This window comes from Arachis ipaensis, chromosome B2 (genome assembly GCF_059453495.1).
Source record: "Arachis ipaensis isolate K30076 ecotype BB chromosome B2, ASM5945349v1, whole genome shotgun sequence".
NCBI lineage: Eukaryota > Viridiplantae > Streptophyta > Magnoliopsida > Fabales > Fabaceae > Arachis > Arachis ipaensis.
In genome coordinates this window covers 112,331,316-112,403,404 of record NC_142437.1, presented here as the reverse complement: position 1 = coordinate 112,403,404, position 72,089 = coordinate 112,331,316, and the positions used below count along the sequence as shown (strand labels likewise).

The window sequence follows — 72,089 nt, the reverse complement described above, 5'->3', positions numbered from 1 at the left end:
ATAAAAAAGAGGGTTTTGAGGTAAAGGTGTACGGGCCATTGTTGATTCAAAGGATAGATGAAATAAGAGGCCATGGATTAAAAGAAGGTTGAACTAGGATTGAGGAATTAAGATTGTGGCTCTTGATACCATGATGAAATAGTTGAAAAATGATGAAATGAAACTGAAAATGAAAATAATACACCACAAAAGAACAGAATTATTGTAGAGAGAATTGTAAATTCTCATCATTAAACTAGAAAGAGACACTACATTATATAAAGAGTACAAGTTATAACAGAACCAAGATTAGCAAGAATTAGTGATTTGAAAAAAATCAGAAACAATTTCAATATATTTATCTAGCAGAGTTGGTGCCATAATTTTATTATATTAGTTAAGTTTGCTATTATATTTTTCATAATTAATATTTTTATATCATAATATTATTTTTTTAGAAATAATTTATTATTGATATAAATGTATATAATATTTATTAAATTTAATCTTTAAAAATTATATTTTATAAATTTATTGTATAGAATATTCAAAATTATTTATACTAATTATATGTCTAATCAATCCAATTTAATCCATTTTATTTTGGATTAGTAATTTAAAATTGAGTTCGATTTTTTAAAATTGACTAGAAAAAATATTAGAGTTAAATTTAGGGCAATTTACCTATTTAAAATAAACAGAAGAAAAATTTATTCAATTACAACAATTGAAAATTGGTTACTTGCATGTCCTGATTCATTTTTATATAATCCGTGGTAATCTTCCACGTTTTACAACTAACACATAAACCGTGGTAAGTTCCAACGGTTTATGAAAGAAGCATCATAAACATAAACCGTGGTAACCTTCCACGGATTATGAAGTAAACATTGGGAGGCGTAAACCATGATAACCTCCCACAGTTTATGAAGAGATCAGTTTGGGCATAAACCGTGGTAACCTCCTATGATTTTTGAGTACCTATATATATACATAACCCTAATCGGCTGCAACATATGGAAGACAAAAGCATTTCTGACGCTCATTAAATTTTAAAAATATAGGATTCATGTACTCCTCATCATACTTGCAATATTAATATGATTAAATATAATTTTTAAAAAATAGTATAAACATAAAACTTGAGCTTATATATTCTTTATTCATAATTGAAAATTCACATTTGTCATTTTTCATCTTTGTTTTAAATTTTCTCTAATAATAATAATAATAATAATAATAATAATAGACAAACAAATCAATATAATAAACGTGCTAATAGCTCCCCTCTCTTAATGGTAATAGTTTGATTCTTCAAATACCAGTATTACATAATGACATTAATTAACACAAAATCACTTCTTGATCACATTGTCCTCTTATTTACTTTTATTTGATATTCCTAAAGATAACGCCAACAAACATGTAGTCTTATATTGTTTTAAGTGAAGATAGTATAACTAAGGAAGATATATAACATGCACAAAATTTTGACACATATCGAACATCCAATGCAAAAATATTGATACGACCAAGATAGTATAACTAACCTCTTGGTCGATATGTATATATATATATAGGTTAACATGTACCCCTAAAACTCGGCAACCATCTCATCATCATAACCGACCAAATAATTTGAAAACAATAATGACGCAGACTCCAACCGCAACTTGATCACGATTACGCATAAGTCAAATGTCAACTTCAGTCCATTACCAACAATGGCATTCACCACCTAACCAGACATATCGGAACAAACAGAGGGAAGTTAACACTCCACTCGTCTATAAAACAAACCAAGTAACTCATAAGAGGGCAGGTCACACCTACACTCTCATTTATTTTACTTATATTAATTCTTTAAATACTCTCTTTTGACTTGAGTGTCGGAGTGCTTTTTGCAGGTGCTCCTGCCGCCGTGTTTCGCAGTGCCGAGGTTTACTTAAGGCTTCATCTCCAAGACGACGTATAGCTCATCTCAGAGCCGAGCAGTCGCAAGAAGAGTCGTATACCTCGGCGGAGCCAGAACGGAACATTTGGCGTCCACCGTGGGGCCCGAAGAAACTCATCTAATCCCACTATTTTCTTCATCTAGCTTTTGTTTCTTTTCTTTTCCAGGATCTCCGATCCTCAGCTATGGCTGAGAATGGGGCTCACCAACCCACGCAAGCAGAGCTCTTAGCTCAAATCGCCAAACTTCAGGCGGATGTCCGGAGGATAGCCGAACTGTCTATCCGCAACAATGCCGAAAAGCATAAGGAAGGAAACTTCAAAGGCTCAGCCCAAGGCAACACTAATCCACTATGTCTCAATCCCCCGAAAGAAAAGTTGACCTTGGACAACCCATTCTCCGAGGAGATTACTAACTTTCAGATGCCCAAGAATTTCGTGCTACCTACTTCTCTAGAGCCATATAAGGGGATTGGTGACCCCGGGCTCATGTTAAAAAATTTCAGTCTATGATGTTTTTTAACGGCGCTAACAATTAACCTATACTATGCCGAGCTTTTCCTACTTATCTTGACGGTGCTGCGTTACTTTGGTTTTCTAAACTGTCTGCAGGATCAATCTCATTGTTTGAAGAGTTAGCGAGGTTTTTCATTGACTACTTCGCAGCTTCAAGGATATATGTGCACGGATTCGACTACCTTGGTACCATCCGACAAGGGCAGCACAAAAGCTTTAAGGAATATATGACCAGATTTGCTGAAGCGACAATCGAAATACCATATCTAGACCCAACAGTCCATTTGCACGCCCTTAAGGCCAGCCTCCGACCCGGAAAATTCCGAGAAACAATCGCGGTGACCAAACTAAAGACACTGGAGGAGTTGCGAGAAAGAGCAGCTGGGCAAATGGAGATCGAAGAGTTCCGCGAGGATGAAAGGACAGAAAGAAAACAACCTAGGAAAGAGGAAGACAAATCTCTAAGATCGCCAAACAGTAGGGAAACAAGGAAGCCATTCAAGCTCACCCCAAAATTTGACAATTACACCAGATTTAACACAAAGAGAGAAAAAATAATCAAAGAAATTCTCAACGCCAAAATTATAAAACCTCCAGCCCGAGTAGGAAGTTACCACGATCAACGGTTTGTGGACAAGAGCAAACATTGTGCTTCCCATCAGAAGTATGGGCACACGATGGATGAATGTGTGATTGCCAAAGGCTTACTAGAGAGATTAGCCCGGCAAGGTCTCCTAGACAAGTATGTTGAAGGAAGACGAAACAAGGAGGGTACTTGAAAACAGGAAGAACGCCGACAAGCTTCGGAGGAAAGAAATGATAATAGGTGGTCCAACCCCAATCCACCAAAAAGGATCATAAATTGCATATCTGGAGGATTTGTCGGGGGAGGTGAAACAAGCTCGACGCGCAAACGAAGCTACCGCGCAATGCTAGCAATCGAAGGAACTGTAACACAAAATAACAAAGATGCAACCGACCTCAGAATCACCTTCAGCCAGGCAGACATATCCTCGGCCATCCCGAACTTAGACGATCCCGTGGTGATCTCCATTCAAACAGGCGAACTATTGGTAAGAAAGGTCCTTTTGGACCCAGGTAGTAGTGCATACGTTCTCTTCTATTCTACTTTCCAAAAAATGAAATTATCTGAAAAAGCAGTGCAACCCTCATCCGGAGAACTAGTAGGATTCTCAAGAGAGAGGGTCCCAATTAAAGGTTATATATGGCTAAAAACAACATTGGGGGACACCTCATTAACATGAACCATAGATATACAATATCTTATAGTTGATTGTCCCAGTCCTTACAATATTATTCTCAGAAGGCCTACCCTGAACATGTTCAGAGTAGTAGTGTCCACCTTTCATTTATGTGTTAAGTTTCAGGCACATGACGGCAGGATAGCAACACTCCATTCAGATCGCCAATAAGCTCAACAATGCTACAATGCAAGCCTAAAAAGATCGAACATGAGGCAAAAATATCAACAAGAGGTCAAGGCAATTCACAGCACGAATGAAGTACTGTCCCTAGCAGAACTCGACCCTAGGGAACACTCAAGAAAGACCCCAACCAGCAGATGAGCTCCAGAAAGTCCCCCTGACGTCAAAACCGGAACAATTCACCTACATCGGCCGAGCACTCCAAGGACAGGAGCAATTGAGGCTTGTAAAGGTACTACAAGATAATGCTGACCTATTTGTCTGGACCCCTGCAGATATGCCAGGTATAGATCCAAACGTCATTTGCCACAAGCTCACTATCGACAGGACGATCCGAGCCATAGCTCAAAAGAAAAGGAACCTCGGATCGGAGAAAGAAAAGGCGGCTCTAGAAGAAACTAAGAAGTTACTTAGTGCCGACTTCATCAAAGAAATTCGCTTCACCACATGGCTCTCAAATGTGGTAATGGTAAGAAAAAATTCAGGTAAATAACGCATGTGCGTCGACTTTACAAACCTCAACAAGGCATGCCTAAAAGATGCCTACCCCTACCATGTATTGACAAACTCGTAGATAATGAATCAGGTTTCAAAAGCTTAAGCTTCATGGATGCATATTCTGGTTACAACCAGATCCTTATGCATCCAGAAGACCAGAGCAAGACATCCTTTATAACTGAACATGGAAATTTTTGTTACAGAGTAATGCCATTTGGTCTAAAGAATGCAGGTGCAACATACTAACGAATAATGGACAAGGTATTCCACCAACAGATAGGTCGGAACATGGAAATCTATGTGGACGATATGGTCGCCAAGACCACACCAAAAAGATCCCACTATGAAGACCTCAAGGAAATATTCAGTCAGATCCGAGCATACAACATGAGACTCAATCCAGAAAAATGTGCCTTTGGGGTACAAGGAGGCAAGTTCCTCGAGTTTATGCTGACTTCACGGGGAATCGAAGCAAACCCCAAAAAATGTGACGCAATACTTAACATGGCGAGTCCGAAAACAATAAAGGAGGTACATCAACTGGCAGGAAGAGTAGCTGCCCTGTCACGATTTTTGCCAGCAGTGTTGAGCCGATCATACCACTTTTTCCAGACGATATCAAAGAATAAAAGATTCGAGTGGACAAAGGAATGCGAGACGGCATTCGCCGAACTCAAAATCATCCTATCATCGCCACCAGTGTTGCAAAGCCCAGAAGTCGGTAAACCTCTATACTTATATTTATCTGTTTCCAATTATTCCATAAGCTCGGTGATGCGTGGCAGAAGTTAGACCAATTAAGAGATTATAATATAATAGAACAGCGTTGCGAGTATAGCTCTTAACCAGCAAAAATCCGCCTCGCCAATTTAGAAAGGTTGTCACAAAAAAGTTTAGAATAAAAATACTGGGAGTATGAGTCCCAGGTCGTCTCCCAACGAGTTGCTAGAAAGGGTGCTAAGTTATTAATCAGGAGTTTTCCGAGAATTTTGAGAGTTGAATGACAGAAAATAAATAATTGTAAATTAAAAGAGAAATATATATATTCTAATTAAAAAGCCTTGATTGGGGGAATGATTAATTGGAAGTTCTATCCTTGTTGGAATTTTCTCAAGTGTAGTATAAAAAGGTTGTTATTTTCACTTAGTTAACCCTTACTAAATAAAGAAAAGTCAAGTGATTGAGCTAACTCTTATTCGCAAATCCTAGTCCTCTCCCTTGGGAAGGTCTAGCGTTAGTAAATACAGAATTAGCCAACAACTTCCAATTTAACTAACCACTTGAGCATTCCAACTCAAGTGTCTCCTCTTAATCAACCCCCATGTCAAGTAGGGAATCTACTCTATTGACATGGATACCATCTTTGTTATTGGGAGTTGGGAATAGAAAAGAGACATGATAATTTAAATAAAATAGATATTCAAATTAATTAAAAGTAAAAGTAATCATTTGCATTAACAATCCATGAAAATAATCCAATTACCACTCTAAACAAGAATTAAGAGTATGGAATAAATAAATAAAAGAGTGAGAAAACAAACTAGAATAGTATCTTCAACAGAGGTGATGACTCTTCAATATCCAAAAGCAAAAGCATAAAACTAATAAACTATGAATGTAAAGAAAAACTAGAGGAGGAGTAATTCTCTCTCTAGATTCAGATCTAAAAACCTAAAACTATCCTAATGAGAATATGTGAATGTCTTTTGAGTCTCTGCATGTTCCCTGGCTTTATTCTGTGTTTCTGGGCCGAAAACTAGGTCAAAATTTGGCCCGAAATCGCCCCCAGCATTTTCTGTTAATTCTGCAGATCGCGCAGATCACACGTACGCGTCAGTCACGCGTGCGCGTCATTTGGCGAATTTCCTTGTCACGCGTACGCGTCGTCCACGTGTGCACGTCTCTTGTGCAGACTCCAATCCACGCGTACGCGTCAGGCACGCGCACGCGTCGCTGTAAATTTCTCCATTCCGCGCGCTCGCATGAGCCATGCGTGCGCGTCGGTGCTCGCTGGTCATCTCCTTAGTTTCTTGTGTTCCTTATATTTTTGCAAGCTTCCTCTCCATTTTCTAAGCCATTCCTTCCCTATAAAGTCTGAAACACTTAACACACGGATCACGGCATCGAATGGTATAAAGCAGAATTAAAGTATACTAATTAAAGATCTCTAGGAAGCAAGTTTTCAATCATAAAACAATACTAGGAAGGGATTATAAAATCATGCAAATAACACAAGATAAACCATAAAATAGTGGTTTATCACTCGGTTCCGTCACTGAGACAGGAAAAACAAAAAAGCCAGTATACTTCGTCAGCAGAGTCATGCAACCAACAGAACGAAGATACCCACAAATTGAACAGCTGGCCTTAACACTGGTGACAACAGCGAGAAGACTCAGACACTACTTCCAGAGCCACACAATAATTGTAAGGACGAACCAACTGTTAAGGCAAATATTGACAAAACCAGAACTGGCAGGACGATTGACCAAATGGTATGTCGAACTTTCTGAGTTCGATATCCAATTTCAATCAAGGTCGGCTTTGAAGTCACAAATCCTAGCAGACTTCGTTTTCGAGCTCACACCTGATGACTACCACTACAACCAGACCTGGGAATTACACATAGATGGAGCATCAAACCGAGAAAGAAGCGGAGCCGGGATAGTACTAAAGGAGGGAGACACAGTAATGGCCGAGCAATCCCTACAATTTCATTTCTCGGCAAGCAACAATCAGGCCGAATATGAGGCGCTCATAGCAGGACTTAAGCTCGCCCTCAACCTCCAAGTACAGAGCCTAACAGTACATTGTGATTCCCTATTGGTGGTTCAACAAATCAAAGGAGAATTCCAAGTAAAAGATCTTTTGTTAGAACGGTATTGGCTCATAGCAAAGGATCTCATTTCAAAATTTGATAAATTCATCATATTACATATGCATAGAGAAAAGAACATCAGAGCAGACATATTATCTAAACTTGCCACTACTAGGGCAAGTACACAAACATCGACATTATCACAACTTACACTAGAGAAACCTAGCATCAAATTATTATCCATAACGAACATTAACCATCTCCACGACTGGAGAACACCTTTTCTCGAATACATTAATGCAAGGGTCATACCCAGAAATGAGCCTAACCCTCAACACTTCAGACGAAAAGCAAGTCTCTATACAAACATAGCAGGAGAATTGTACAGGCGTGGCTTTTCACACCCATTATTGAAATGCCTCGACAAAAATGAAGCGAATGAAGTAATGAACGAGGTCCACGAAGGCGTATGTGGAAACCACATAGGAGGACAAGCTCTGGCAGCAAAGATTATCCGAACAAGATATTGCTGGCCGACCATGAAGGGGGACTGCATAACAAAGGTCAAAAACTGCAACAATTGCCAAAAGCATGCCGCCATATCCATGAAGCCCGCCAAGGTAATGCACAGCATGGAGGTAAGCTGGCCCTTCCATAGATGGGGGCTCGATATCCTCGTCCCATTCCCAACAGCACCGGGTCAGGTAAAATTTCTCCTAGTCTCCATAGATTATTTTTCGAAATGGATAGAAGCACAACCGCTAGCAAGAATAACTGCCGAAAAGGTACGATCTTTTATATGGAAAAACATCATATGCCGATTCGGAATACCAAAAGAAATAATATCAGATAATGGTAGACAATTTACAGATAACAAACTAGCATCATTTTTGAAAAATTTTAACATACAGCATCATTTTAGCTCGGTCGAACACCCACAAACCAATGGGCAGGCCGAAGCTGCTAACCGAGTTATATTGCAGGCGATGAGAAAAAAGCTCAATGATGCGAAAGGAGAATGGGCATAATTGATTCCAGAAATACTGTGGAGCTATAACACAACAATACAATCTACCACAGGCGAGACACCGTTCAAGCTGGTCTACGGATTAGAAGCACTAATTCCGATCGAAGTCGGCGTCCCTACATTTAGAACCGAGCTATACGATCAACAACACAATATCAACATAAGGAACGCCGAGCTTAATCTCGCCGAGGAAGACATGGACATAGCCGCCATCAAACAAAGAGCAATGAAACAACTAATTGAGAGAAGGCACAACAAAAAAGTGGTGCCAAGAACATTCAACGAGGGCGACCTAGTCCTCAGAAGAACAGAGGAAGCAAGGCGACCTCCATCACATGGTAAACTCGCCGCGAATTGGGAAGGACCATTCCGGATTTCAAAAGTGCTCGGAATGGGAGCTTACCAACTACAAACACTGCAAGGCGAGCCTATATCAGGAAACTGGAATGTATCTTCATTAAAGCTGTATAGATCATAACTTGTGCGAAATACGCGGATGAAGGTACTCTTTTTCCCCCTTAGAGATTTTTTCCCAATTAACGGGTTTTACCTAAGGAGAGTTTTAATGAGGTCGGACGCCCTACTTGCCAAATTATCAAATACAAACAATAAATTACGAAACGCCGATCTATTTCTACTTTACCTATGATACTTGCAAAAACGAAGAACATTAAACCAAACAAGTCAAACTTGTACATATCATCAAAATATTTAAAGTCAAACTGACCACAAATCGGTCAGCACAAACCAAATACTACCACAGTTCACCAAAATAACAACCAAACACATACAAACAAACATAAAAAAACACATAAATCAAAGGGGCGGGACGTTCTCATCATGATCTTCCACCGCCCCTTCCACAACAAGTTTTCCATCAATGACTATTTTGGTCACATCCAACCAAGCACAATCAAATTCAGGAGCTATGACAGCGACTTAACTAACAGCCCGATCAAACCCAGAGGATAACATCTCCATCCCTACCTCCTCCAATTCATGAACTTTGGAAGTCAGCTATCCCTTAGCCAGATCACTATCTTTTATATCTGCTTGAAGAAGTCGAATCTGATCCCTGAGACGAGCAACCTCGTCCTCAGACGACTTCATCTTCGCTGTAACATATATCCACGATCACATCGTCTTTCTCCTTCAATGACTTCTCCACTTCAGCATCCTTGTCCTTCAGCGCCCTCTCCAACTCAGCAACCCGTCCCATGGCAACCTACTGCTCAGCCCCGACCAGCTCAGTTGTACGACCGACGCACATCAGCCGTGATGCAACGATCTACAACAGCAATACAAGAGAAAACATGAATAAACAGCAAGAAAGAAAAAATTCCAACAAGCGTATACACAAACCAACCTGGACAAATTTTCCCAAACTCTCCATGCCAACACGAAGGGTCATGAGCATATCACCTGGATACTGAGAAACCCTATCTGAAAGCTCGACAATAGGGAATTGATCGCTCTACAAAGAGTGAGGACTTGTACCGGGGATGAAGCCGTGAAGCCTTTTCTGTCGATCAAACACAGACCTACTACTACCAGCAACATCCCTGTCCCTTTCAGAAATAACCTCCAGAGATTCCTCGGTGTCATCTCTCTTCTTTTTATACGAAGATGCGGGCTGAGCAGTGGATTGAGCAGCCTCTCCACCACCCTCCTTTGGTGTCCCTGAGCCACCTGCATCCCTTTCTTTTTTCCTTTTTAAGAAGGATTGAAACCGAGAAGGGTCAAGAAGAGAAACTCGCCCACCTACACAGAGCAAAAAGTCAGATAAAGTAAACAAATAAACCGCAAAAACAAACAAGCATTACCTATATAGGTTTTCAAACCCTCACTATCGCCAGAATCATGAAAACGAAGAACTTCAGGAATAGATAAACACTCCCCATAAGCAAAGCTCTCAACCAAAAAATCTAACAGGCAATCCTCTTCCTCAGTTCGCTCAGTAGCCTCAAGAACTTGTATCGGCTCAGAACACCAATATAGAGAAAACCTCTCTATAAGCTCGTCATCTAAATAAAATGGGTACTCGGACTCCACTGACCGAACTTTAACAAACATCGACTTAAAGTTTTTAAAGGAAGACTTATACAATAGAAAAAGGGAACGCCCAGAAGAACTGCTAAGACAAACCCACAAACCTTTCTGAACCCCTTTCGACTGAAACAAAGAAAAGAACACCGACAGAGAGCAAGGAAAAGATAAGAACTCCATTAAACATTGAAAAGCACGAAGAAACGCCCAAGAATTTGGGTGCAATTGAGTAGGCGCGCAATTTAGTTGAGTCAAAACATCACACTCAAAGTTAGAAAAAGAAAATCTCACACCCAGTTCAATCAAACAAGGGGTATACATATCGAAGTATTGCCAGTCTCCCCTCCTCTCACAAACCCGATCATGACCTATGCAAGGGAGAAGCTCAACGGCAGCACCCGAACCATCCTTCACAAACTTCAAACCCTTAAGCTCAAACATGGACTCAACATTCGTAAACGAAGAGGAACAAGTCCTCACATCGTCATGCACCCAATAGTACGGATAATCTTTTTTCTCCTCAACTACTTTCATTTTCTCTTTCCCTTTCTCCTTCGCCATTACAGAAAATAGAAACAAAATATTCCTCAGATAAGGAAACTAACCTTTAAAAGTCATGTTGAGGAGTAAACTGGAAGGAAGAATTTGAAAAGAGCAGAACGGCAATTCCAAAACAACAATCAGATATTATTACAAAGCCCACTAACTTAGTGGGTAAATTAAATGATAACAGCTGAGGGCAACAAAAACCCAAACGGAGAAAGAACGCATTAATCGCAGCACATTCCACAAGGTAGAAAACCCCTTGACTTCCTTTTACTTCCAAAAACATTTCTTTTGCAAAAAAAAAAGGCCCAATAACATAATAAACACTTAACACAAACCCAACACGAGAGGAAAAACACACACAAAGGGCAGAACATATAAAGCTTGCCTACCACTCAAAGCATAGAGACAGACAAGCTTGGGGGCTATGACGTGTACCCCTAAAACTCGGCAACCATCTCATCACCATAACCTACCAAATAATTCGAAAACAATGACGCAGACTCCAATCGCAACTTGAACACGGTTATACATAAGTCAAATGTCATCTTCAGTCCGTTACCAACAATGGCATTCACCACCTAACCAGACATATCGTAACAAACAGAGGGAAGTTAACACTCCACTCGTCTATAAAAACAAACCAAGTAACTCATAAGAGGGCAGGTCACACCTACACTCTCATTTATTTTACTTATATTAATTCTTTAAATACTCTCTTTTGACTTGAGCGTCGGAGTGCTTTTTGCAGGTGCTCCTGCCGCCGTGTTTCGCAGTGCCGAGGTTTACTTAAGGCTTCGTCTCCAAGACGACATATAGCTAATCTCAGAGCCGAGCAGTCGCAAGAAGAGTCGTATACCTCGGCAAAGCTGGAACGGAACATAGGTATTCAAAAACCGTGGGAGATTACCACAGTTTATGCCCAAACTGATCTCTTCATAAACCGTGAGAGGTTACCACGGTTTACGCCTCCCAATATTCACTTCATAATCCGTGGAAGGTTTATAATGCTTCTTTCATAAACCGTTGGAGCTTACCACGATTTATATGTTAGTTGTAAAACGTGGAAGGTTACCACGGATTATATAAAAATGAATCAAGACATGCAAGTAATTGATTCTCCATTGTTGTAATTGAATAAACTTTTTCTCCATTTATTTTAAATAGATAAATTACCCTTAAATTTAGATCTAACAAAATTTTGCCTTGCACACCTCTCATCTTTATTCTTTACAAAGTAGACATCCATTAATGATGATTCAGCAAAATATATTTGAGTAAAGAAAAATGTAAAATTTAAGGACATAAAAAATATCTTATGAATTTAATTGAAGGAGTTCTTTTTTCTAAAGGGAAATTAATGGTGGCATTACCCCAAAGGCAGGGCAAGGTCCCCTTAAGTTGTTAAGAAAGGATTCTTGTGAAATTTAGATATTGCTGCCAAACCGTACCAAATGTGTGTTTCTTTCTTTCTGTGTGAATTCAGAAAGTGGAATGAGGAATCAAAGAATCTACCTAAAGGGGTATGTATAAAATTTTCCTCAGAAAAAAGTTTTAAGGAAGCTTCTGAATAATTATGTGCTGTCGATGATTATGTGTATATATATCCAAAAACAAAAAACTAGCTTGGTTTACTTGTGCAAATTAAAAGTGAATCAATTATTCTTCTGATCTATAGATAGTAGATTCTTTAATTTCAATTTATAATATTTACAGTTTAATTATTTACATGAATATTAAGAGATAATAATAATATAAATTTAATTTTAATATAATTAATTTTTTTATATGTATATTCAATTGCATAATATTACATCAATAAAAATAATTATTTTTTATATTAATTACGTAAATAATTATCTAAAAAAATAAATTTAATTAAATAACTATATAAAATATTTTATATTATTATATAGTAATATTATATATTTTGTATGTATATAACCTTGTGTTCATTCATAGTTTGTTTATTAGTAATATTTTATTTTGAGGACAACTTAATTAATTTTTTTTTTAGCAGAAGAATAGCCTAAAAACATTTTTTTGTCACACTCTAATATTATATAATCATATTACGTGCACCCTAAATTCAGTCATCGAAATTAGTCATATATAAAATATATGTTAGAATATAAATATACATTAAAAATAAATTAAACTATACATGTATTTATATATAATACATTATTAATAGCTATTTTAATAGTCAATTTTAATATACAAATAATATTTTTAAATATTATATGAGAAATTAAGTAGCCTAATTTATTTGGAGCTTTTTTTTTCTTGGATCGGACAAAATTAAAAAGTTAAACTCGAAGACAATTTAATTTTTTTTTTTTTGGGTAGTATAAGAGACTAAGAGTGACCCAATAATAATTTCTTTTACCAGATTTTGATATTATATGAAAAACTAAGTAGCTTAATTTATTCTAAAAATTAGCTCATAAAATAAGAATTACCTTATTCAATTTTTAGTTTAAGATTTATTTATCTTTTCTTTTCACCTAATATTTATTTATCTATGTTCAGTCAATAACACACAAAGTGATTTTATCTTTGTCTCCCATAGAGCTTGGGCACCACATACACATAGTAGAATTTCAGTTTCATGATTTCATCAATTTAATTTGTCACCTACTTCTCATATGCAACACACAAAAATTGCCTTATATATTGTAGTATAATGGTCATTTGTGTGGATAAAATGGCTGCATTATATAATTTTTTTTTTTTTACAATTTTACATACTTTAAAATGAAAAAGAAAAAGATGTGACTCGTTTATTTTTATTCTTTAGTCATGAAATTAATCAAATTATTATAGTATATGTGAAATTGTGGGGACCATATATATCATATGGTGATGTTTATGATAATAAATATAATCACAATGCCCCGGACCATGATATAATGCCATATGTCTCCATCAACTTAATTATTCTTCACAGCTCAATAGTCAATGTGAGAGAAAGCAATCCAATTTGATATTTCTTATGGTGGGGTTGACATATATATACAAAATGAAAAAGTATAAGCAACAACTTTTTTTTAACAATGTAAATAATAAATTCAAAAAAATTAATTTTATTTTTAGAAATCAAATTTTAAATTAATTAGGTTAAATTATAATTTTAAATTCTTTTATTATTTTTAAATTATTACTACTCTTTTGCAATCTTATGCTACTGTCGCCGTTGTTATATGGTAATTCCAATGTCTCTGCAGCTGCTGTTTCGTTATTTGTTTTTTATTAATTAAGTCGGATGTTCATTTTACTATGTATGTAGATGATTCTTTTCATTCTAAAGTAGATGTTTATTTGGGTATACCATTGGTATTTTACTTGATTCGCTTGATTCTGCATGTATATGCTCCGCAAGATGTTCATTTTACTATGTATGCAGATGATTCTTTTCACTAAAATGTAGATGTTTATTTGGGTCATACTATTTAGGTGAAAAAAACAAAGTGGTACGCGATGGAAGTGGCGAAGACACGACACAACGGCGTGGAAGTGAGGGCATGCAGAGGTGCAGCGTTGGAGTAGTGGCGAAACAAGACCTCTGACTCAACAACGATGTGACATCACGGAGGGGAGAAGAAGGCACGCAGCGACAAGGAGAACAGCGGCGGCGCGATGCATCGGAGAAGCAGGTATAGTGGTAACATCGAGAGCAGCGGACGCAACACAGGGAAGAAGAAGGTGCAGCAGCGGCTTCGGTTGCAGGGAGCATAGGGGCAGCGTGACGCATGGGAAAAGAAGGTACAACGGCGATGCGACGCGTTGCTTCTTCAGACGGTGACGGCGGCGGTGATCGAGATGTGTTGTGACGGCGCTACAGAGAATGGAGAGCGAAGCGGCTACGATAAAAGGAGAGAAAGACGAAAGGTAAAAGGTGAGAGGCTAAGATTATAGTGGATAAATAAGGTGGAATGTTTTTTATTTTAGTGGTTTTGGAGTGCCGTCTATTATTCATGTTGCTCGCAACCCTAATTGTCATCTAACAGAACTCATACAAAATTTATGTATTAAAAAATAAACTTCTAAATATTTTAAGTCAATATATATATATATATATATATATATATATATATATATATATATATATATATATATATATATATATATATATATATATAGTAGCATAAAATATCTAATAGATATTTATTTCCGAGTAATGTTTTGTTTTTTGTTTTCTCTTATGGACTGTATTTTTTATAGATCCATTTTTGGTTCCATAAATATACAATAATCCGAGTGTATTAGTAAACTCGGTTTAATTTATTTATCTACTTTTAGTTTATTCCATTGAATGCTGTGATTGTAATTTTATTTTTCCAAAGAAGACTTTTTAACTACTAAGATCAAATGATGCCATGTAATATATTTTCTCAAGGGGACGGAAAAATATTTTACTTATACTAAAGTAACAATTTCAATTTACTTATTAAATTAAATTACTATATATAGTTTAGTAAACTATAGTAATTTAATAATATTATTTTATTTATTTTTAGGTATACATGAGGTTAGTAATACTAAAATTAAAGAAGTAATAGATATGCATAATTGCATTTAGGAATAATGATAGTTTGATAAATTGATGATTGAATATCATGCATTCTAACTATTGGGTTTCTTCACATGCAATAAGAGCATTTCACTCATTAAACACAGAAAGAATGAATGTATGTTCCACATGCCTGCATTATTGATTTATATCATGCAAACCATTGTTTTTTATTTTTGTTTTCTCTTTTTCTTTGAACAAATTCAACCATGTATTTGAAATTATTATATATTAACAAGTTGGTTATATTTAAATTCCCTAAATAATATGACATTAAAAAATATATAAAATAGCTGAAGCATACATTTGAAATCTTCCACAGATTTTTTTTTTGGGAAAAACTCTATGAATAAGAATATCAATATATTATGCTTAGTATTTAGTTATTTACTATATATATAAAGATATTATTAGGAATTCAACGTAAAACTTCTCCTTTTTTTTTTCTCTTCATTTTTCAACAAACTTATAAAAATGTTTCAACTAGAACATATAATAATAAGATAGCAACGCTGCTGTTAAAAAAAGATTGATACTACATATATCATTAGTAATACCTTTATTTTTAAAATTTTTAATTTTCAAAGTAATTTATTTTTAAAGGCATCAAAAATATTTTTTGAAAATTTATTTTTCATATATGTGTAACTAGATCACTGTAAGAAAGCTATATATAAATTTCTAATTTGATATTACCGTACTAGTAAAAATATTTGTGTTAACTATTTTTATTTTAAAAGTTTCACAAATTTAATATATAATAATTATTTTTCTGGTGTACAAATATATAATAATATAATATAATAGTTCCAAATAGATAAAAAAATTAAATTTTTTTTAAAAAACCAAAATAGAGTCAAATACGTTTTTCTTTTTCTTTTCTTTTTTTTGTTCTCTCCTTTCAACGATGTAATTTAATTTTGTCCTCTCAATAAGTCCGATCCGATTCATTCAAGACATTTCTTTTCTTATATTCTGAATAAACATAACTTTCGGCACACTGCAGTTATGATTTACACCTCATACTTTCTAAGAAATAATATAATATGACAATACTTCGTTAAATTAAGTAAGTTAAAATAGGAAGTAAGACAATATATATATACACACTTTATTATACCTTTACATTATGTACTTTATACTTCATCGATTTATATCATTTCCTCACTTTGAATACGAACTCGTCAGTTTGTAAGAAAGGAGTCAAATAATAATCTTCTAATCAATCTTAGAGTACATCATACTCCACTATTGTTTTTCTTTCCGTTTCATCATTTATATATAAACCGTATATAGTAGGTTAGTAGATAAAATTATTCAGATACCAAACTTAAGTTTCGATGGTATATATTGAACACTATACATTTTCATCTATACTATATGGAAAAGTATAATTATCTTTTCAATTACATATTCAATTTCAATGACATTGCACTGTATATTATTTTGATTTATAGAAGTCATGATTGCATGGTTTACATCTTAACAAATTATTGTATTATTGGAGAAGTATAATGTTGCTTGCTTGTGTTTATTACTCCACGTTCTTATAAAACTTTTACTACAAAGTAAACATATTTTTTTAGTAGCTAACGGATAAGTATTACCTAAGTCCTAAAATTAAAAAAGGCCTAACAATTCTTAAAAACAATCTAAAACAATAATTTGCGGTATATCTATTCCTTTGATTCATTAATGAAAAAGAAGAATCTAACGTGGTTTTTATTGACATGTCATAATGAAAAAGTCAAACTGAAAACACATTGGTCTTATTAGATATATCTGACGTATAAAATTATTACAGTGTAGATAGATCTTTAAAAAAGTCATTCCAAAATTACTAAATTAATTATACTATTTTAAAGAAATTAATTTATCTTATAATAATATTTGAAAATTAATTGCCTTATAATAAAATTTTTCGAGAGTTTATTTTTTTCACACATATATGAATGTTTAAGAATTTATAAAAAAAATTTTATTTGGTAAAATAATGATGTCCCACAAAGCAATGTTTGGTCATTGTAGTGATGTTATTTGGTAACATTATAATTTTAGGTTAATAGTCAAATTAATTTCTGGAAGATAAAATATTTTTTAAATTTATCTTTAAAATATTTTTTTAATCAAATTGGTTTATCAAAAATTAAAAGTTAATTATATTTGTCTTTTAGTCACTCTATTAATAATTTATATCAACAATTGATGTTGTGAAAATTTATTAATCTAATTGAACATATTTATGAAAATTTATTAATTTAATTTTTTTATCCAATTACATAAATTCTATTATCAATATGACCTAACAACTAAATTAATAAAATTTCATAAACATATTTGATTAACATCAAATTAGATATATTAGGTATTATATATGTTGTTAATTAATATTTTATAATATCAATTATTAAAAAAAATTGTCAAGAGTGTGACTGAAAAATAAATATAATTAATTTTTAATTTTTAATAGATCAATTTAATTTAAAAAAAATTAAAAATAAATTTAAAAAATGTCTATTTTTTCAAAAACTAATTTAATTATTAATTCTTATAATTTTATTCCACATACTTTTATTCTTTTAGGCTAATAATTTTAATGGGAGAGTTAAAGAGGGAAAGAAAAAACCTCTTATATGATCAGGCGTTAAGTTAGTGGCATATTACTCTCTTTCTGAAGTTTAAAATAGAATAGTTGGCTTCTAACGACCTATTATGTTTAAAGAAATACTTAAAATTTATTAGAATTCATTATTTTTATTATTAATTTAATTTTTTGAGTCTAACAATTTAATAATATACTTTTAATTTATATATTTTTAATAGTAATAATTAATTACTAGTTAAAAATAATAAATTTTATTTAATTTAGACATTATATTAATCCTTAAATTATTTTTAGTATTGAGTCAGCGAATGAAGTGATAAGTTAATTTTGACTTGTTAAGTTAAACACATGACTAAATATCATTATTTTATTTTAGCGCTTAAATAAAACAAAAATAAAATGACAAATAAAAGTTTATATGATATGCAAATTATTTTATCTTTTTTTATTTTCTAAAAAGATATTATTTTAGTCTTGTTTAAGCATCAATACCAAATAACGTCATTTATCGATCCCTGTTTCTAATACAACAAATAAGAGCTAGTTCAATATTCTATTTATTAACTCAACGTTAAAAAAGTCTAGAAATTAATACAATGTTTAAAACTAGATCTTTAGAATAAATATAATAAATTTTAAATTTAAAAGATTAAAATAGTACCAGTCATTAATCTCACGGATCACTGTGTGATTTAGTCCATTTTCCAAATACAAAATTTTAATAAATTTTATTATGGAATAATTAAATTCCAAAAATATCGGGATAACAGGCTGATCTTTTCCGAGAGTTTACATTGACGGGAAGGTTTGGCACTTCAATGTCGGCTCTTTACCACCTGAGGTTGTAATATGTTCTAAGGGTTGGGCTGTTCGTTCATTAAAGCGGTACGTGAGCTGGATTCAGAACGTCGTGAGACAGTTCGGTCCATATCCAGTGTGGGCGTTAGAGCATTGAGAGGACATTTCCCTAATACGAGAGGACTAAGAAGGACGCATCTCTGATGTGCTCAATTATCGTGCCCACGGTAAACTTATACACTGAATTAATTCCCTTTAAAATGATGTTATTTCTTAGTTTTGAGATGATTTTTTTCAAATCTATCTATCTATCAAAGTTCAATTTTGTAGCGTTAAAGAACATATTTGTCTCTAATTCGACATGTCGTCCACTTAATAACTATATAAGATCTCTTTATTAGTATTAACATATCAAAGCAACCGAGGAAATAAAATTTAATTACTCCTTAAAATTATATTCGCATTTCAATCTAGTTCTTAAAATTTTGATTTACTCAATTTGATCTTGGAATTTAGTATTCATGATTCAAGTTAATCTTTATCCTTATTTTTGTCACATAACTATTAAAATATGCTGATGGATTGATGGCTATTCTACTAGACTATCTACTAGCTATTTAAAATGGCAATTGAATTTTTTTTATCTAAATTTGCTCGTTATACAACATTTAAAACTCTAATTCTAATTTCAAAGGATTTTAAAGGTTTCTTAAAAATAAATTGAGATAAAAAATTTCAATTATCATGTTAGATAGTTGTTAAGAAGTCTAACATAACAGTAAAATTAGAGATTAACGTGAATCACAAATTTCAAATTAAAAGATCAAATTGAATAAATTTAAAATTTGAGGACCAGATTGAAGTGCGAACATAATTTTAGTGACTAATTTGAACATTAACTCACAACCAAAAAAACTATTTGTTTTATAATACTAAGATTGGAGATGTATCACAAAAATTTATTGTATAAAGAATTTATTAAAATGTATTTGAGTAATATGTATTATGTAAAATATTAAAAATAAGAAAAATAAAAATTCTATTCTATTTTTTATAACGGAAATATTTTACGTACAAACATTTTTGTAATCAAATTCAATCAAGTTAACACAAATTTAACAAAAATAAACATACACATGTATTGTTATTTCTCTTTGTTTGTGCTTTTTCAGCACATGAATTTGTATTGGAGAGCACAAAAATTTAATGACATAGCACATAAATATTTACACATAACATAAATTTTTACCCATAGCACAAGTTTTTACACATGGCACATAAATTTTTGTTAGTGAATATATTTGTTGGTTGAGTGAGTCAATTATGATCCTTTAAATAGTTATGTGATGTGCATAAAATATTTATGTACTATGCATCAAAATTTTCTAAATTGTGTATCAAAATTTTTGTGCTTATATATTTTGTTGGTTAGGCGTTAATATTTTGGACATGTAGTCTTTAAAAATTTGTTGTGCTGTGCAACAAATTTTTTGTATTATACGTATTTTACTAATTGGATATCAAAGTTTTAGGTATGTAGTCTTTTAAAAATTTTGTGTTGTATATTAAAATTTGTGCTATATATCAAATTTTTTTTGTGATGTATCAAAATTTTATGAGTATATATAAAAGAAGAAGAAGATGAAAAAGATGTGAACGATGATGATGATGATGATGATGATGATGATGATGATGATGATGATGATGATGATGATGATGATGATGATGATGATGATGATGATGATGATGATGATGATGATGATGATGATGATTAGGTACGATTTTGGTCATTAAAGAGTAGGTCGAAAATTTTTTTCGTCCCAATTTTTTTTTGCATACAAAATCGTCCCTAAGGTTTAACTTGGTTTTAGAATCGTCCTTACTTTAGGGATCAAAATCGTACGGAGGTGGTAGCGGAAGAGGAGAAAAAAATGACAATGACATTATTGAAAAAGAAGAGGAGAAAAAAATAACAACAATCATGTTTAAAAAAAAGTGACACTCGCGACTTCTAAGTGAATATGGAGAGACTATGCCATTTGAGTTATAGTTTGTTGGCGAGTAAATTCCTATAATGGTCCATGAGATTCACAGGATTACCCAATTTAGTTCTCGAAATTCCAATTTTACTATAGTGGTCCTCCAAATTGATCTCCAGACACTATAATAGTCTCTAAACTTATTTCCGATGATGACTCAGCTATTCAGTACTGATGTAGCTATTCTTGACCCCACATTTTACATCTTTGCCTCCTCCTCTCCTTCCCCTCCCTCTCCACCGCTCTCTTCTTCTTCGAGCTCATGTCATTTCTCTCAACTCTCCTTTCATCCTTAACTCTTTCCGTCCCTCTCCTGCAATCTCCCTTCCCCCACCTCTTCTACACCTTCTCATCCTTCTCCTCTCTTCTCCATCACCACCAGACTTCATTCCTAAAGCCTCATACATAACCTTCATCTTGCGCCATCTCATCCACGACTATGGTTGGTATCCCAATTCTAGTTTCGATTCTCCAATCCCTTCTAACTGGATTTGGTTGGAAAATTAATTGGGCCAATTTAAATCTATTTTTGCTGTAAAAGAGATAGAGACTCTCATTCTACTTGTTTTTCTCACAAAACGTAGTGAAGGGTTATATTGCTACTTTCTTATTCTTTTTTTAATTCTTTTTTTGATAATTTTTAGACAATGTTAATTTTTTGTGTGAGTAGATTTATGAAGAATGTACCAAAATGAATGACTTAAGGAGAGAAATCACAGAGAGCAAAAGCAGCTCTTTCTAATGAATTCAATATTTCAACACCCTTTTTCGCTGTGTTCAACTACCTCCATTACCACCCTTTTCAAAGTCTGCAAGACCATTCATACCTCTACTAAACCCACACCTCCATCATCCAATGAGGCCTCAAGCAAGATCACCTTATCATTTTCCGCTTCATTTTTCTTTCCACCTCCTTTGACGCTACTGTTTTATGTTACACCGCCATCTTCAATAGTGTTCTTAACCCCTTTTCTTTTCCTTTGAAATCCCCTAATCGGGGCCCACACCAAAATAAGTTATTTTTTTAACATTCTCTCAAATTTTATTTGCATGAAGGCATATGGATCTCTTTTTAATATGTGCACTTATTTTTTAGTGATTAAGGTCCGTTCAAGCATGTCCCTTTAGTGATTAAGACCCGTTCAAGCATGTCCAGATCCTGGAAAAAAAAAAATTACTTCATAGTTCGGCATTGAGGTGTGAGAGAGGGGAGGGATGAAAGGATGTAGGAGAGGTGGCGGAAGGTGGAAAAGGGAGAGAAAAAGAGTTGATGATGAGAGGAGAGTGGAGAGGGATGGCAATAAGAGCCCGAAGAAGAGTGTGGTGGAAAGGGACGAAACTGAGAAAAGGGAGGCAAAGGTGTAAAGTGTGGGGTCAAGAATAGTCACATCAGCATTAAACAGTTGAGTCATCACTGGAAATGAGTTTAGGGATTATTATGGTGCTCGAAACTCAATATGCAGGATCACTATAGTGAAATTAGAATTTTGAGGACTAAATTGGATAATTCTATAAATCTCAGGGACCATTATGGGATTTATTCCTCATTGGCCTTTAGTTGTGTAGCTTTGTTGTTTTTATAAGGTTTAATTACTCTGTCGGTCCCTATAATTTCATCAAATTTTCAATTAGGTCTTTATACTTTTTCTCTTTTCAATTGGGTTCCTATACTATATCAAATTTTGTTCCTAAGTCCCTACCGTAATAAAAATATTAGAATTAACGGAATATTCTGTTAAACTATACAGAATATTCAGTCAAGTGTTAGGCATATTCGTCTTGTTTAACGGAATATTCCATTAATTCTAACATTTTTGCCATGGTAAGGACTTAATTACAAAATCTGATATGGTATAGAAATTCAAAGAAAACAATATAAAGACCTAATTAAAAATTTAATAAAACTATAGAGATCCACATAATAATTAAACTTTTTTATAATATCAATTTAAATACCATTTTTTACAGGTGAATTTTACACAACCCTCCCTAAAATAACATGTAACTTACCCTTTATTATATGTTAATTTCTAATTGAAAGTTATTTTAATCGATAACTCTCTCTCTAATGGCTTTCACTCCTCCTCATTGTTTCATCGTCGTCGCGTCTCCCAAGTATCACTGCTTTATAGGGTGTCCTGTTCTCTCTATCATGCTGTCACCGTCTTCTAAAGCATCATCGTCGCTGTCGACACAAACAACGCCGATGTCCTCGCGCTAGAAGACAATATTAACACTATTATTGTTCCAATTTTACTTCTTCAAAATTGTGTATCATTACTTTAATATCAAAGTGTTTCAATTCTATACGATAGAATCAAGGAATTTTATATTGGTTTTAAAAAAAAAGCCTACACTTTAGTCTTGCAATTTTAGTATTTTATAATGATGCTCTATGATAGTTGAATGATAAATATTCATGAGTCATTATATATAATTGGATTGTAGCATCGATCATAGTCATCAGAACGATGGGCATAAAATAAAATTTTCGTTAAGGGTTGAGAAAATACAGAAACAGTGTGAGAGGTAAGGAGATCGCGAGGACAGCGACGCTTGTGTCGACGGCGACGGTGATGATTTGGAGGACGGTAAGACATGACAGAGTAAACAGGACATCCGACAAAACGGTGATGTTTTGGAGATGCGACAATGATGAAGAAATGAGGAAAAGTGAAAGCCATTACAAAAAGAGAGAGTTATATGTTATTAAAATAATTCTAATTAAAAATTAACACATAATAAAAAAATAAGTTACATGTTATTTTAGAAAAGATAGAATAGAATTCATCTTTTATAAAGAGGATCGGATAGAATTCACATTTTTTATACTGTATGTTGCATGAATTTATTGGAAAAAAAAAAAAAAACTATTTATTTAGTGTTGGCCTGTTGGGGTGTGAGGTCAGAGTTGGTGTTGGCACTTGGCAGTATTAGCATCCTTGAGTCTCTTCACGTCTGTCACACCCGCACCCACCTCCACCTTTTATCCTTCTTTTATTTCGTTTCATTTCACTTCCCAAAACAATAATTTATTATTATTATTATTATTATTATTATATAAATCCAAATCTCTCTCCTTTCCTCTTCTTCGTTTCTTCGTTCTCTCTCATCCATGGTGGAACGCAGAAGCAGAAGCAGAAACAGAGTCGCCGGAGCAACCGACAACATCGAACTAGCACCGCCACCACTGCAACAATCACTGTCATTGAATACCTAAGCTTTTCTAGCTGCCGCAGCAAAATTGCGGGAGAGTTCTAGAAGAAGAAGAAAATGCCGCTCTCCAAGTACCACATTCGGAACGAGTACGGCCTCGCGGATCCCGAGCTGTACCGCGCCGCCGACGTTCGGGACGATCCGGAAGCTCTCCTTGAGGCCGTCGCCATGGGCGGCCTCGTCGGTCTCCTCCGCCAGCTCGGCGACCTCGCCGAGTCAGCTCTCTCTCTCTCTCTCTCTGATTTTTCTGACTTTAGCTGATTTTATTTTAGCTTTTTTCGAAACTGCAATGCAATTAAAGTGGTTTTAGTAGTGGTTTCGGTGATTGCGGTACTGAGTTTGAAGAGAAAAAAAGATTAGAATTGAAGTTTGGTAGAATCACTTGGAGTTTGTGCTGCTGGATTGTGCTAGATTCGAATAGGTTTTTGTTTTTTAATTGCGTTTAGTTGAATGAGTGCGAAAAAGAAAAAGATTTTGTGCAATTTTCGAATTTGTGAGCGAGGCTTAGTTCAGCTAGGTTTTGTGATTTAATCTGAGATTTAATGGAATCTTCTAGTTACAGTTTTTGTCGGAGTGAGATTAATTTGCGTGTGGGTTTTGTGAATTTGATTGCGCTTATAGTTGAATAAGCGCAAGCCTTGAAAGGGAAAATGGTGAAATTGAAATTGAGTGTAGTTTAGAATTTTTCGAGTTTGTGCTGGCGTGAGCTAAATTCGGCGAGGTTTGTGGCTTTTCGGACCTGGAGGTGGTTATATATGGTTATTTTTTAACTACTGTCTTTCCTCTCTCTCTAATTTATGTGATTGCTTTTTTAATCTTTTTTTTTTGTTATTTTATTTATTTTTTGTTTGATTGTCGCCTTTCGATTGTGTTATTGTTGATTCTCCTTTACTGGTTCTAGCTCCTTGAGAATTGTGTGTACATATTGTATAGAATGGTGAAGGTGTTTGGTCATTTGGGTGAGTTTGTGTGGACATCAGTAGTTTCTATTTATTTTTACAATAGCTGATATGGATTTGTATCTGTTTAATACGATGAATTGACGATCATATATTTTAAACTTACCGAGTTCCGTATTCTGAAAAATATAGCATTTTGACTTCAATGTGATTGGACTGTTATAGACATGTTGAGTTTAATGTTGTTGAGTATTTGTTTATTGTTTTAACTCGGATAAAGAGAAAATGCTGTTTCTGTATTCCACTTTATAATTGAGTAGCATACTAGAATTGCAGAAAGTAGTTACCTGATATTTCTTTGGAGAGTGTATTAAAATTGTGTGTTAGTATTATGATATGCTATGTGCAACCTATAAAACATTCAACAACCTCCTGAGATAGAGTAGGTTACTCGATTACACGAGAATTTGGTTCGAATGGTTTTGGTCATCATTAGTAAAACGTATGTATCCAAATACAGTGGCTTATGATAGGTGGCTTGACAGGCTTGTTACTTTTCTGTGTCTTCTATTTGATTACTTGAAGTTAGTTTCTGGTTGGGGAATCCACGTCGTGACAGGAATATCTGAGATACTATCTGACCTAATTTTTCTCAGCCTAGTTGAAGTCAGCTTTGGCATTTAACTTTTTCAATCATAGTTTGTACACTAGGCACTGTCATGTTCTCTGCATTTAACTGTTACAATTTGATCAGGTTTGCTGCCGAGATCTTCCATGATTTACATGAAGAAGTAATGGCTACTGCTGCAAGAGGTCATGGACTTATGACTCGTGTTCAACAGCTTGAGGCTGAAGTTCCTTCACTTGAGAAGGCTTTTTTCTCTCAAACTCATCATTCATCCTTCTACACGAATGGAGGTTTGTTGAAACATAACAGAGTCCCATTTGGTGTGATTTTTATTTGTCATTGTGATTTGAATTTTGGTTATCTTGTCAAATGATGGACTTTTAGTTTAACTTGCAATGTTTAAACATAATGGTCCCTGGGGTTTTTTGCTGTTTGCCTGTTTGGGCTTAAGTATAAATAATCTTGCCTATTGCGTGCAGGGGTTGATTGGCATCCTAATCTTCGTTCTGAACAGAATCTTGTTACTCAAGGAGATCTGCCTCGATTTATAATGGATTCTTATGAAGAATGTCGTGGTCCTCCGAGACTTTTCCTTCTGGATAAGTATGATGACCTGCTTCTTCATAATTATATAATTTCAGCGTAAAATATTTTACTTTGTTGTATATATGTAAAATTTTTTCTTCGACTTTGGCTTCTTATAGGTTTGATGTGGCTGGTGCTGGGGCTTGCCTGAAGCGTTACACTGATCCGTCATTTTTTAAAATGGAATCAGCTTCATTTGAAACCAAAATGGTAGAAGTTCACAGGGAAAAGAGAATACGTAAAATCAAGGTACAGAATTGCCAATTATACCATTTATTGACATAACTTTTTTCTTGAAAATTATTTTAAATTGAAAAATCTCTTATTTTCTTTGATAAAGTGGTTCTGTCATTCTAATTTAATAGTGAGTTAGCTAACTGATAGTAAAGCCTACAGAAGAGAGAATAGAGGCTGTTCGTTATAAGTGGAGCCAGCTAGGATAGGACTATTCTGCCCTTAGTGTAGCTTATGCTCTATCTGTATAAGTACAGATTAGTTCTAAACTCAGTCATAATGAACATTACACATTTCTGGAACCTTTCTCAGTCTCTCTGAATTCTCTCCTCTCTCAAAACTTAATATATTTGTCTTGACATCGTGTAGTGATTGGGTTCTTGCTGTAAATTTATAAATTACAATTGAAATGTAATAATACGTTCTCTGTGCACATGACAATGCATTCGATGTTTATTAAACATAGCCATATGATATGCTGTACAAGTTTTTAGCACTGCTTTTCTTGTTCATTGTAGCATTGTGATATACAATGAAAATTGAAAATATACAATTTTGACGGTGTACTTATTTCTTCCATTTGCAGCAGAAGAAAGGACAACGGTTGCGGGATGGCGAAGGCCCTAATGTTGCACCATCACATGCAAAGTAAGCTCCGGTGATTTTGTTGTGGTTATTCTTCTGGCATTTGGAACATATAAATGTCTTTCAACGGTTAATTGCTGACAGAATTTAGTTTCTATTCTTGCAGATTGCATCAGCTGCTTCTTGAGGAGCGTATTGAGAATGGTTACACTGATCCTGCACGTCTTGTGAAGTTGAAGAAAAGACAGTTGAGCGGATCTGCAGTTGAAGTAAAAGATGGGAAAAGTTACATGACAAAGTTCCTGGAAACTGCCTCACCTGATCATAAAATGATTTATGAAACTTCAATTATTCCTTTGTCTGTAAAGCCTATGTCGGATGATACCAGTGAAGCAGGGATCAAAATGCTTGAAATCAGTGGCACTAGTCCTGTAAAGAGGAGATTGGGAAACGAAAACACCTACCCATCCCCTAACCAGCAGGAATCAGAACTAAAAGGATTTTCAGAAATGGATGGAAAGGCAAATGGAGATGTTGTGAAGGTGAAAGAACAAAAATTTTCTCGTGTGACAGATGAAATTTCTTCTAATCATCCCAAGTTTCCTATGGAAACAGAATTGGCAGTCGATGAACAAAAGAAAATAGAAGGGATCTTAGATGGGTACCATTCTGATACGATTAGTGAAGTTGACAATTATATGGATGCTTTAAACACCATGGAGTCAGAATTGGAAACAGACAATGAATGTAAACCTAAAAGGCGATTATTGAATATTCAAAAGGCAACAGACGGTGATGGCAAAGAAAACTATCAACCAGAGGCTCGGTTTTCATATTCTCAATCATTTGGAGATTCCTCAACGTCTGATGAGATTGGTTCATTCAAACAAGATAGAAATGAAGAACAAATTGAAGAGCATGCTCAGTTGTCTGATTCTCGCTCAACTGGGACATCCTCAATGTCAGACAATAGTTTGTTCAGAAGAGATGGCGATGATCATACGGAAATGCAATCTCACTTTTCAGATTCCCCATCTATTGGAAATTCTTCTATGTCAGATGACAATAGTTCTAGCAAGAAAGAAAGATCCCCTTCCCATCACACTGATTCATTAAGCTCTGTGGTTGAAAATATACAATCGGAGCCTATATTATTAACGAAAACCAAAATTTATGAACCAGAGGTTGAAGATACACTACCCAGACAGCCTCCCCATATTGTTGTTCATGATGCACCTGATGGTGAAGAAGAAATTTCTGATTCAGGTCAAGCCTCTAATGAACTGATGACTTCAGGACATGTATTGTGTTCTGTTCATGGCCCTGCTTCACCAGTGACTCTACCTCCACAGGCTCAATCAGATGAACTCCCATTTGACCCAGTTGAACTTAATTCAACAGTAGAAGAAGATGAAGAAAGAACAGATCGTATGAAATCTATGGTTGCTGAACCTGTCTCTCTCTATGCTGTGAAAGAAGATGCTTGTCCTCTGGATTTGTCTGATAAAAATTCTCTAGACAAGTTGGATAATTATGATCCAAATGTTCAGTCTGATGATTTATTGCAATTTTCAAATAATTTAGAATTAGTTCAGGAAAATGAAGGCAGTGATCTTTCAGAAATAAAGAAGTTGCAGGTGGAATCACCTAATAAAAACTCTCTTGAAGTTTTGGTTGATAGAGATATTGGTTCAACAGGAGAGGATCCGATTTCCTCATCCATGGAAGAACTGGACTTGAATTCAGGTACAATGGCGGTGCTTGATTGTCAAGACTTGAAAGATGAGGATTGTATTATATCTACCCAACTTGGTTCCGAAGATTTGGCTCCTGTTGTGGATGTTCCTCCCATGAGTTGCCTTACCGGGGAGTTATCCTCAGATGTAACTCATAACAATCCACAGGATGAACCAAGTTTAGCCAAAAATGAACAAGTGTGTTCTGATGTCGAATCAATTTCTGAAGAGGGACTGGTGCCCGGTGATGAAATAAGATCCACCTCAGGTGTTGATCCTGTTGAAGGTGATGGTCATGTTAAAGAGCTGTCTTCTCCTGATACTCCTGTGATGGTAAATGATGTGTTCAGTGAAAATGTTGATTCAGAAGACCAAGCTGTCTCCACTGTTCCTTCTGTTAATAGTGATGACAAAGATGCAGGTATTTTAACCTGTCCAGCTCCATCTGGAAGTTCTTCCAGTTTGCAAAAACCTCTCTCTTCTTCCTTGGATTATTATAAGATGGAAATGGAATCCAATGAAGTAAAATCAACCCAAATTTTAAAGGACTTGAATGTAGAAAAAATGGATAGCCAACTGGAGCAATTGACAGCCATCTCACCACTTGATGTCATTTATTCTCCAACCATTAATTGTACAGATACGGAAGAATGTCTCTCTGCTGTTGCAGATCCGCATGAGAAAGAGATGGAAGTTAACAAGGCAGTTGCTAGAGAATCTTTGACAGAATTAGAGAGACAGAATGAAATGGATCAACCAATAGCTTCTTCTGCTGGTGTGCAATTGAATCTGGAGAAACAGGGACCTGGTGATCTTTCTAATTTAGAAAGATGTAATGATAATCAAAATTCATCTCCTTGGGAGAAACTCCAACACAGTGCTTCTGTCGACGACATGAAAATGGTGCAAGAATTTTCAGGGTTAGATAGTCAGCAGTCAGAATCTATATTTGATGACTTGAATGATCCTTCACAGAACAAGAGAGAGAGTTTTTCATCACCTTTTAACAAGCTTGAGTCTGGAAGTGATGTAGAGCTGTTTTCACGATCACATGGTGGTGAATGGGATGCAGAGTTTATGCTCAGCGGTGAAGGAAACATAGCCTCTGAGAAAACTCAATTGGAGAAAGAAAGCATTCATGCCACTCCCGACTTCCCTTCAGATGACCATGCAGATGAACTGTCATCATCTCATCCCTTACCACAGTCATCTAGCCAGGAGGTTAACCCTACAGAACATGTCATGGAGCCATCGAAGTCTCTTCCCGATCTCTTTACCGAGTCAGCTGAGAATAATCTCGATGAGATGCCTCCTATGCCCCCTCTACCACCTATGCAATGGAGAATGGGCAAGGTTCAGCATTCTTCCCCTTTTCTGCAGAGAGAACAGGTAGAAGTAAATCAGGCCTCATTCCAACCAATGCTGCCTTCAGGCCAACCAATGCTTCCAATTGAACCTGATAATACCGCTCAATTTGGTTTTCCAACATCTGAGAGAGATAATTTGCTGTCTCAGAATCCATTTGTGCCTGTCATGGCAGTGAGTGATAAGCTCCAATCTTCTGGGTTTCCAGTGGGTGTTTCAGGGCATCCTGTTGCTATACCTTTTCAATTTCCTATCATGGTTAATGAAGCAAATGGTCAATACCTATTGTTGGACAGAAGCCAAATTGCAAATCCTTTCTATACATTACCTGTTGTAACCACCAGCAGGCCTCAGCATGGCTACATTGTTGCTTCTGAGGGACTAATGGCACAAAATTCAACCCTATACCCTCCAACTCCATCTGCCGATTTTTCTGCTTCTGTAACTGATTTCACCTCTCCACAGGAAAAATTGACCCAATCCCCAAGTCAATTAATGACTGAGACTAGTTTAGAAGTCAAAGCACATGAGCATCCCATAAGAAATGACGTACCTGTGGCTACTTCCCAAGATTCTCATGTTACTTCTGGACAAGATTCCATCTCTGCAGACGAACAAACTCAACCTCTTATTCTGTCAAAGACAGAGACTAGTGAAGATGACTCACTTCAGCAGTCTACAGATAACAGGTTATCCGCTGAAAGCCCTCCACATGCTTATGTTGTTGCTTCTGAGGGAGAAACAGTTGAGAGTTCAGATCCTTGCCCTCCAATACCACCTGCTGAATGTGCTGTTCCTGAACATGATTCCATCTCTCCACAAGAAAAACAAATTCATCCTCCCAGTCAGTTTTCAACAGAGGCTAGTTCCGAAGTTAAAACACCGAATCAGTCTATGAGTAATGCTGAAGTGGGACAAGGACATCTGCCTATCTCACTCATGTTGCCACCTCACATGAATAGTATGGCACCTAATCAGCATTTCTTGCCTCCTGAGGGGGAAACATCATTGTCCTTAGATGCATCTGATCAAACTTCAGATTTTGAGAGTGAAAGGACAAATCCAAAACCAAAGAACAAGCTTCCTCGTCCTCGGAATCCTCTAATTGACGCTGTTGCTGCTCATGACAAAAGCAAGGTGATTGTAGTTTCTGGATTTTTATTTTGAAACTCAATTTTCTTTTTGTGGTCTTATTTTTGCATAACACTTTGCGTTTGGACTATAACAGCTTAGGAAGGTTACTGAACGGGTTGTTCCTCAAACCGCCCCAAAGACAGATGAAAGAGATTCATTGCTAGAACAGATAAGAACAAAGGTTAGACTCTGCAACCTTTATCTTTATGCTGATCTTTACCACTTCTGTAACAAAGCATATTCTTATATTAAAAATATCTTTTGGTTTTCCCAGTCCTTCAACTTGAAGCCTACTGTAGCGACGCGACCCAGCATTCAAGGTCCTAAGACAAACTTGAAGCTTGCCGCCATCTTGGAAAAAGCAAATGCAATTCGCCAGGTCTCTCTCACTCTTGTTATCTGTTCATTTTACCAATAGTTGTGGCCTGTTTTCTTCAAAGGTCAACTAACATGTTGATAAATTACTGAAATATAAATAATAGGCTTTGGCCGGAAGTGATGAAGATGATGATGCGGATAGTTGGAGTGAGTGATTCTTGAATTCTGTTTGGAAAGCATTGCGCTCTGATTCTTGCCTCTGAACCATGTCCAAAGTGTCACTCGTTCTCTCCTACAATGAATAGGAAAAATCTTGGTGAAATGTAAAGATTCTTTATCCTACCATGTTCATATATGATATACTCTTAGGTCTAGCTTCTCCTCTTAGTCCTCATTTCTTCTACATACAATTTGCATGAATATCAGTATAAGCAAACAAAATTTAGCATCAATCGTCAAATCCAGATCCATTGTAGGAGGTGAAAAACTTTCTGCAATTTGATACGGCTCAGGTTCAGCGTGCAAGCGCTGTACCCACTTATCATCAAATCCCATAAGCAAGTGTATATTTCTGTGTTATGTCATTACCTTATATCTGTAATCTGTGTACCCAATTTTGTACTTGTGTGATGTGTAGCGTATGTGTATCGTGATAATTTCCCCATTTATCAGCATGTATCTCATCTATGTCCAGTACAGTCATATATGTAAACGTTAGTATAATACTTTCAGTGTACAGATTCCATCATTGCTGTCATTCATTGAGCTACTACTTACTGTTATTATAGTATCTTATATGTTAACAAACAAAGAGGTAGATTGGTTCATTGTCTGGTAAATAGAAGCATGCATGAAGAGGAAGAAAGTTATTATATTATTATTTTTTTCCTTCCACAAGTAACAACAATCAATTTCGATAACAGTGATCTGGTTTCAACTTTCAACTCAGTGATGTATTATGTGTAGCTTTTTAATATATAAACATAAAGGTTAATTGTTCTCTGTTTTCCTGACTGTGCAATTAGAACAACTCTTAAAATTAAAAAATGTGGAGATTACTCGTATTGTACTTTTCTTTATAAAATTGTAATAATTGTTAGCCTTTTTTTTTTTTGGGGGGGGGGGGGTTGGTTTATATGATTATTATTTCTCTTGATAATGGTCTTTTAACAATTAACAGGCATAGGCTGATTTAAAGACATTCATCAAGTCCCATAAGCACGGGTACGGGTAATCTAACCGTTCGATCAAAATTGATAATGGTCTTTTAACAATTAACAGCATATGCTATTTAAAGACATTCATCAAAGACCCATAAGCACAACAACATATGCTATTTAAAGACATTCATCAAGCCCCATAAGCACGGGAGTTCACAGGTACGGGGAATCTAACCGTTCGATCAAAATTGATCCGATTCAGCTATAATAGATTAATAGTTTTGTATTTGACGGGTAATGAGGTGTAATTGGGTTGAATTCAATTGAATCCGATTTTAATTGGTTCGGTTACTGATTTTAGGATTGTTAAACATAAACTAATCCAATTATTCGATTAAGTTTATACTAATTTTAAAAACGATAATGTTATATGTACAAGTATTTTTGATAATTAAGTCTAACCAAATTGGTATAAGCCCAATAAAATAAATGTTAATGTCTATCATGTAGTTTTTTGTCTCCGTGCTTTTTCAGCATGGAGGAGGAGGAAAAATAGCAACAGCAGCACGTAAGTATGTAAAAGAAAAGAAGTAGCATCTAGCGTGCATTAATTTGGTTGAAAACTCGATTTAAAAAATACTTAGGACGACTAAATTTATTATATATATATATATATATATATATATCAGTTTTGCCTTTTTGGCAACTAAGTTTAAACAAGTTGTCTCTGACTTAATAAATTTCACTTACATAGGCGCGCGTAAAATTATGCTGTTCATTTTTCTTTGTATTTTTTCTTTTTCTCTTTCGCATTTCTCTTCCATTGTTTGTATTCTGTATTTCTTCTCTTCTTTCTCATTCTTTTCCTTTTTCTTTGCGTTCTTCTGCTTTTTTCTTCGCATTCCTTCTTCTTTACATGTTTCATCATTTTCCTCGTTCTTTTTATTGTTATTATTGCTATATTTTTTCTTCCTCCTCTTTCTATTAATTTTGTAATATTATATATTTTTTTATTTTATTTTTTCTTCCCAAAAGATTTATGAGAAAATGAAATAAAATGAAAAAGAAGCAGTAGAAGATGAGGAGGAAAAAGAGGAAAAGTTTTGAATTATGCAGAACTTATCAGAATAAAAATACATCGAAATTTCTTAACAATAACATATAAATTTATTAGTTTTTACATTAAAATTTTGCTACAAATGCACAAAAAAAAAATTTAATATATTTTTTTCTTTTTTTTTTCGTTATTTTTTTCTTTCTTTTAGTTGAATAAATATATGTTCATCATCTTTCAGGTAATTTTGCAGCATTATGTGTTTTTTGTTCTTTGTTTGATTTTTTTATTTTTATTCTTGTTAAGAGAGTAAATCAAGAAGGAACTTGAGAAGGTAAAACAAGAAGGAAGAGATGAATAAGAAAAAAAAAGAAGATGATGATGATGAAGAAGAAAAAGAAGAAGAAGAAGAAGAAGCAGTAGCAGATCATGAGGAGAAAGAAGAAGAGTTTTGAATTATGCAAAATTTATCAGAATAAAAATACACTGAAATTTCTTAACAATAACACATAAATTTCTTAAATTTTACACTGAAATTTTGCTACAAATCTCAATTAACTCAGAAATGCACCAAAATTACTTAATGATTGCGACATACAAACTCAGTTTGAAAACAACACACAAAATTGACTGAATTATCAACAAAAACACGTCTAAATTAATTTTGGATCAGACAACGTCATCAATATGACAAAAATTCTACGATAACAATAACGACGATAGTATAAGAAGAAGACGACGATGACTATAACGATGATGATCATGATGATGAAGATGATGGAGGAGAAGGAGGAAAAGGAAAAAGGAAAAAGGAAAAGAAATTCCAATGAGAAAAGAGGGAGGAAGAGGAGGAGATGTATTAGTGACGACGATAACGAAAGAGAAAAATAATGAAAAAGAAGGAGAAGAAGACGACGAAATATCAGGGGTGACGAAGAAGAAGAATGTGCACGCGTGAGTGTAAATGACTTGGCTGGACTTATTTGATTAAATGATTTGTATGTAGAGATTAATTAAATATATAAGACCACTATAAAGGTAAATTCTATCACACCACTATAAGTCCGGCTATGCTTTATGGTACGGAGTGTTGGGCGGTCAAAGGGGAGCACGAACATAAGTTGAGTGTGGCAGAAATGAAGATGTTGAGATGGATGAGTGGTCATACGCGATTGGATAAAATAAGGAACGAAGATATAAGGGAGAGAGTTAGAGTAGCACCCATTGTGGAAAAGATGGTTGAATCGCGTCTCAGGTGGTTTGGACATGTGAGAAGAAGACCGATAGAACACTCAGTTAGGAGGGTGGATGAGATGGAAGATGGACAAGGGGTGAAAGGCAAATGAAGACTTAAGAAGACTATCTATGAAGTAGTCAAACGATATCTACATGTAAACGGTTTCTCTGTAGACATAATACATGACAGAGTACAATGACATCATTTGATTCATGTAGCCGACCCCACCTAATGAGACAAGGCTTTATATATATATATATATATATATATATATATATAATCTTATCTCACTTTAACCCAAATTATGATCTTTTTTCATGTATAACTTTGACGTCGTTATTTTATTTTTTTTATTTATTAATACATATTATTTACATAATTTTTTTTGAATAAACTACCAACATAGTACTCGAAAGTTTGCTTACTAACAAAACAAACCATAAAAGAGCAAACATAAATAAGTCTTCGAAAAAGTTAAAAACATAACAAAAAGAACTAGATATTAAATATATATTCTACAGAATAATTTTAGAAATCAAATTTTGATGCATATTTTTGTAATCATTATTAGAAAAATAAAATCTTTTTATTCTTAAATTTTGGTAATTTTTTTTATCAAATGCATTTTTTTAAAAAATTTATTGTGAATGACCATATATTATTTTAAAAAATAAAAAAATCTAGACATCAAATTTTGTTTCGAATTTTTTGTATACATTCTAAATATTTATTCAAATGTTACCACAAAAATTTAACTAATAAATAAGTCGTTTGCTAAATATAAAAAAAATTTGTTACTTACAAAAATCATAATATTTATTGATTCTTTTTGTTGTTATTCAAGAACTATTTTATCGATAACATCTTTTAAAAATTTTCATTATCAACAATTAAATCTTTTGATTATCAAACTGGTAATTAATCTTTTTTTTTTTTAAATTTCATTTTCAATGGAATACTCGATCACCCCAATTAGTGTATGTTTGGGCGCCATTATTTTGTTAAAAAAAATCTTTTTTCAATGAAAAAAGATATTTTTTTATTTTTAACGTGTTTGGCAAATTTCTAGTAGTAAAAATAAAAGTACTAGTAAAATAAAAAAAAGATCTTTTTTGAGAAGCTGTAATTTACATCTTTTTTTAAAAGATCTTTTTTTCTTAAAAAAAGATGTTTTTCGTGTAATAAATGAACAAAAAAATACTTTTATATTGTTATACCCAAACATAATTGATAGATAAAAAGACCTTTTTATATGAGATATCTAAACATAAAATTACTTTTACTTCTCTATAAGATCTTTTAAAAAAAGATAACTAAAAAAAAAAAGTTCACCCAAACAAACCCTTAATCCAACACGAATTTAATCATATCAGAACTTTAGATTCATTCAAATTCATTAAAAAAAAAAATCTTTGATTCAAACCAATCTAAATCCATAAAAATTTAATCTATTTAATTCACATTCTTACTTAAACCCGAACCAACCATCTTTGAACACTCCTAAGAAATAGTGAAGACTAAAAGACTTGCATAATGACGAGATTATTTCAAAATAAAAATTAGTTCGTCCAATAATAAGTTAATATCTATTTTTTTATAATTTAAAAACTTGATTTTTTTTTAACAAAAATTGTTTGAAAAGAAAATTTCCGTGTTGACGTTTTTGGTGCTAGAAAAGATCTGGATATATGCAGAAAACGACGTCGTATGTAGAATTGAAGATGTAATCCCGCGGCGACAAACGGAAACCACCTTCCATGTCTTGAATCCTCTTTTCTTAATTCCGTTCTTCTTCGTCGTCTTCTTCTCTCTTTGGCTACTACTCAATATAAATTATTATTTTGAACCAAAAAAAAAAAAGCATTCAAACCCGCAATAAAAACATGATCTTCAGATAGCATTGGAGTGAATCACCTCAAGAAAAAAAAACCCCAAAAAAAAGTGAAAAAGGAAAAAAAAAAGAAAAAAAAAAGTGAGAACTTTCAGAACCCCATTTGCAATTCTAGTGTGATTCTTATTGTTGGATTTGATTTTAATTCAATCTGAAAAGATACCAATATTTTTCTCCATCAGTTACCGGAGCAAAAAATCCAAACCCTCCCTACCTCCCTCCACGTTCTTCTTCTTCTGCACTTTGAAGTTCTGAATTTTCAGAAAAGTGGTTGCAAAAAAGGAAAAAAAAAAAGTTTGTTATTATTGTTGTCAATGGAGAGCACTAGCAACACCAACAACAAAGAGAGTAGTAGTAGTAGTAGTGGGAGGGTTCGGTTGTCAGAGGTGGTGGCAGATTGTGTTAAGAGGTGGTTTAGGGATACAATGAAGGAAGCTAAAGCTGGAGATGTTAGCATGCAGGTCTTGCTTGGTCAGATGTACTGTAGTGGTTATGGTGTTCCCAAAGATCCCCAAAAGGTACAGTGTCTTTTCTTCCTCCTCTCAATTCTTTTTTGTGCATGCTTTTTTCTTTCTTTAGATTAGTTTTGATACATTGTACGAAATGTGTTGCACTATTGATCATTAGGATATTAATGTTATCATATAGAATCATATACTGTGATATTTGAGTTAGTTATTACAAGAGTCATCAAACACTTTGAATGATAACCAAGTGATAGGCATGCTCGAGTTGCTCGTACCATTTGTAGAGATCTCGACTCTTGATTCGAATCGTAAGGATGAAAAAATACTATGCTTGGAGTGACAATGACAGTTCTTCGAGCCGGATTAGTCGGATTTCTAGTAATAGGGTTCAGATCCAGATAGTGGTGGCAAGAAACTTCAAATGATGTGACAATATAACGATTAGTTGGATTTGTATATTTTTGTTTTTCAGTCTTTGTTAGTCTTTTAATCTGTACATGGATTCACCAGATTAGGGGTTTTGTAATTTGTGGGTGTTGGGCTTTGGTGTTGTAGGGGATAGAGTGCTTGGAGCCTTAAACAAGCCAACCCTGTTGTTTTACTTCAATGTGAAGAATAAGTTGGAAATCAGAAAGAAAAGGAGCATGTAACTCATTTTTTTGGTCCTAATACTAGTGAGGATCTGTAGCCAATTGTACACTAGTGTATTGTAGTTGAATGCATAGATGTGTTTATACTTTATACACATTTCTAGGATAACAATGTAAAAGTTCCATCATGGAAGTAACAGCTTGATATTTTTATCCCTCTTTTTGGGGCAAGGGATAGAGTTTTGTCATAATATTAGAACTCATTCATTTGTGTTACCACATTATTTAGGTTTTAACATACACAAATATGCATTTAGTTTGTATGCACTATTTGTCCTGATCATAAGTTGTAATGTTGAAAAGATATTTTCTGCCCTTCCATTAGTTTAATCATAAAGAGCAATGGTGTAGCTGTTGATGATAATTAATAAATTAAACCATGTGTGGAATATGTGAACTTGCTTCTTTGTTGTTGACTTTCGGTTTCCAAGACTGATGTTATCTGTTGGCAATTAAGGGAAGAGTTTGGCTGACCAGAGCATCAAAGACTCGTTCGTCGGTTTGGAAAGTTGGTGATAAGCGTCCAGGTAAGTTTTCTCAGTTCTTTTTTTTGTCGGCAGCTTCATTTTATTTTCCTCTATTTAAGAGTTTAGTTGTGAATGTACTTTTTTTTAATGCATCTTTGTTAGGTTACAATGCTAGTGACTCTGATTCTGATGAAATGGAGGATTCTTAAGGAAATTTAATTTGGTTTCGTGTCTGAAATTGTGAAAGGTGAGTTTATTCCAATTTCTGATGGCTCTCTTATGTGACTTAGGCTTGTGACACTTTTGACATCATAATGAAAGAAATTGCCACATGTCGTGTCTTGTATGTACTTTGAGTCAACTCTTATTGATTGTTTCATCTCATATTATGACTACAAAATTATCAGCATAACAGCTTTCTTTCTAGACTTAATATGTTAGACAGTCATACAAATTCACCTCTTCCTTCTTTTTAATATATAAAAGTAGAACTTAAGGTTAAATGTGGTAGACACTACTTGCTGATTAGGTTTAGCTTCAAGATGTTGCTAAAAGCTGGCTTTGGAATATCTTGTTAGAACAACCTCAAGTTTCAATCTTTCTTTTTTGTGTTGTTAGTAAAGCCTTATGTTCATGTCGTGTACATTCACCTTTTACGAGATTAAATGTTTGGGGCTGTATACATTTCTGGATCTAGGTCTAGCCTTACTCACACGTTTCATCGGAAATTTTCTTGAAGTAATTTGGCCTGTCGTTTTGCTAAGTCTCGATCTAGATGGAAGAGGCGTTTCAGGAATTACAGATGTAACCTGTCACCATCTTACTTGTAAAGTTGAGGGGAAATAAATTAATCTAATAAAAAATGGTAGGCGAGGTCTAGTTGATTCGGCATGCGGATCATCCTCAATCTCTCTTTATATCCAAATTGACCTAATTCAACAGTATTCAGAGAAAAAATTTCATTCTGGTTTTGTATACATAGGTGATAGTGCAACTTAGATAGTCTTGGCTTATCTGTTACCCTGTGGATATTGGATAATTTAGGTTAGTATATAACAAAATGTGGATCTCCAAGAGTGGTTACCTATCATAACCACTGTTATCTATTGCTTATTCCAATAATTTTGATTAGATCTGAAATTTTTGACTTCCTTGTCATCCTTGTCCAGTATGATACTTTTTATTAAGCATATTTTGTTCTTTTATACATTGGATGTGATGAAATGTTGTACTTTTGGTATCGAGAGAGATGTTCTTTGTACGCGCTAACACTCAAGTACCTCATACCAACATCCACTGCATCACCCAGAGATTTTGTTGTGGTCTCTACTACAAAAAGCTCAAACTCTTATTTTCCACCCTTAAATGGAGCTGGATGTCCTCAGATCCCGACTTTTATGTGCACAAATGATATAATTCATTTCTGCCATCATGGAACCTTAATCCAATTTTGATAGTGGATATTATAAAACCTATGTGAAGTACTAGTAGGATCACTTGCATAGGATTCATGCTTTATGTTTAAAATAGATATACACACGAAATCTTCAATTTCGAATGAACGAGTCAGTCATATTTAGGAAAGTTGGGACACTATTGTTGAATTACAATATGGTGCATTCATGGCCTTTTAATATTCATACAACAACAAGAACAACAACAACAAAGCTTTATCCGACTAGATGGGGTTGGCTACATAAATCAAACGACACCATTGAGCTCTATTATATATCATGTCTACAATGAGACTGTTTATACATAAATCATGCTCTTCTTGCTTGTATTAAATATGAGAGATATGTTATGAAGCATCTGGCAAAGACGTCTGAAGCAACAATTTCTTGTTTGTAATTCAACTGATTGCAAGAAATATGAAAAGAGAAGAAAGCGATTCCACCATTTGAAGTTGGAATATTTAGGGTGTGTTTGGTTTGCATTTTCATTTTCTGTTCCCATTTTCAGTGTTTTTTGTTTTCTAGATTTTGTTAAGGAAAAAGTAAAAATAGTGAAAACAATAAAATCCTTTTTCCTGTTTTCACCTCCTGTTTTCACTTTTTTCCTTCACAAAATTCAGAAAACAGAAAATAAAAATGCAAACCAAATGCACCCTTAATTTTTGGATAGAAGGGCAGGTCCTGAATTTGCAGTGTTGTTAATTTTCATTCTATTGTTACGATTCCAAATAGTATGAATGAAGTTATCAATAGCAAGTTTTAGTTAAGAAAGAAAGGTTAGTTAATTAGTTACAATTGATTAGTACAAAGAAGTGATATGGTAGTGGGAAATGGGAATAGTCTCTAGGCAACTGTGGAGCTTCTTATGAATGGTTTTCACAACTAAACTCCATAGTGGTTCAAAACAGTGGTTGCATAATCATGGATACTAGAAAGATTAGTACTATATAGTTGCATATCACTCCTTCTCAAATGGTAAATTACACTTTTCTCCTTTATGGTTAGACAACGTTACAGACACTTATCTCTAAAATTGAGGGCGACACATCCAACATCTTGTTTTATGTTAAGTGTTTCACTAAAGAATTGTGTTATTTGCATTACTCTTTTAGTACACTTCTATATATCCCTTTTATTTTTGGATATAAAAGTAAGAATTTAATTTCGATGCATTGTCGGTGTAAAGTAGTTTTACACACACATCCAATTACGTAACACCACATCAGAAAAAATAACTACCTTTTACATTGACCGCGTGAATGGTCATCCAAAAGAACAAATATGATTGTACGACTGTATAAAACGTTTTACACTGTTAATGCATCAAAATTAAACTCATAAAAGTAAATACGGTTAGTTTCTCTTTCTTTCTTTCTTTCTTTCTTTCTTTCTTTCTTTCTTATTCATCTGTTTTATTATTATTTGATAACATTTCTCTTTCTTGGTGTATTAATGTTGTGTTTTGTTGTTTTGTGAAGGTGTCTCTGGCATTCTCATCCCATTGTGTATGTTGATGTAACTTAGTTTACCTTGCCATATATGGTTTCAATTTTCGGATGATTTGTTTATTCCTTTTGGTTTATGAAAAAAGAAGGGGAAAAAAATAGTCAAGGGAAAGAAAATTAATGCTCCTAGTTTGGAGGACAGGTGTAAAAATCATTCTGGGTTATGTGGTTAGGACTTTAATTACCCAGCAATTTACTTAAATATAAGTTTTTTTTTTCTGTTAATTATATAATTTTGTTGATTGTTGAAGGTTGTCCGATTATATATATGTTCTATTATTGCTCCCTTTTCTTTTCATCACTTACAAGTTGTAGCTTCCTCTAATTTTTTTTTTTATTTTTATTTTTTAATTCTTGGGGGCGTGGGAGAATGCTGTAGAAGTTTTAATTCTTTTGTTTAACATGGAAATGTCTTCAGAACAATTAAATAAACTTTTGAATGATTTGAAAATACAACAAAAAAAAAACAATAAATATTATATTTATTGCAAGTAATAAAAATTTTTTTATATTTAACAAATAATTTATTTATTTGATCTAAATTTTTTAGCAACATTTGAATAAATATATAGGTGTATAAAAAACTTTGGCGCAAAATTTAAACTCTAAATTTTTCTTTTTATTTTCAAAAAAATATTGTCATTTGTAATAATTTTTTTTTAATTTCACTTAACAAAAAATAATTAAATTTTAAGCATGAAATTTTTTTTAATAATAATTGTAAAAAGTTGCATAAAAATTTAATTTTTAAAGTTTTTGTTTAAAATATATATTTAATATCTAGCTCTTTTTGTCACGTTTTTAAATTTTTGAAGGCTTATTTGTCCTTAGCAATTCTTTTTTGTCAGTAATGTGATAATAGTGTACTCTTTTGTAAATTCAGAAAATCTAGTCATAACTCATTAGTAGTCTAGCCAATAATAAAAAAGCAAATACATTAGTTCATGCCCAGAATTATTGGCTTATCAAGCTTTAAGCGATGAAATTAGTTGATTAACAACTATCATATGATCATTAATCAATTATTGGCAATCTTAACGGATACTTTTGCTAATTTCTTATTTCAAGTATTACTTCCCATTCAGAATCTCTATAAAAGAATACCACCTCAACCAACTATACATGACACCGGTTGATTTCATAAAAAATAATATAAATAAATCTCCAAATAAGTAACAATATTTATGTATTATTGTTAGGGTTTAGCTAACCAAGAACATTAGTTAAACATTTTCAACGAGGGTTTAGTGTATTTCATGAAAATATTAAGAATATTAGTTAAGGATATTTATGTAAAATTCTTACGGAGGATTCGTTAATATCATTATAGAACTACAATATCTTTATTTGTGTGGCCGAAATTTTGCAACATAATACATTAACTGAAATTATTAATTGTTTTAAAACTACGTTTTGAAATTTATTATGAAAGCTATGATCAAATGTTTTTTTTTTTTGAAAGAAAAAAGTTTAACACAACAAATAGAGCATTAAGAACAAATAGAACCAACTTAAACAAAAAAAGAAAGACAACCAATGCACATAATATATACCCATAGATATCTCCTTATTATCTTTGACATTGTCATTAATAACAAAAGAGATTCACATATAATCACTTCTTATAGTTCATAAAGCACACATGGATAATCTCGTCAACACGTTTTTTTTTTATTTTGAAAAATTCTTCTATTCTTTTCTAACCAAATGTTTCAAATAATCGAATAAAAACATACCATCCATTTCTTGCGCTCCTCCTTATTAGTTGATAACTCAGTCCAACTTTAAAAGTATTCCTTTAGTGTTTCCAGGCACGACCATTGCCTACCAACAAATGAAATCTATGCACACCAAATCTGCCAAGAAAAATTACAACCAAGAAATAATTGGTGACCATATTCAACACTTTTGTTACATAACACGCATACAATATCTCCCTGGTTAACAATTTCAAACCGACTCAGCCTCTCATTCGTGTTGATCCTGCCAGTCAAAACAAACCAGACAAACAGCTCCACTCTTAGTGGAACCTTTCCAAACAGTCCTAGTAAAGCTGTAACTGGTTATATCTTACGAAATCATTTTCGCCTACAACATCTGCACAAAGGAGTTAGTACAAAATACACCTTATTTATCAAATTTTCACACAATTCTATCCTTTCTGTCATAAGCAAGTTTGACCAGCCTTAATTTATATCCAACTCCCATTGGAACAACTCTCGCCTCCATTGAAAGTTTCATATTCACTCTAACCCGTATCAAAACCCACAATCCCCTATAATGGATCCTCTTTGGTTTAAAATTAAGAAAAGCCTCAGAAACAGATCTTTCAGAAAACCATCACGTAGCTAGGGATGTCAATGGGGCAGGGCGGGGGCGGGGGATGCCTCCCTGCTCCCCATCCCTGCCCTCAGATTTACTCCCCATCCCCGCCCCATTTTCCGCCGTGGGGGAAAATTGCTCCCCATCCCCATTCTCCACGGAGCCCCATTCCCCGCGGGGACCCCATTCCCTATCTACATAATAGTTCTAACTAATTATTAATTTCCATATGAATAGAGCTACAAGTATCTATTTTATACAAAAACTGCAAGATTTTATACAAAAAGTCTAAATAACACGATGATGACTTCTTTCGAAATAACGCAATGGGAAGACGCAACGACAAGCCAAAGAAAAAAGCAGTGGACGAGGTGGGAGACGCGACAACAGAGAGGAGAATGGACACGACGACAGAGTTACGAAAAGGAACGCCGCAAATAGAAATTACGACGCGGTAAGGGTGATGGCACGGTGAGGTGTGACGATGCGGTGAGAAGGGTGACGAGGGGGTGGCTGCAGAGAGGTTGGATGGAGTATGGACAGCCTTAGGGATCTCTGAATTGAAGAAAGGTTATGCAAATAAAGATTAGGAGTTTTGGGTTTCTATATATATGTGTGTATGAGAAATGACTAAAAAACATATATGAGAAATAAACTATTAAGGATAATTCAAGGAATTCATAAATTTCGGGAAATAGAGGGGACGGGGCGGGGATCCCCGCTCGGGTCCCCGCGCCTGCTTCGGGGGAATTTTGTCCCCCATCCCCATCCCCGCGGAGAAAATTACCCACAATCGGATCCCCATTCGGGGCAGTCCCCGCAGGGATCCCCGCATCTCGGGAAATTTTGCCATCCCCTACACGTAGCCATACATTCTCCCAGAATCGAGTCCTTCTCCCATCACAAATCTCCATAGACAATCCAATAATCATCTTCTGTCTTACTTGTTGATCTTTGAACTGTATTTGGCAAATATCTTTTCACAGACTTCCGAACAGGTAATACTTAGGAGGACAACAACACATTTAGGTTCAGGTTATTACAAGAGCAGATCACCTTCTTCCATAACAAACACTCCTCTTTCAAAAATTGTCACCACCACTTAAATAGTAGAATTGTGTTATGCACCATGGCATCTTCGATACCCAACCCACCTAATTTTTTGGAAGCCTACACTACTTTCTATCTAATCAAAGCCATATTATTTTTTTCATTTTCTTTATTTCATAAAAATTTTTTCTGTAAAAAAATAATTTTTTTTATAATAGTCTTTGATATTTTATATAAACTCAGATAATATACAAAAAGACTGTTAAACACCGATTTAATGAGCTATGATCAAATGTTAACATTCATCATATAAGGACTATCAAACTCCTTAACAAAATAATGGTAACGTAGTAAATTTCTATTTTAAAATGATAACGCAAAAGGAAAAATTATATGTGTCTATATGCGTGTGTTTGTAGCCAATTAAGTCATATTTTAAAAATTAATTTAGGTTGGTCGATTATCTATTCTATCTATTTTATTATATAAAAATTAAATTTTTGCATTTAATTATGGAACTGACATGCTTCTGAGAGTATTTTTTAATTTATTTTTTTTAATTCTGTAAAGTAAATCAATTATAACTAATTAATGATATCAATTAATTAATTTGATTAGATATTCAAATATCACAATTTATTATAATTTATATAATTTGATTAATTATAATTAATTATATCAATTAATTAATTTAATTAATTATATTAATTATTTGATTTGATTTGATTGGAGTAAATATCAAATTATTTTAGTAAATAATAAATATGATAACAAAATACATAAATTAATTTAATTAGTTTATTTTTTTTTCAATGTCATCTATTTATACGAAATCATAATATATTTTTTACTCATTCGTTTTCTTTTCTCTTTTTTCTCTCTTTCTCTCTCTCGTGTTTAGAGTATAATTTTTATAATTTATTTAATTTTTATTTCTTTTATTTATATTTATATATTTTATTTTTTTATATTTTTTAAATATTTTTGTCTATTTTAATTGCTCATTATTAAGTGCATACTTATTTGTATTAACTAATTAAGTATTTTTTTTAATGGATCTACTAACTATGCTTTTAGAGCATAGACTAGAAACATTTTAAAAAGAAATATTTTATAAAAATTATTAAAAAATAAATATTTTTAAAATGTGTCCTTAAGAAATAAATGAACTAAATCATTTTTTAATTTAATGTGTTTGATTCATTCAACTGTATTAATTATAACTAATTAATTATATTAATTTAATTTTATTAGAATAAATAATATTCCATCGTTTAATATTTCATTTGATTCATTAAATTTTATCAATTATAACTAATCAAATATTTAATTTAATTAGAATAGCTATTAGATTATTTAAATTTTTGTTTGATTTATTAAACCATATAAATATTAAATGATTTAATAAATAATATATAAGGCAGTGAAATAAATGAATTCATTTAATTTAATTTATTATCTTATATCTTTTATATATATATATATATATATATATATATATAATAAAACGAGTATTAATTAATTGATACTTAAATAAATTATTTAAATTAGTCACATATATTTAATTCATTTAAAAATTGAAAGATTCAATTCTATATGTTACGATTTTATTTTGTTATTAATGTATATATACTCCTATATTATATATTCTATGATTCCTATATTTTTAGATAATATTTTTAAATTTTTTTTAGTTTAATTTATTTAGTTTTTAGAATTTATTGTTTTTAGTCATTAATTCAATTTTTTAATTTAATAATTTAATAACATATTTTAATTATATATAATTAAAATGTGTTTTTTATCACCTTTTTTCTCTCTATTTTGTGCTTCGAGTGTAATGTTTATAATTTTTTATTTTTGTTTTTTCTATCCTAATTTTGATAAACTTTTTTATAATTTTGTTTTATATCAATTATTTTTTTATGTATTTTGATTAATAGAATTATTTTATTTAAATACATTTTAAATTTTTTATAATATATTTTTATAAAAGTTGATTAATAGATTCTTCTTCAAAAGTTTTTTCTTGAAATTTGTTTAATAAGATCGTATTTTAATTTTTCACTTCTATCTTTTATATTCATTGATTATATTAATCTTTCATTACAATACATTTTTTATTTATTCCACACCTTATTTGTTTTACCTTCTTTTACTTCTTTTAATTGTTCTCTTTATTTTATTTTTACTCCTAATATATAAATTTATTATAATTCATCACATACATGTTCTTTTTGAATTTAAGTAATTTTTTTAAGTTATATTTTGTCATTAATGCTCTATGTTGTTTAGTGTGTTTGTTTTTAATATTTTAATTATTTGTAAATATATTTATAAAAATATGATTTTATTTTGTCCAATAATTACTATCGCGTTTAGTAGATAAATAACAAAATTTTCATTTATTGTTATATTGATTGAGTTTAAAGATTTTACTTCTACTTTTATACATTTGTTTATATTGTATAATTTGTATTTGTGTTAATGATATCACGGTTCATACATTTTAATATTTGTGTAACAAATCTTATAAATTACTTTTACAAGTTATAATTTATTTTTGTTTTATATGAATATTTAATTTTTAATAATAATTTTTATTTATTTATAAATATATTATTTATTATTTTTATTTAAAAAAATTATAAGATAGTAAATATAAAATTTTTAATTTTATCCTTAATTTTTAGTTTTAGTTTTATTCTTGATATTTCGATATGTTTGAGTTATACTACTAGATAAATAACATTAAGTATAAATAATTAATTATACTAATTATTTGATTTGACTAAAATAAATATTAAATTATTTAATAAATAATGAATAAGAAAATGAAATAAATGAATTTAATTTAAATTTTTTATTTATTATTATATATATAATTAGAATATAGTTTATACTTTCTTTCTCGCTTTTTTTTTTGTACTTCCGTTATAATCTTTGTAAATTTTTTATTTTACTAAAATTTTCTATAATTTTGTTTTATATATTTTTTATGTATTTTGGTTAATATTTTTAAGGGTATTATTATTTTATTTATTAATGTTTTAAATTTTTTGTAATATTTTTTTAGAACTTTATTAACAAGTTCTTTTTTATAATATTTTTCTTAAAATTTTTTAATAGAAACATATCTTGATTTTTGTCTTTTATATTATATTCCTTATTTTATACTAAAGTTTTTTTGTAGTATATTTTTTATCAATTACATGTATAGTCTTTTTTGTCCATTTCTACTTCTTTTAGTTATTTTTTTTATCTTATTTTTAATTATTTATTTAATTCTTACTCCCAATGTATTTATTATATTTCACTTCGTCTTAAATTTAATTTCATGGTTATCTTTCAATTTTGTAAAATTGGACCGTTTGTTTTAAAAATACTTAAATATATTATATATTACAAATAATTATTATAATAAACAAACAAATATAAATTAAATAAATTATCAAAAAAATATCAACAAATTTTGTTTTTAATTTTTCTATAGTTTTATTTAGTGATAAAAATCTCTCTATATCACTAACATCGTTGATATATACCAAAAAAAAGTATAAATTTCTATCAAGTAAAATAAAATACATATAAGATAAATAGCATATATGTAATTCCATTATTAATAATAGACTACAGACAAATTTCTAAAAACAAAATCTTATGAATCAACTAGTAATTTTTTAATATGTTTTTTTTTTAAATTGTCCAAACTTATCAATATTTTATAATATGATTTCACAAGTTATAATATGTGATATTAGCCATTGTTATATATATGAAAAATGTGACTCATTTAGTGTTTAGCCACTTACTTTCGATTAATATTGTTATAATAAGGATACATGTGACTTTATGAGAATGATATAGCTTGAACTTTGGTTATCTATAAATTTACTAAGTGGCTAGAGTAGTTTCACGTCACGAACCAACAAATGCTAGGAATTGGAATGATAAAAAACAGACCAGCCAAATGGATATTTACGCGGATTACTTGCAATTTGGGACTAAATCGGGATCTGTGAAATTTTTATGGGTGGAGACCTGTCCACGTGAAATAGATTGGGATGGAGACATAGGTACCATCTTCAAGGGACCCGTTAAATCCACACAAATATAAAGTTACTGATTTATCCTTATATATATATATTTCTTAAATTTAGTAATCCTAATTCCTGTCTCCAATTTAAACTCTTTTTTTTTTCTTTTAGACTCATCCTTAGTCTTGATTTTATATATACTCTTCTTCTAACTCACTTTCTCTACCTCTTAAGTTCGTCATTATGTCGCTTAGTCTCGCTCTAAAATATTATATCATGTTATTATGTTGGAAGATGTTTTTATATTTTTTTAAATGTTATTTTTTATAATAAATATATTATGAGTTGTGTTGAATTATATTGAGTTGATTATTTTATGATTATTATATTATAGTTTTTTTTCTCAAAATTTTTTAAAGAATATCTATAAATAATCGTGGGTATCTGCATTCGCTAAGGGAATAATTAAATAGGAGGGACTTGCGATGAAGATGAAGAGCGGACGGGGGATATATTTTTTTTAAACAGGAGTGAAGGATGGGGAAAGGGGTCCGTCGTACCCACACGAGTATCTATTACTGTATCTAACTAACAACAGAAATTCAATTTGAGCCGATTTTAGATAGGACACGTGAACTTTATTTGCATTGGGTTTTAAAGCAACGAACCTAATTCGGATTTAGGATCCTAACAATAGACCTAGGTTGATCTTATTCACTTGAGTTAATATTTTGAGTCATTGCTGTAATAAATATTATACTATTAAATATAATTATATTTAATATATATAAAAATTAGACATACTTACAATACAATAGATTTTATAATCAAACTAAAAAGGTTCTAATTATCTTTTTTTTTTTTAATTTTAAATATTATTTACTATCTTAATGAATAAGTGAATAATAATAGTCATTCACATAATTAAAATAGATCATCCTAATATATACATAACACTATATATATCAAGAATTATTATATGTGATAAATTATTTTTTTATTTTTAAAGATAATTTATATGTAAATCAACTAATCTTTATAACATACGATCTATTGAATATTTTTTCTCTTCTCTTAGGATAAATTGAGGAATTTAATATACAAAATATAATTATATTATTTAAGATATGAAATAAGTAACTTAAGCCATTATCTAAGACAATAAATATAATAGTATAAATATCTACATATTTATTAGTATTAAAAAGATATAAAAATAATATAAACATGATGTTTTTGGTAGAAATTAAAAGCAATAATAAAAGTTATTAAGTAAGTTAATTACATAATAAAAAATTATGAATAACTTTTTAAAAGATAATAAAAAATAAAATTACTATTTTCACATACTACAAAGTTTATAAAAAAAATTTAGACAATAAATCAATACTCAATAAATTATACATTAGCTTTGTTAAAAAAAATTAAATTATATGTTAGATATTATTATTTGTGTATTAATATATATATTAAATGATTGAAATTATTAAATATCGAATATTTTGTACCTAACTAATTTTGTTTTTATTATTAAAATTAAAAAAAAGGTGAGTTGTTAATCAATTCCGAATTCAAATTTAAATTTAAATTTGTGTAAGAAAATATTTTGAATTTTTTATTAACCAGAATTAATTTTAAAATAAAAAATTATTTTGTACATCATATTATAAGATAGTGTAGTCATTCGTTTTTCTTTAATGACAATTATTGCCAAATAAAATTATATAAAAATAAAAAAATATTTATCAATCTAGGAATAATAATTCATTTTTCAATAGAATAAATTATATATTGAATAATCAGTATTATTATAGTTTCTTTTTACACAAACTAATACTCAACGACAGTATTTTGGTAATATTACCAAGAAATATTAATCAATCTAATAGCTTTTGTAATGACATAAATTTATAAGTTTAGAAGCTTGAAAATTATGTCATTAAATATAAAATTTTAATCGGTAGCGTTGATAATATTTTTTGACTTTCTAAATGAATATGATACCAATAAATAAAACTGTCACAGGTCGAGAACTAATTCTCCACGGAATGAACCTCCATTTATTAAGGGTCTAACGCTAGCCAGTAAATTTGCGAAATTCGAAATTCTAATACTTATTTAGGTAGACGAGTGAAATGACCACTCAACCAATCCAAATCAATTAAGACAAATACTAATTATTTTTAATATATTTAACATTAAAAATAATTAAACTTTAATTTTAATTATAACTTTATAAAATATGTATAGTAATAATTATTATATATATTTTTGTTTAATCTCTTTTAATAAAAAAATTTATATATTTTTATTAATTATCCCGTATAGTGTACGGAAAAATACACTAGTTCCATTTAAACAAATGTCATTCAAATCACATTTTGTGTATTTACTAATGAGTAATAGATTAGGGATTAGTATGTTGGGCTGAAAGATACGGTAAAAAAAATAAAAATGATATTTTTAATTATAAAATTAATACAAATAAATATATTTAAAGTAATACTACACGTCTACTAAATATTATTGTTTTTTATTAGTACTTAATTAATAATAATTTATATCTATATTTAGAAAAAAAATTATATTTATATTTACTAAAATTTTATATATTAATACAGTTTATATTTATATTTTTTAAAATTTACAATATAAATTAATATAATTTATCTATTAAAAATAATTTAATATTTATATTGATCAAATAATAATAAAAAAATATTAAAAATTACTGACAATCTCAAGAATTTCTCATATATTTATTATTAATATCAAATAATTAGAGTATATTTTAAAAATGGAATATATACAATTAAGTGATGCAAAAGATTCTTTTTCCATTTAAAATCCATGACAAGTCAACACTCGTGACTCCACTTTCATTGTCCATATTCGAAAATCTAACTCTGATGTTAAAATATAGCTGTGACGATGGTTATGTAGCAAAATTTCAGAAAGATCCATGAACTATGATAACTTTATGTCACATTTATTTTATTTTGTTGTCCCTATTAAGATGCAAGGTTATCGTTTACGTGACTTCACTTCAGATCACACATGGACTTGTTCTTTGTCTCATTCTCACTCAGATCATACCTATAAATTAAAAATAATCGCTATGGTACTTAAACATATTTGCCTAATTTATTATATAGAGTTAAAAATTAATATTTAATTTAAAAATATAAAAATAAATAATTATTAAATATTTAAAATTTATTATAAAAAATAAATTAGACAAAAATTAAATACTAAATTATAGACATTATAAAATTTACCTAAATTAGATATGTCACCCCAACTATTACTTTAATTCTATTTTATAACAATTCAGTAAAATTATTGTGATTTATTTCTTTAATTTAATTTTATATTTGAAAATGATTGAACTGCATGACACTAATTAAATGAATATAGAAAAGTCAATGTTGTACAAAAAAAAGATATTTTATTTGTGTCATATTAATTTAACATGATTCAATTATTAAGATCAATATTTCGATCAATGACGTTTATAATGGATACAATAATCTTTTATATTATGGTGCATCTTTTAGAACCACACAGAAATACAATTACTTTCTATACTCATCTAACTCCTAAGAGATCTAAGAAATCGCAAATTCGAGTCTCCTTATCTTTAGTAAAAAAAAAATGCAATTATATAATAATATTCACGTGTTAGAATTTGGTTGAATTAGTCCCACATTGCTTAGGATAGCAAATAGAGTGGGTGGCCTAGGCTATAAATATGAGGCTAAGTTCTCCATTTATTTTTGCACCAGTCAGAAACACTTTAAGCTTGTATCTAATTTTTTTTTTCCTCTATACTCTTTGATTAGAGAGTGTTGTGAGGTGTAGTTAGATATTTGCTTTGAGAGAGTGTGGGTGTACTGGGGTGCCGGTGTTAGAGAGAAAGAAGTCTATGTGTTGTAACAATTTTCACATAGTGATATTCTCTGGTTGTCATTTGACAACGGCCGTGGTTTTTTCTCCGGTAATTGGAGTTTCCACGTTAAATTCTTGTGTTGTAATTGTGTGTATTTTATTTCTCTGTCAAAGGGGTTTTCTCAAGGGGGAATGGTGTCTTATTCCCAACACCACGTTATGTGAGTTATGCATATTTTTTTCTATTCTTTACTAAAATAAAAATCAATAACCCAACCCTCCTAATAATAATGGAAAAGTCTAGGAGCCAGCAACTTTATTAAAATTTAGCAGCATGTAACCAGCAAAAAAAAATGAGTAATCTCACATCATTGGATGAAATCTCACACCATTAAAAACATTATTGATGGTTATTTGATGACTACAAATTAGCGCTACTCACCATGCATTATGAACGACTCTTCTTCTTCTCCCTCCATGAAAACAAGCTTCTTGCCAAATTTGAAGATAATGGAACTTCAGAAATACACCCAAACGATTACAGAAATACACCCAAAGAATTTAAGAAATACACCCAAAATTAAAACGATTTCAGAGCTTGATGTCAAAAAACAATAGAAATCAAGAATAACGAAGAAATAAAACAGAGAGAAAAGCACGTAAATGAAGAAAGAGAAAGAGAAGGCAAGAAACAAAAGAAAAGAAGAAGAAGAAGAGGAAGAGGAAGAAGAACGTGCAACAAGAAAAAGAAGAAGGAGCAGTGAAAACGTGCAGTAACGGTTCGAAACCCGTTAATATAAATGACTTGTAAAGACTTGTATAAAAAAAAATACTTGTAGGTGGAGAATTATTCATTACAAAAAGTGCTAACCCCTAACAGTCTTCAATAATAATATTAGCTACATAAATTAAATGTCGTCATAATACCTTATTTATACATATACGTGCTTACCTTATTTATACTATTATAATAAATTAATTTCTAATATATGAATATACGGTAATTAATGATTTTTCATTTTTTTAAAATAATTAATAAATATTAAATAAAATAAATTTTAACCGTTTTTGACTAATTATTTTTTTGACCAATATACAGGTTTGTTATTTTTTTTGTTTGTAATAACTTTTGGCACCCGCTTTAGAACAACAACCTTGAGCACAATTAAATTAATTACATTTATTAATATAATAATAAGTAACACGTGATGCTATGCTAAACCGCCAAAATGATCAACTTATTGAATGATAGAAGCAAGAACCTTATTGATGAAAAACTAAAGTGTAGGTAGATGATCAACACATACACATATTAACGACTGAAGCTAAATTCATGGTGGTTGGTTAGGAATTCGCCACTTGGGACTCGTTGGTGCATGACACATCTGTTAGTCAAAGGGTTGCGGTGTGTGAGATATGGAAGAAAACGTGGTTTTGAGTTTGAGGGAGCCTCTCATGGCACCACCACAACAACACCACCACCCTTCTTCTTCTCTCATCACTAAATTATATTTTGGTCACTTCTTAGCAAGATGGGGCACCAGGTTTTTTTCTTCTATTTTCATTATTGCTTTAGTTCTTAGAAGAGATTAGAGAGTTTAATTGGGACTAAACTCTACTAGTTTTGACTTTTGAATTGAAATTGATTCTGCTAATGGAACAATAAATTTATGAATAGAATATGAGATGCTCTTTTCGAATCTCAATTTATGTTTAAGTGCACGAGTGAGCTAAATGACAGTGACTAACCTAAGTTAGTTAATTCGTTACATTATTGAATCAATGTATTTGGATATAATTTGTATTTATGTATATCGATTCAAGAATCTACCAAATTTTCACGAAGGAGTGACTCGCATGATCACTAAGGTGGTTACATTAATGCCTTGGATTTAGATTTTCAAAATCATTGGTGCAATGTATTTTATTTTTCAGCATTTTCTAGTGAAACTAATTAAGAGAAGGTATTTATTAATTCATTTCTTTTATGGCAGGATGTGGGAATTCTCTGTAGGTTTGTATATGATAAATATATGGCCAGACTCATTGCTCTATGCAGCCATATATGGTGCTGTTGAATCTGCCTCCACCGCGGTTTTCGGCCCTATGATCGGAAGATGGCTTGATAGGTTATCTTATGTCAAGGTAATTTTCCGGCCGATATAGCTATGTCACGCTTGTCACTCTTTTGTGTATCACTTGGATACGGTATCTAAATACATTGATATAAAGATGAACCAGAAAATGATACTTAATTAACAAAGCCTTTTTCCAACTAGTTGGGTTCGGCTACATGGATTAAAGACATCATAGCGTCCTGTCCTTGCATTGGGATGCGACGAAGTTTTACATTAGTTGTTGCAGGCCTAACACAATCCTACATGGATCTAAAGATGTCATTGCATCCTGACCATGCATTGGGATGCGATACAATTTTACGTTGGTTGTCGCAGACTGATCTTTTTTCCAAGACTTGAGACCGGCTATGTAAATATAGGCTGAGTTATGAACAAGAAAATGAAAGTAATGGATACAAAGGAACGGCAAAAAGAATTCTAATTTGATATATGTACATTTATATTGAAAGTTTCTTATAAGTGAGTTATGAACAAAAGAAGATAAACAAGTTTATATGTTACAGGAGTTTCTTTAGTTATTCGAGTTTGTTCCATAATTTTTCTACAGGTTTTGCAATTGTGGTTGGTGACACAAAACCTCTCTTTTGTTATCGCTGGCGTCGCGGTGATCACATTGCTTGTCTCTTCATCTTTGAAGTATACAAATTTCTTAGTTTTCATACAGCTGGTTGTGTTAATCAATGTCTGTGGAGGCATTAGTGTGCTTTCCACGCTCGCCGGAACCATCTTAATCGAAAGAGACTGGTAATGTTATTAACCCTTTTTACAGAGGAATGTTGTGTTGCCTTAAATCTAGTATTGATGTTAAGGATCTTAGATCTTACATTCTTAATTTTCTCATCATTTTCTATGCAGTAAACTGTTTGAAAAAATGTCAATGTGAGAAAAAGAGGTATATTTTTATCTTAGTTTTCATTGTACAGGTTGTTGGTTATATCAGAAGGTGAACCCCCGGAATTGCTGACAAAAATGAATTCGGTTACAAGGCGCATCGATCTAACATGCAAGCTTCTCGCTCCGGTTATAACCGGCTTCATAATAAGTTTCTTGTCTCTCAAGGCATCGGCTATAACTCTAGCACTCTGGAACACTGTATCTGTTTGGGTGGAGTACTGGCTTTTCAGTTCTGTATACAATGGAATTCCAGCTTTGAAACAAAGTAACCAAAGAAGGGTGGCAAAGATTTTACAAAGTGATGATGAGGAAAGGAATGAAATAACTTTGGAAGGTAACTCACCACAAGTGGATGATAGATCAAGAAGCAAAAGTTTTTGTGAGTGGATCTCAGAGATACCTTATGTTGTTGCATGGAGAGTTTATTTGCAGCAAGAAGTTGTCATTCCTGGAATAGCTCTGGCTTTGTTGTTTTTCACTGTGCTAAGGTGAAATCTCAAACAATTTTTGTAGGAAAGAATTTTATAAGGGTATATAGCCTTCATTTTCCTTTTTCACTAAAAAAGGTTGGTAAAAGGTTTATTTTTCAGCAATTTGTTGTTTCCGTTGATGTTTAAAGTATTTTACCAATTTACAGAGAGAGAAAAAAGGATGGCTCAATGCACTAATCTTTTATTTGGTGAGGTTTAAGGAACATAAAATCATAGAATTTTATCTTCATTTTGTAACTTCGTCTTTTTATCTATTTATGAAACGGAAAAATGACGAACAGAATTTTTTGTCTCCCTAAAATGAATCTGTTTTGCACTCTAAATTTTTTTTACCTCAAAGCATTATGCTAGCTGCTAGTTAGAAATATTTTACTCCTCTTGACCAGCTGAAATGTTTATTTAATTCTTTACTCAATAGCACTCTTGGAGAGTTGTGTTTCCAATTCAAGTATTCAACTATTGTGAAATAAATGTTTGATTCATCAAAGAAAAAAAAAAGTGTTAGCAACATCTCTCTCTACAGTGCTATATAGTATATATCATTCATTGGACAAAGTCATCAACACCTTGAGAAACATGCATTCTCTATATCACTGATGAAACACCAATTACTTTGTCACAGCTTTGGAACTTTGATGACAGCCACATTAGAATGGGAAGGCATACCTGCATATATCATTGGAATTGGAAGAGGAATAAGTGCTGTAATTGGAATTGGTGCAACAGTTGCATATCCTGTGCTACAATCTCAGATATCAACTATCAGAACTGGACTTTGGTCTATCTGGTCTCAGGTATATTCTTACCAATACTTAAAAGTGTTCTGTATAAATGTCATGTTCTGAATGGTTGTCAATTATTATGGTCTTTGTCTGAACCATCTTTGTGCACACTTTTTACTTTTGGTTTTAAAATGATTGATAAGAAGTGAGAGAAGATAAAAAATTTATCTTTTATTCCATAAAAAGAAAAGATATACAAGAGAGGTGTATATAAATGGAGATTCTATGGTGCTTTTCAAATTCTTGTCGAATTTGCCTTAACATGGACCCCACTCTTTTATGTTTGTGTTAGGCAACTTAGTTGTATGCATCTTTAGCAATAACGCACATAAAAAGTGTTGCAAACATAATTTTTCCTTTGTTTTCGGCATCCAATCCTAACATACTTTTAGACGAATTCACAAATTTCATTGGACCACATGTCCTCAATACTATATACTAGGATTCTTCCTTGTGAGGATTCAAATCGGAGACCACTAGGAAGGAAACAAACTTATTTACCACTCGACCAATTCAGTGTTGGTGAATAATTGTAAAATGTTATTCCATTTGATTTCACTATGAACACGCGAGCAAATTAAAAATAACTGTTATTCTTCTTTTAAGTGTAACTACTCCTGTTGATCTTTGTTGTGAATGTTAATGTACAATTTGAATGCAGTGGACCTGCCTCTTACCATGTGTAGCTGCCATATGGATACATAGTGGAAATATATCATCATATACTTTGATGGCAAGTGTGGCTTTATCTAGGCTTGGGTTGTGGATGTTTGACTTATCTGTACTTCAACAAATGCAGGCAAGGATATCAGCAACCCCCTATTCTCTGAAATTAATTAGTACAACTTGCACTTAGTTAAACTACTAAAAGAGATTTAGTTCCTAATAAACTGGTTTTGGTTAATGTTCATGTAAAATTTGGCTTAAAATCATCTATAATCAAGATATGTCTTTTGTATTCTTCTGTCATCAAAACCGAACTGGTAACTGATGTGGTTAAAATACTAGGTTAATATTAGGTCACTAGTTTAATAGTTGAGTCACTAATTAAACCAATTGACCTGATAATTAAATAATTCAATAAAACTAGTATATTCTCTAAACCTTATTAATCTATTTTTTTATAATGTAAATGTATATAATAATAACAAATATGAAATTAGTCATAAAGGTAAGTATTTTATTTTCTAACTAAAATATAGGTCTTGAGTTCGAGTCTTACCAATAACGCATTTTACTTCTCTTATATTCAAGATAGTAGATTTTAAAATATTAAAATTGAATAGATACATAGATTATGGATAGTTTAACCGAAGTTTTAATAATTGTCTGGGAATGGAAAACTTAGAATGTTGTCTCTATTATCTTATAAAAATGTGTTTAGTGTGGCATCTAGGTTTAAGTGCATGTCTCTTGATGAATAGAAGAAGCATAGGACAGGTTCTCTAATTCTTCGTTATCATCTCCATTATTCTTAGTCTGAAATTTTTCTTGTCATGTAATTTTCTTAAATAGGACCTTGTTCCTGAATCAGATCGTTTGGTGGTTGGAGGAGTTCAGAGTTCACTTCAAGCTGTCATGGATTTATTGGCTTATATTATGGGAATCATAATATCCGATCCCCGGGTTAGTTATTTTCACAGCTATAAAATAATTCATGCGCATCCCTTAAAATGTGTGTTTTCTATTAATTTTATTTTGGAATAGAAATTGGCACTGTTATTTTGGTAAGGTAGAAAAATTATGTTTAGAATGACATTATCGAAAATAGAAGTAACAATATTATTATTCTTTTGTTTTTCTGCTTTTATATATTTGATTCTAGCAAGAAGTGATTCTATGAATCAAATTAGTTAGAATTATATTACGGTTGATTATGAGGTTGTTATGGTGTGAAAATATTTTATATTTATTATTTAGAATTTAAAATTGCTAAATTGTGACTCATGAAAACCTAATTCAACTTTTAGCTATCTTAATGGCATGACTCTGTTGCTACCTATTATGATTATGTTGTGGCCAATTTAGAAAAACAGATTGCAAAAATTAAAAATTCTTCATAATACTATTCATAGACACTTACCAATTATGCTTCACATTTTTTGACACGATACTCATTAGTCATTAATACTCATCAAACACGCATGTCTTTTGTGTCCAACCGCATCTTAATAAAAAATAAAAGATTTTTCTTTGGATACCCTAGAACACACCTACCATCACATATCCAGTCTTATTCTTAATATGTATTTTTGAAATGAATTTAAAAATAGTATGTATTATTATTTATTAAAATAAACAATATTTTAAATATTTTATATAATTTAAAAAAGACATTAAAAATAGTTAAAAAATTAATTTATCAAAATATCATTATAATTTAATTAAAAAATAATTTATATTTTTTATATATGTAATATCTTCGTATTTTATAAGAATTTAAAATTCATGTGTCCGCGAATTGTGTTTTGTGTCGGTGTTCGTACATCATAGTAACTTCATAGTAACTTATTATGGTGAGTTACTTGTTCAAAGAACTTTTCTTCTATTTACAAAGAATCTGATGCTCATAAAATGTTCTGATCTTGTTTCTTTCTTCCTTGTTTCTTAGGACTTTTGGAAATTGACTTTATTGTCATTTTTGGCTGTCACATTGGCTGCTCTCTTCTACTGCGTCCACGTGTATCGTGTGCGCCAGCATTTGTTTCACTTCGATCGGATACTGTGGGTTAAATATTTCATAAGAGTAGCATCTTAAGGAGTTATTTCATAACTCTTTCAAAACAGAGATATGAAGATATTAGAAGATACAAATTGTTTAGAGAAAGAGACAGATATAAATATGAAACAGACAAAATATATTTGTTCCGTGATAAAATTTGTCTAATTTTCTATCCGTTAAAATTAACGCAGAAAAATAGATGTAATTTTTCTTTTGTTTGTTTCTTTCTTTGGACATTTATTAAATATAATCTAAATGAGTTAATATTTTGTGTAGATACATTGTACGAGACATTGTGTCTAATTTACACACTATCTACTGGTAGATGGGATTTTGACCTAACCTAAATAAGAGTCAATTTTTAAATTGTGGTGATTGAGTGATATTGCTATTAAGATTATCCAGCTATTAAGATCATGCTTTCAGCATTAGTATTGTCTCAGTATTTAAATTTAAAAACTGTCTAAATTTTATAAAGAAATACTTTTAATTTATTTGAAACAAGATTTAAGTATGTTAAAAAGTTGGCTTTTTTTTATTTCGCAGGCAATATCGACAAAACAAGAGAAAAATCAATTGTTTAGTTACTCCTTGCAAAATATGTTACAAAAGTAAATATTTGAAATTTTATGCATTAAAAAAAATAGCTACTTATTTTAATCTAAAAAGAAATGGTCCATAAATTTCACAGCCGTAAATGATAAGGATGAGAGTAAAATATAACACAGCATGTAAATGCTAATGGAAGATGCAACACCATTATCAGATCATAATATAGACACATCACACATGTATAGCAGGATTATCAGTGTATTTGTACTAGTCTACTAGAGCTCATACATCAAAGATATTGAAATATCTCACATTTTAATTTAAGAAAAGGAAATGTAAATGTTCGGATCATCAAACACATAATTGAGCATATATTAATAAACAACAATGTTAAGGAACTAAATATTGCAGCCAATATTTTCAGCTAACAATCATTAGACCGGCAAAAGAAGTATGATAAAATTAATAGAAAATAAAATAAAATAAAATAAAAATCACAGTATTTAAAATTATTTTTTGTACTTTTTTATTTGAAATTATTTTTTGTACTTTTTTTATTTCTTCTATCTCTAGCAACACTACAATTTCATTCACTCATCACTAACCATCAGCCACCTTAAATTTTAAATTATAAATCTTAAATTAGTTTTATTTTGTTTTTCTTTTAAATGTTCTTTTTATTTGAATTTTATATGCTTTTATTATTTATAGTTTAGATTCTTTTTTATTGTTCAATTATTGGCTAATTTATTGGATATAAAAGTTAGCTCTGTTATGATAAGAATTATCTCATTATGGCCGGCTCATACATTCTCAAAATTGATTACATTAAAGAGGTTTGAAAGTGTAAACAGTTCAGTTCACCTCTATAAATAAAAAAATGTAATTGTACTTTCGTACACAACAACAACATAAATAAAAGCACTTCTTTCTCTTTTCTTTCCATATTCTACTAATACAATATCAATATATTATAATAGTGTTGGTGAATATTAATATGGGACGCTCCACGGTACAGATACAAGTTGATACAGATATACAAATATTCCCTCTCTTTGAACATGAGATTAACACGTGGTGTTGTGGTGTTGTGTTTCAGAGCTTGTTAGCTGTGGACTGTGGCTGAGCCAACTAGCGAAAATAGTGTGATTCAAATATAAGCTGCTGGACTTGCTGAAATGGGCTTTGGCAGTGAATTGGGTATCCAAAAACTGAATTGGACCCAAAGCTTTTTTTTTAATTTATTAATAAGAGGAAAAAAAGAGATACCAGGTTTACCAGTAGCCATGGATACTGTAACTGAAATAGAAATGAAGATCTCCCCAAAAACGAAATCCTAGGTTGCAGGGAGACAGATACAGCCGCCATCATGGTGCTGTGGCGGAGGTTGACGTCTGAAAACCGATTCTGATCGAAGTCACGGATTCATCTCGGACTTCCCACTTTTCCCCATTAATGAAAAAAAAAATTTTCAATAAACCTGCCGGACAGCCGAGTGATAAGCAACTGTTGACAAAATTGCCATAATGCTGCATGACTTGGCAATGTTTTCCATTTTTGTTAGTGCTTGTCCACTTCTTTGCATTGGATCCGGAGGAAGAACTAGAACTGGTATGGCTCTAGCTCTTAGGCATTCAAAGAAGGCGTCGATGAAGTCTAGACCAGGCACATAAACAACAAGAACCTTGTCCCAAAGCTTGATAACCGGCTTTTGGCTTGTTAAGAGCTTATGAGCAATGCAAGATGCATTAAGATGTTGTTCTGCATAAGTCCTCTGGCCTATCGATGCACCTTTTTCATTAATCCAAGTGTAAAGTGTTCTATATTGAGTGATAGGATGAGTTCCCCATTGCCTTAAATAGCCATCTAAAGTAGGCAAATTAGGAAAATGCACTCCTGGCAATTCACCTAACTATTTAGGATCCACCCACATGATTGAAACTTGAAAGTACAAATATTTCACATTTGAAATAACTCCCACAAACTAATACCAGTTCGGCGCTGAATTCATCGTGAATCGCACTATGGAAGGTGAGGAGGACGCAGCGGCCGGAGTGAGTATCATAAGCGTGGGGCGGCTGTCGGCGAACTCGCATGCATCAGCGACCACGGTATGGTGGGGAGACCTCCGTTATGGGAAGCGAAAAGAAAATCTGATCGAAAAAGGGGTGGAGACGCCGCGTTCTTCACAGGGATGACTACAGCGGTAGCACGAAGTTTCCAGTTGTGGTCTGCCGATTATGATGTCACCGGTGATGGGTGACGGCAGTTCTTCTTGTTGCCCGTTGTGGAGCCTCTTGGTCACCCACTTCTTCTAGTCGGCGATGAGCTTCGGGTCTCTCCTTTCCCTGGATGGAGTAACAACTTCACTCCCTTTACAGTGATAAGGGTTTTTAGCAATTACAAAAAAAAATTTTTTTTTGGGCAAGCAATTACAAAAATTAAAAGATACTAAAATTCACATATACCTTCAAAGTTCTATTTACAGGCCCACAAAAATTATATTTATGAATCAATCATATGGCCCATGAACCCCAAATTATAGGATCACGAAAAAAAAAAAATAGAGCCCAACACTAATACCCCTAACAACATTTTAAGCTACTCATGCGACTCAGCTTCTGTTGTTACGCATCCTGCACCAAGTTCTGCAACTTGTTCAGTGAGTTCTGCAAGCTGCTCCCTCAGGACCAGCACTATGACGCGTGTCATCCTGGTATTCAACCCAGAAAAATTTGTACAAAGAGCATCTGTACACTATAATTGGCCTATTAATATTGGTGTCTTCTATCTGTACTTTGTTATTTTTATTTTATTATATCTTCCTCATTTGTTTATTTCACAACACGTTATCAACACGAGACTCTGATCAAATTTTAGGAAGACTCAGGCAAAACTATCTCATCTTGAATTTAATGCTCTTGATATATCTGGAAACAACTATTTATCATGGATACTGAATGCTGAAATCCATCTTGATTCAATGGATCTTGGAGATACCATTAAAGTTGAAAATAATGTATCCCATAAGGATAAAGCCAAAGCCAAGGCCATGATTTTCCTTCGTCATCATCTTGACGAAGGATTGAAAAATGAATATCTCAATTAAAAGATCAGGCAGATCTGTGGAAAGATCTTGAAGAAATGTACAATCATCAAAAGACGGTGATACTTCCTCAAACCCGATATGAATGGACACACTTGCGTGTACAGGATTTTAAATCCATAAATAAATATAATTCTGGAATATTTCGAATCACCTCACGAATGAAATTATGTGGTGAAAAGATATCTGATAATGATATGTTAGAGAAAACTTTCTCGACCTTCCATGCCTCGAATGTGCTCCTGCAGCAGTAGTATCGAGAAAAAGGATTTAAAAAATATTCTAAGTTAATTTCTTGCCTTGTTGCTGAACGCAACAATGAGTTACTTTTAAAAAATTATGAAGCGCGCCCAGCTGGTGCCGCCCCATTTCCTGAAGTAAATGCAGCAAATCATTATTCCAGAAGAGGTAAATCGCAAGGTTTTGGCAACAAGAAAAATTATCGAATGAAAATGAATTATATTCACAAAGGATCTCACCAGAAGTGGGATAAAGAAAGGAATAATGGACAAAATAAATCAATAGAGGATAAATGTTTCTGTTGTGGTGTAAAGAGCCATTGGTCACGTACCTGTCGTATCCCAAGGCACCTAGTCGCTCTTTATCAAGCATCTTTGAAAAAGAATGATAAAGGAAAGGAAACAAATTTCGTTTCAAATGATGCTGAAAATTCCACCACTCATTATGATGTATCTGATTTCTTTGAGAATCCTGAAGGAAATATTGGTCATTTGATCAATGATGGAATAGTTTAACATGTGAGATTGTTAAGTATTCATGTAAATAAATAATGTAAAGAACTTCTTGTTAAGTTTTATTTTCTATACATATGAATAATGTATATAAATAATGTTTAATAAAATATTTATAAATTTTAAAATTATTAAATGTGACAAGATAATAATAATAATAAAATTTTTAGTATATAATATACTTAGAAAAATATTTTCAATCAAGAAAATAATTTTATGCGCATATACTTCTACTCATTTTATTATTATTTGTCATTGAAGAGAATGGCAAGGACATATAGTGAAGATATTTGCCTTGTGGATAGTGCAAGTTCACACATCATTCTCAAAAGTAATATATATTTTACCCATCTTGTGTCAAAAGAAGAATATGTTAATACTATTATTGGCTCAGGCAATATGATAGAAGGCTCTGGAAGAGCTATAATTTTGTTTTCCGGAGGAACAAAATTCATAATAAATAATGCACTATTGTCTACTAAGTCTCTAAAATACTTGTTGAGTTTCAAAGATATTCGCCGAAATGGATATCATATTGAGACAATGAATGAGGGAAATTATGAGTACTTATGTATCACAACTCATGATTCAAATAAAAAGGTTATATTAGAAAAGTTACCCTCACTTTCGAGTCACATGCCATTGTAAACCAGAAGTTTACTAGCCCAAATGAATTCATAACTTGGCACGACCGATTGAGTAATCCGGGAACAACCATGATGCGGAGAATTATTGAAAACTCCCATGGACATTCACTAAAGAACCAGAAGATTCTTAAATCTAGTGAATTTTGTTGTGCTGCATGTTCTTAGGAAAAGTTAATTTTAAGGCCATCACCAGTAAAGATTGAATTTGAGTCCCCTGAATTCCTAGAAAGGATTCAAGGCGATATATGTGGACCTATTCATCCACCATGTGGATCTTTTTGATATTTTATGGTCCTGATAGACGCATCTTCGAAATGGTCACATGTGTGCTTATTGTCTTCTCGAAACCTGGCGTTTGCGAGATTACTTGCTCAAATTATTTGATTAAAAGTACAATTTTCAAAAAATCCAATCAAAGCAATTCGTCTTGATAATGCTGGTGAATTCACTTCCCAAGCCTTTGATACTTATTGTATGGCTAATGAAATAAGTGTTGAACATCCAGTAGCTCATGTTCACACACAAAATGGGTTAGCAGAATCACTTATTAAACGCCTCCAATTAATTGTTAGACCCTTACTTATGAGAACAAATCTCCCAACCTCAGTTTGGGGGCATGCTATTTTACATGCCGCAACACTTATTCATTTGAGGTCAACAAGTTACCATCAGTTCTCTCCTATGCAATTAGCTTTTGGCTAGCAGCCAAATATTTTCCATTTAAGAATATTTGGATGTGCGATATATGTTCCCATTGCACCACCTTCTCGCACCAAAATGGGACCCCAAAGAAAATTAGAGATATATGTTGGATATGATTCTCCATCTATAGTAAGGTATCTTGAGATACAAACTAGGAATGTATTTAAAGCCCGATTTGCGGATTGTCATTTTGATGAATCAAAATTTTCAACATTAGGGGGAGAGAATAAGCTTCTTGAAAAGGAACTTAATTGGAATGCATCATCGTTGATGCATTTATATCCTCGATCAGGGCAATGTGAACTAGAAGTTCAAAAGATTATATATTTGCAAAGAATAGCAAATGAATTGCCTGATGTATTTTCCGATACAAAGAGGATAATCAAATCTTATATACCAGCGAAAAATGCCCCAATTCGAATTTATGTCTCAGTCGGACAAATAGCCATTGAAGCAAATTGATGCCAGAAGCATGGCAGGCCTGTCGGTTCCAAAGACAAAAATTCTCGAAAAAGAAAATAGGTAAATACTATTCTTGTTGAAAAAGACATAGTAAAGACACCTGCAGTTGTCCAAAATTTTGATATAATTTTAACTCCAGAAGACGTTCAGGCACCTGAAAATTGTGAAAATGACGAGATCTCGATAAATTATGTCTTTACAAGAGAGAAATGAGACCGAAATAAGACAATTGTTAATGAAATATTTGCATATAATGTGGCATTAAATATCATGCATGAAAGTAAGGATCTTGAGACAAGATCAGTCAAAGAATGTCGACAAAGGAATGATTGGCCAAAATGGAAAGAAGCTATGAAGGCTGAGTTAGACTCACTTGCAAAACGTGAAACTTTTTTACCTGTAGTCCGTACACCAGAAGATGTAAAACCTGTTGGATACCAATGGGTATTTGTGAGAAAACGAAATGAGAAAAATGAATTTGTACGCTACAAAGCTCGACTTGTGGCACAAGGTTTCTCACAAAGGCCCAATATAGATTATGAAGAAATGTATTCTCCTGTAGTGAATGCAATAACATTGCATTATTTGGTTAGTTTATCCGCATATTATAAACTACATATGCATTTAATGAATGTGATAACAACCTACTTATACGGCTCATTAGATCGTGATATCTATATGAAAGTCCCTGAAGGACTAAAGATATCTAAACCATCCAATGAATATTCGCAAGGGTTATACTCAGTTAAATTGCAAAGATCTTTATATGGTCTAAAGCAATCTGGACGAATGTGGTATAATCGTCTTTCTGAGTATCTGGCCAAAAACGGATTCAAGAATGATGATATCTGCCCATGTGTTTTCATAAAGAAATCTGCATCTGGATTCATTATAATTGTTATGTACGTTGATGATTTAAATATTATTGGAACTCCTGAAAAGATTCCAACAATTATAAAAGCTCTAAAAGAAGAGTTTGAGATGAAAGATCTTAGAAAGATTAAATTTTATCTCGACCTGCAGATTGAGCATACAAAAAATGATATCTTTATTCATCAAACAACATATACAGAAAAAATCTTGAAGAGATTTTATATGGATAAGTCACATCCATTAAGTACCCCCAATGATCGTAAGGTCTTTGAATGTGGAAAAGGATTAATTCCGTCCTAAGGAAGAAAATGAAGATATTATTGGTCCTGAAGTACCATATTTCAGTGTCATTGGAGCACTAATGTATCTTGCTAATAATACAAGACTCGATATATCATTTGCTGTGCTTACTAGCAAGATATAGTTCCTCTCCAACCAGAAGACATTGGAATGGAATCAAACATATATTTCGATATCTTCATAGAACAGTTGATATGAGATTGTTTTATCCCTATGGATCCAAATCACTACTAGTTGGCTATGCAGATGCAAGATACTTGTCTGATCCACACAAAGGGAGATCTCAAACAGGATACCTATTCACATATGGTGGTACAGCTATATCATGGAGGTCCACAAAACAGACGATTGCGGCAACATCCTCTAATCATGTTGAAATACTAGCGATACATGAAGCTAGTCGCGAGTGTTTTTGGCTCAAGAGTTTGATCCAATATATTCTGTCATCATGTGGACTGATTGATCATAAGATAGCTCCAACTGTCCTGTTTGAAGATAATACATCATGCATTGCTCAACTTAAGGGTGGATACATCAAAGGTGATAGAACAAAGCATATTTCTCCCAAATTCTTCTTCACTCATGATCTTCAAAATCAAGAGACAATTGATATCCAACAGATCCGCTCAAGTGACAATCTGGCAGATTTATTCACAAAGTCACTCCCAAAATTCTCCTTTGAAAAATTGGTACATCAGATTGGGATGTATCGATTTCGAGATATTAAATGATGTCGACAAGAGAGTGAGACTGTACTCTTTTTTCGTTGGCAGGTTTTTTTCCATTGGGTTTTTTTTGACAAGGTTTTTAACGAGCCAGTCCCATCACAAAGGATATTGTACTCTTTTTCCTTCACTAAAGTTTTTTTCCCATTGGATTTTTTTTAGTAAGATTTTATAAATGGTCGTTCAAGGGGGAGTGTTGTGATAAGGATTATGATATGGAAGCCCATTCATTATGGGCGGCTCACACATTCTCAAAACTGATTACATTAAAAAGGTTTAAAAGTATAAACATTTCACCTCTATAAATAGAAAAATGTAATTGTACATTTGTACACAATAACATCAATAAAAGTACTTCTCTCTCTTTTCTTTCCATATTCTACTAATACAATATCAATATATTATAATAGTATTAGTGAATATTAATATTAATGTCTTCTATTTATACTTTGTTATTTTTATTTTATTATATCTTCCTCATTTATTTATTTCACAACAAGCTCCTAATACTTTTTCATTATCAAAATGTCTAAAAGAATCATATACAAGATGCAAAATTTCTACAACTGAAACTTTAATTGAAATGGTAAATCATAATAACTGCGCCTAAATTCAAAACCTTACGAATGTCAAGTAGTGAATAAAAATGCTTAAGTATAGCGTGGGTGAATTTGTGGTGTTATAATGCTTAAAATTGAAGAGCTGTCCAATCAATTTGAAACAAAATAAAAAATGTAAAAGCTCTCTTGTGTAGCCTCCCTCAAAGATATTCCTTTTTTCCAGCTTTTAGTCCCCATTTTGCCATTACAACAAATAAAGAAAGATTATGCAGAAGATTACAGACTCATCTCATGCATATTTCTCATAATGAACATAACTATTTGTACCAAAACATTCACCATATCTCTTATCCTCTTCTGAGTCAATGACAGCAACTTTAACCTAACAAGCAAAAGTAATAAAAACCAGAGACAAAGGATAATCAAGATGTTTCTCAGCAACAACCTATTTCAAATAATGCTATAGTAATCAATGACTGCTACTTATTGTTACACGAATCCTTGGATTTTCAAGGACAAGAATGATGAAACAAAGTCTAGTTCACAAAGCAGGAAATAGACTTTCAATGATCTTTACACTATTCTCATTCTCTGTTCTATGAGGTCTATTTCTTGAAAAAGAGTCAAATGCAATGAACATTAGGAAATCCAGAAAAAGGCTCTTTTCATAGGTTACTCTCACAAGAGGAACATCATCCTGAATCAAACGGTATGCTTTGTCGAGTATTCTATACGAGATTTCATCGAAATCAAAGCATATGTCCCTTAACTTCTGACCCCAGTGTAAGGCCCTCTCTGGCATCCCTTGCTTAACAAAGTGAGACAAGAGTATATTAGTTGTAGTCACATTTGGGATGAAACCCATCTTAAGTAATTTTCCGGTGAGAATCATAGCGCGATCCAATATATCACCACAAATACCGCCCATCATAGTGTTGTATGTCACTGTATTCGGAACTATACCGGCAGAAACAAGCTGATTCAAAACAATAACTGCTTGATTCATTTTCCGAACCCTGCAGTAACCATGCAAACGTGTATTGTAGGTTGTAATATCTGGGTTGATGCCAGTTGTGTACATCCGGTTAACAATGTCGTCGGCACCAACCAAGTCAAATGCCTTGCAGTATCCTCCAACCAATATGTTAAATGTAAAGATATCTGGCGTCACACCGATCTGGTGCATGTCGAGAAAAGCATCAACTGCCGGCTTCATTTTCCCCTGTCTACAATATCCATTGATGATGATGTTGTAGGTAAAAGTGTCGGGAACAAGTCCTTTTAACCTCATCTCTTTCTCCAAGATCACAGCATCAGTCATATTCCCATACTTGCAAAACCCCCAAATCAAAGAATTGTATGCAAAATTGTTAGGAACAAAACCTATATTCGACATTTCTAAGAACACTTCATACGCCTTCTCAACCATACCTGCTTTAGCAAATCCATCTATTAAGGCTGTAAAGGCAACAGCATCTGGATAGATACCTCTCTCTTTCATTTCTGTCCAGAGAAATAGAGCCTCATCTAGTTCATTCATCTTGAAACATGCATCCAAAAGCAATGTGTACGAAACTTTGTTGATGGGAAAACCCTTCTCTAGCATCCTATACAAAAGTGTCCTGGCTTCGTGTGGCATCCCTTTCCTACACAAACCCATAAGCAAAGAATTACACGTAGACGACGAGGGAGTGAAGCCAAATTTAACCAAAATTTGATAGCAATCAAAAGCTTTGTCTTCTAAACCTTCCCGGCTATAGGCTCCTATTAAAGAGTTAAACGCAACCACACTAACAGTCAGCCCCTTTTCAAGCAAATCTTGTAAACATTTCATCGCCTCATCAGGTCTGCCAGACCAACAAAGCCATGATACTGCTACATCACAAAACGAGCAATCCGGATACGGTTCTGGTACTATTAAGCCTTTCAAAAAATTGTTCAATTCATCTTTTCTCCCGTATTTATATTGCCCCGCAACCAAAATGTTAAAAGTCACACAATCAGGAGAAATGCCTTTAGTCCTCATTTCTTTGTAGAGCGAGTACGCTTGACCCACCTCCCTCGACTTAACATATCCATCCATTAGCGTATTGTATACCGAAATATTCGGAGTCACACCCATGTCAAGAATTTCATCAAAGATCTTTTTGGCCTCAACCACATTCCCTTCCCGGCAAAGAGCATGCATAATGGTATTGAAGGTGACAATGCTGGGTTGACAACCGCATTCCATCATCGAATGTAGACGATCAACCGCCACCGAAGTCTTCCCCCTTGTGCAGTAAGCATGGATAAGAATGTTATTGGTAATAACATCAGGCCGGCAGCCGAACTTGGGCATCAAATGCAACAAACTTTCTCCAATAACAAGTCTCCCTTGTCTACAAAACCCATAAATCATCGCATTAAGCGTGATAACAGAAGGACGAGGCCCCATACAGAGCATATCTTTAAACAACTTCCAAACACTACCATAATCACCAACTCTAAGTAACAACTTTATAAGAATGGTAATTGCTGACAAACTTGGAAAAACACCTACAACCCTCATCTTATGCAAAATATCCAAAGCCTCAAAACTCATTCCCACATTCAAAAAGCCCCTCATAAGAGTGTTCAAGACAGAAAAATCAGATTCATACCAGGAATGGTTCTTCCAAATTAACTGCACGAGTTCCTTTCTTCTACTAGGTCCAACCCTCGCAATGAGCCAAGAAACCACGTCCTGTGCGAGAAGCTGCAGCTTCTTTGCCGCTAAAACATGCGCAGCAACACAGCAAGACCGAACAACCTCGTCGGAATCATGGTTGTCTCCCAAAGCCAGCTTAAAGAATGCGAAAGCAGCATCATGGGTGAGCATCAACTTCATGATGTTGACGAGAGAGAAAGGACACAAGCGTAAAGAGAAATCCTTCAATATAAAACCCTGGTTGTTCTTTATTATGTGGGAGAAGCCCACAAGCACTAATCGGCGTTCCCTTGGGGTAATTATGCTTAAAGGCTTGAAATTTGAGGTCCCCGATGGAAGAAACTGATTCAAATAATCACCGCATTCGAAAGAAGAAGAAGAAGAAGAAGAAGGCGTGTAGGAGTGTGTGAATCGAAGGTCGAGGGAAAGGAGAGTGAGAGAGTACAGAGTGTGGTGGTGGTGGTGGTGGTGGTGCTTGTTGAAGAGAGAGAGAAGAAGAGAGGTAGTGACATGTGACATTCGGAGCTTCCGTCGGAGGACCGGCTGGCTTGGAGGTGAGACGGTGGCTGCCGAAGACAAGAGAGGCAGGGGAAGAGAGAACACAGAACCCTGGGCTTAGGGTTTCTCTCTTGGTCATGCTTCGACGAGGTTTTTTTTTTTTTTTTTCTTTTTGGCATGGATTTGAAAACCAGCCGAGTTCTGGTTCGTTTCGACCAACTGGTTCTCGGACAATTTTCCGATTCAACTTCAACTTTTAAAATAGATGATTTTTTATAGGTGAAAATTGTTGTGATAAGGATTCTATCACACTTTACGTAGATGCCCATTTTTCATGAGGTGTAGTTTCTCAAGGATGACTTAGAAGACCACATTTAATATGAACTTGAAAAGTTTTTTCATGTACGTGTATAAATAGAGGCTTAAGCCTCTGGATGGAAACACACTACAAGCAATAACAAAAATACTATT

The 72,089-nt window shown here is 32.7% G+C and overlaps 5 protein-coding genes across 7 annotated transcripts; 4 read left to right on the top strand and 1 right to left on the bottom strand.

The window, feature by feature from the left end:
* The first annotated feature begins 6,713 nt into the window (after positions 1–6,713).
* On the top strand, positions 6,714–8,714 carry LOC107627728 (uncharacterized). Its single transcript, XM_016330550.1, has 2 exons — positions 6,714–7,908; positions 8,290–8,714. The coding sequence occupies exons 1-2, from the start codon at positions 6,714–6,716 to the stop codon at positions 8,712–8,714; spliced, it is 1,620 nt and encodes a 539-aa protein (XP_016186036.1).
* A 15,036-nt stretch (positions 8,715–23,750) lies between these two features.
* LOC107625836 (protein SCAR2) lies at positions 23,751–32,300 on the top strand. Of its 3 annotated transcripts, none has more exons than XM_016328562.3 (9): positions 23,751–24,274; positions 25,713–25,876; positions 26,066–26,189; positions 26,291–26,420; positions 26,992–27,053; positions 27,157–31,228; positions 31,320–31,406; positions 31,500–31,604; positions 31,708–32,300. In XM_016328562.3, exons 1-9 carry the CDS (start codon positions 24,117–24,119, stop codon positions 31,756–31,758), a joined length of 4,953 nt encoding a protein of 1,650 aa, XP_016184048.2. In that variant the 5' UTR covers positions 23,751–24,116; the 3' UTR covers positions 31,759–32,300. The 3 variants fall into 3 exon arrangements, with proteins under 3 accessions (XP_016184048.2, XP_088359926.1, XP_088359927.1); XM_088503801.1 differs by having other exon boundaries at positions 23,858–24,274; positions 26,995–27,053; XM_088503800.1 differs by having other exon boundaries at positions 31,320–31,604; positions 31,708–32,040.
* Positions 32,301–36,575: 4,275 nt separating this feature from the next.
* On the top strand, positions 36,576–41,729 carry LOC107625835 (uncharacterized). The gene is made up of 4 exons (XM_016328561.3): positions 36,576–37,403; positions 38,460–38,529; positions 38,632–38,716; positions 41,402–41,729. The coding sequence occupies exons 1-3, from the start codon at positions 37,200–37,202 to the stop codon at positions 38,676–38,678; spliced, it is 321 nt and encodes a 106-aa protein (XP_016184047.2). The 5' UTR covers positions 36,576–37,199; the 3' UTR covers positions 38,679–38,716; positions 41,402–41,729.
* A 12,192-nt stretch (positions 41,730–53,921) lies between these two features.
* Positions 53,922–60,027, top strand: LOC107625834 (solute carrier family 40 member 2). Its single transcript, XM_088503799.1, has 8 exons — positions 53,922–54,269; positions 54,720–54,870; positions 55,411–55,607; positions 55,787–56,245; positions 56,871–57,042; positions 57,692–57,829; positions 58,546–58,656; positions 59,642–60,027. Exons 1-8 carry the CDS (start codon positions 54,142–54,144, stop codon positions 59,786–59,788), a joined length of 1,503 nt encoding a protein of 500 aa, XP_088359925.1. The 5' UTR covers positions 53,922–54,141; the 3' UTR covers positions 59,789–60,027.
* Positions 60,028–68,861: 8,834 nt separating this feature from the next.
* On the bottom strand, positions 68,862–71,844 carry LOC107625833 (uncharacterized). Its single transcript, XM_016328559.3, has one exon. The coding sequence runs from the start codon at positions 71,637–71,639 to the stop codon at positions 68,973–68,975; it is 2,667 nt and encodes an 888-aa protein (XP_016184045.1). The 5' UTR covers positions 71,640–71,844; the 3' UTR covers positions 68,862–68,972.
* Between the last annotated feature and the right edge of the window lie 245 nt (positions 71,845–72,089).

Coding starts and splice junctions, on each gene's coding strand:
- LOC107625834 (XM_088503799.1), top strand. CDS start 54,142: ATGGAAGAAAACGTGGTTTTGAGTTTGAGGGAGCCTCTCATGGCACCA. Junction 54,270..54,719: donor TTAGCAAGATGGGGCACCAG/GTTTTTTTCTTC, acceptor CTTTTATGGCAG/GATGTGGGAATTCTCTGTAG. Junction 55,608..55,786: donor ATCTTAATCGAAAGAGACTG/GTAATGTTATTA, acceptor TTCATTGTACAG/GTTGTTGGTTATATCAGAAG.
- LOC107625835 (XM_016328561.3), top strand. CDS start 37,200: ATGGAGAGCACTAGCAACACCAACAACAAAGAGAGTAGTAGTAGTAGT. Junction 37,404..38,459: donor TTCCCAAAGATCCCCAAAAG/GTACAGTGTCTT, acceptor TTGGCAATTAAG/GGAAGAGTTTGGCTGACCAG. Junction 38,530..38,631: donor AGTTGGTGATAAGCGTCCAG/GTAAGTTTTCTC, acceptor CATCTTTGTTAG/GTTACAATGCTAGTGACTCT.
- LOC107625833 (XM_016328559.3), bottom strand. CDS start 71,639: ATGTCACATGTCACTACCTCTCTTCTTCTCTCTCTCTTCAACAAGCAC.
- LOC107625836 (XM_088503800.1), top strand. CDS start 24,117: ATGCCGCTCTCCAAGTACCACATTCGGAACGAGTACGGCCTCGCGGAT. Junction 26,190..26,290: donor AGACTTTTCCTTCTGGATAA/GTATGATGACCT, acceptor GGCTTCTTATAG/GTTTGATGTGGCTGGTGCTG. Junction 27,054..27,156: donor GTTGCACCATCACATGCAAA/GTAAGCTCCGGT, acceptor CTATTCTTGCAG/ATTGCATCAGCTGCTTCTTG.
- LOC107627728 (XM_016330550.1), top strand. CDS start 6,714: ATGCAACCAACAGAACGAAGATACCCACAAATTGAACAGCTGGCCTTA. Junction 7,909..8,289: donor CCCATTCCCAACAGCACCGG/GTCAGGTAAAAT, acceptor AATCTACCACAG/GCGAGACACCGTTCAAGCTG.